The sequence below is a fragment of the Mesoplodon bidens genome (assembly GCF_964165515.1).
Source record: "Mesoplodon bidens genome assembly, chromosome: 4".
NCBI lineage: Eukaryota > Metazoa > Chordata > Mammalia > Artiodactyla > Ziphiidae > Mesoplodon > Mesoplodon bidens.
This window is the reverse complement of record NC_138160.1, coordinates 19,888,310-19,960,398: the sequence shown is the minus strand read 5'-3', so window position 1 is coordinate 19,960,398 and position 72,089 is coordinate 19,888,310. Positions and strand designations below refer to the sequence as shown.

The 72,089-nt window shown below is 35.3% G+C and overlaps 1 protein-coding gene across 1 annotated transcript; it reads left to right on the top strand.

Moving 5' to 3' along the window:
* Window positions 1-41,532: 41,532 nt before the first annotated feature.
* Window positions 41,533-42,063, top strand: LOC308616613 (vacuolar protein sorting-associated protein 29-like; the record flags this gene model as incomplete). Its single annotated transcript, XM_081232929.1, has 2 exons — window positions 41,533-41,727; window positions 41,965-42,063. 2 exons carry the CDS (start codon window positions 41,533-41,535, stop codon window positions 42,037-42,039), a joined length of 270 nt encoding a protein of 89 aa, XP_081089055.1. The 3' UTR covers window positions 42,040-42,063.
* Between the last annotated feature and the right edge of the window lie 30,026 nt (window positions 42,064-72,089).

The following is a 72,089-nucleotide window of genomic DNA, read 5'->3' as shown; positions in this document are numbered from 1 at the left end:
TTCTTTCTTGATTCGGTGAAAAAAATGTCCTTTATATAATTTGGGAATTGTATTCTATCTTTTCGACTAATACATTTTTTCCTCCAGATACTATATGCAAATATTAATGTTTCAAAACCCCAAGGTGTAGGATTCTGTGCAGTGTATGTTTGAAACCTTTTACACACACACACACACACACACACAGAGTCAAATTTTAAGATCAAACTAAACCAATGTGGATACACTAATTAATCTGAAAGGACTTTTTCCTTGGGGCAGAATCCATATAGTATCTCTTTATAAAAATCCATAAAGAGTCTGAATTTAGAGCCAGTTTTCTGACATTCACACAAAAAATGTGACTAATGTATTATATCTCTTGAGTGATTCGTGACTTCCAATTTATTCATTTAATCTAATCTAGAGGACATGGATGAATTAGTGTTAATGGTATAAGAATTTAATCCAGAATTTTAGATGCCTGGTGAACTATGTAGGATCAGACCTTTGAAAGAGTCAGCATCAGGCACTTGGTAAAGAAACTTATGAAATGTCCTTGAGCTTCAAAACTATGAGTAATATATTTATTGCAGCATTATTAAAGATAGGCTATCAATAGATATTTAAACTAATTAACAGATAGTTTTGGAGCTCATCCATGACAATCACTCACATCTGGTGAGTGATGTAGTAAAGTAGGCCAACAGTTGCAGTGGACTTTAATAATAAAATTGTATAAATAGAAAGCTATGGGAAATTGTTAAACACTCTGAGCAAAAACCACACCTTTCCAGAAAATTATTTGTGAAGTTACAAACTTATGTAGCTCTTTTCTACCAAAGTTTTATATAATTATATATAATGTACCTATGAAGGTCTTACATTTTGATTCACGTATTCACTTTTTGTTTGTATTCTGATTTATTAAAATTGTTGTAGACTCATATGAATATGAAAGCTTGCTATAGTTTAACTCTGTATTTCAACCTCTGAAAAATAAAATTCATAAGAGTATTGTCAGGAGGTTAAGTAACATTAAAGAATTCCAAAAAGGGCGACATTATTTTTTCATGACATTTACAAAGTGGTTGGCACAGCTGTAAAAGTAAAATTATTACAACTATCTAAAGAAGTAATATTTTAAAAGCCCCTAGGGCTTCCCTGGTGGCGCAATGGTTGAGAGTCCGCCTGACGATGCAGGGAACACGGGTTCATGCCCTAGTCTGGGAGGATCCCACATGCCGTGGAGCGGCTGGGCTCGTGAGCCATGGCCGCTGAGCCTGCGCATCCGGAGCCTGTGCTCCGCAACGGGAGAGGTCACAACAGTGAGAGGCCCGCGTACCGCAAAAAAAAAAAAAAAAAAAAAAGTCCCTAACTTTCAATAGATTTTATGCTCAACTAATTCACAAGGTTTACCAATGAAATTTCTCTCTGAGAAACTTGCCACAAATATGGGAAAATAAATTAAATCAGATTGTGTTTATTAGACCAAGAAGACAAGGAAATAGTAGTTGTGATCCCAAAATTAGATCTATGTTATAGACAGACCATTAATTACAAATATGCTTAAGAAATAAAAAGCAAGGGCTTCCCTGGTGGCGCAGTGTTTGAGAATCCGCCTGCCAATGCAGGGGACACGGGTTCGAGCCCTGGTCTGGGAAGATCCCACATGCTGAGAAGCAACTGGGCCCATGAGCCACAACTACTGAGCCTGCTCGTCTGGAGCCTGTGCTCTGCAACAAGAGAGGCCCGCACACCGTGGTGAAGAGTGGACCCCACTTACCGCAACTAGAGAAAGCCCTTGCACAGAAATGAAGACCCAACACAGCCAAAAAATAAAAATCAATTAAAAAATAAAGAAATAAAAGGCAAAATGATCACATTTCATCACGGAAACACATATCATCAGGCTGGACAAAGGTTCCTAATTTCTTTCTCCAAGTGTGTTGTATGAAATGTGATATGAAAACTTCAGCCATGAATTATCACCATTTGTTTGCATCTTGGCTGAAAAACAACTTTAATTGCTAGATCATTTTGAGGAACTGTGTGAGCTCTCCATATATTCGTAAAAGAGAGCCAGCTCCCTTGGAAATCCACCAACCCTCTTAATTATCTGGCCCAATTTATAAAACTAGCACGCTGTGATAGACATTGAAGACATCCATCTTTAGCATGAATCTAGTGGGAATGGTAGATATAACATTGGAGAGTCATATAATTTTATTAAATATATATAGAGAGAGCTAACATATGCTGTATGAAATTAAATATCTGTATGATATAAGCATTCAAGGTTCCCTAGGAAAGGTAAAATTATTGTCATTTCCTCAAACTGAACACTTTATGAATGACCACTGTTATTTATAATAGAAACATCTGAAAAGGTGATAGGAAGAGTTAAATTATCCTAACTGCCTAGCCAATATCCATTGTCTTCATCCTCCTTATAAAGAGAAATATAATTTATTTGTGTTGGCCATAGTTCTATTTATTAGTAATTGCGTTTTCAAACTCACTTACAGTAGAGGGGATAATGGCATGAGCCTCAATTGTTCAAACAAGGTGAAAATGCAAGTCTATGACATTTGCCTACCTCCACATTCTATCTGAATTGCTGACACAATGCATAGAAGTGGAACCGTTCTCATGAGCTTAAAAGGACAAAAGCTCAAGCCAAGACTGATGTAATAGGGAGTTAAAAAATATTGTGGGATTCTAATGAGTCATTTGCAGTGTAATGCATATAAATAAATGCCACCCAGTTCTATTCCACCCCAAATAACTGAGGTGCTTCCTCCCCCAGCTGCAGGAAGCAATGGCATGGGTAACTCTCAGCTGAATCCAACCCCTAGATTTTCCTTCAGCTGAAGTGTGCTGCATTGTCCAAGGCAAACTTTTCAGAGCAGCTGGGATCCAACAACCAGATGATGTGGAGACCTGGTACAAAGCCCCATCCTCTTACCACAGGTTGAAAGAATATTGATGTGCCCTCCTAGCTCTACTGCTCCCACAGGATGGACTGAGACCTTGGATGCAACTGAAATACAGTATAATTTTAACTTCTTTCCAGTTCTCTTCCCTTTGTACCACCTCCAAGTGTTGATCAGGAGAGCATTCTGAAATAAGTTTTCTGCCTGCAAATCCCTGCAAGTCTTAAAGTCTGGAACTACTTAGTGTTTACGAATACGATTATGATCGTGAAGCAAAACATGCATTTAATAAGCATATGTTATGCTTTCATCTTTCTAACTAAACAAAATAAGTACTCATAGGGTAATTTTTTTAACCTATAGCAAAGGTCATTGCTGTGCATAAACATTTTGATTAATGTCCTTAAAAAGATTAGATTTAATTGCAATTATTTAAAGATTATAACTCATAGGAGGTATTGTCATGTTTTGAAAATGAATTATATAATGTAAAGAGCAATACATGCAAAATAATTTTGACAATTCAAAAAAATTTTAGTGATATTAATATTTCTACTGTTTTATGAACATTTTAGTATAATGAATTAAGTCTTGTTTAAGCTGTCATATATCATGTAAAAATTCTCACAGACACTCCCAAGTTCCTGAAGTCTATGTTTGGAGTATTCTGGGTTTGTTTGTTTGTTTGTTTGTAATATAAGTAATTAATGAGGTAAATGAAATTAGAAAACAAAATATAATTAAATAAAATAATAATGAATGGAGGTAAATGAAATTAGAAAACAAAAACTATCAGAACATTGGCATAAAATGTGTATTGATGTAGCCATATTAAAGAGGGCTAGGAAGTAAATTAGAAACATGTACAGTGCTTCTAATCTTTTTCCCAAAGTAAGCAAAATTCCCTTCTAATATAAAGTCGTTCTGTATTTTACAGACAAACACCAATTCTGGATATTATTATTATTAACTCTATGTAATTACAGAATTCAAATAGATTCTATGATTTTTTGACATAGAAAAACTGAATCCTCAACAACAAATTGTTCTATTAATGATATCAGAATCACTTGTTATGTGTCTCTTAAAAAAAAAAGACAACTTTGACAAACAGACAATCCTCCCACCAGCACCCACCTCACCCCACCTCCCCAAGCCCCCACCCCCCGGCCAAGCTCTAACAAAAGCATTATAGTCTTCTGCAAGTGATAGCATGGCTTTTCATTTCAGTGCAATAAAAATCTAAGTTGAAATAAAGAGTTAGGAAGGACTGTTTATTTTATCGTATTTCTAAAAAATGATTAACATTAGTGGTCTCTTTTGTTATTCTGTTCTCCTCACAAAAATAACTGAGCATTGGGGCTTCCCTGGTGGTGTAGTGGTTGAGAGTCTGCCTGCTGATGCAGGGGACACGGGTTCGGACCCCGGTCCAGGAGGATCCCACGTGCCGCGGAGTGGCTGGGACTGTGAGCCATGGCCGCTGAGCCTGCGCGTCCGGAGCCTGTGCTCCGCAACGGGAGAGGCCACAACAGTGAGAGGCCCATGTACAGCCAAAACAAACAAACAAACAAACAAACAAACAAATAAATAAATAACTGAGCATTTACTATGAAAAGAAATGGATGACAAAGCAGACAAGCACAGAGCCTCTTAGAAGCTGATGAATAGAAAAGCTCATTTTTAAGAGAAGAAAAAAAAATAACCTCTATTCTTACCAAAGGATTATAAAGAATGTCATTGAAGCATATGCAGTCTTCATTGCAATAAACAAGGAAAGCAATAATGGTCAAGTGAATATTTGTACTGTAATTTATTATACAAATGGCTATTAAATTATGCCAAGGGATAATTTATCTCACAGTTTTAATTAAAACATCTGTTCACACTCCAAGGTAGGCTATGAATGATTAACTTTCTTGCATGGCTTTTGTTTCTGTGTATTTTTCTTTCAAGTAAATCAAAGATATTTATTAGGTATGATGGCATCTTAATTTGTTCAAATGATTTGATCTGTAGCAAATAATCAAAAGAAGAGCTAAATAGGAACAATAATAAATAAAGAACAAATAACTTTGGAATCCAGGAAAACTGCCTTTTTAAGGAAAATCAGAACAGCCTCCTCATCACATCAGCATCTTCTACTGCAAGAAAAAGGCCTATCCATCCCTGTTTATTTCTCATAAGGGACCACGTTGGTTCTAATCCAGCAGGAAATGAGTCAACACAAATAAGATTAAAACGTTCTGAAATGTAATTTGGGAGACATATATATGGCTAAGTGCATGTACAAGGGTATTTTTATTTCAACTATTCTTAATTATTTTTATGTTTTACATAGTTAAATTAAAATTTTCTTTGCAACTGGGTTATGCTAGCCTGAAGGCTCTTAACCTATTCTAAAAACAATGTACTTTAAATTGTACTGACAGGAAATAATAATGATTACATATATACATATACTCTATCTTAGTAAATAAACTGAAAATAATCAAAGAATTTGGTGATTTATGATTTAAATATGTTATTACATGTTATATTTGATATGTTTTCAAAAATATCAATGAATCAGTCTCATTGAAATAAATACATATTTTGGAATAAATCAAATAAAATAATGTTTATTCTGTGCACTAAAATGTGCACAAAATTATACAGAAAATGAGGAATAATGAGATGATTTCTTTTTTAAAAGGGCCTACATGTAAACCATACTATGCAATTTAAAATCTTTGCCTATAATGAAGTCCAATAATCTTTCACAATCTCTTTAACCATCTTCTATTTACTTAAATTTCTTTCCTTACTTCTTTGAACTTTCCTATTTAATATTATTCCTTTGATTAAACATTATACTTTAAAATTACTGTGATTAAATAAGTAGAAAATAAAACCTCAATTACCAGATGTAATTATTTTATTTCTAATCTATTTGAACAACTTAAATAATCACTTGTATCTGACAAAACAAGTTGTATCCTGTCATCAAAATGATAATATAGGGCTTCCCTGGTGGCGTAGTGGTTGACAGTCTGCCTGCCGATGCAGGGGACACGGGTTCGTGTCCTGGTCCGGGAAGAACCACATGCCGCGAAGCGGCTGGGCCCGTGAGCCATGGCCACTGAGCCTCTGCATCCGGAGCCTGTGCGTCCGGAGCCTGTGCTCTGCAATGGGAGAGGCCACAACAGTGAGAGGCCCGTGTACCCCCCCAAAAAAATAAATAAAAAGCTAATAAATAATTTTATTATATTCGGTAATATTGGTTCAAATTTGCACTGCTATAAATTTTAGCAATATTCATGATAATTTTAATACCCATTTTGATTTAATGATATTCTCCCCCCACAACTGTTAAATGTATGTGGTTTTATTTTTCCACACTACAGGACGTTTTCCTATTATCATTTATAATTAGGATTGTCTGCAGCAATGTGAAAAAAAAAATGCAATGATCTTCATTAAGTACCCAACTGAATTTGTGAACCTGACTACATTAAATGAATGCCCACAAAATCAGAATGAGTTCACTAATATTTTGAAATTTGAATTAATATTAGTATTTAAAAACACTTGGTGTACATTTCTCATTTTCTATTCACAGTTTTCAAGTGGAGGTCAGATATGAGATTCTGCCTCTCTGCATAGTAAAAGGGGAACTTTGCCATCAGTTTATGATCTGATTAGTCCATCTACATATTTATTATGTGGGAGACAGTTTGCCCGAGAGTAGAGAAGTCAAAAGGTAAAAACAGTTTGTCACTTCCTGTCCTCTCTCTGCTCCCAGCAACACGGAGCTGGGGAGTGAGGAAGAAAGTGCAAACTCACCCCCAGGAGAAAAGAAAATCATCTTAGGCATCCAATGAAATCCACAGTGTTTACTGTATCGACTTAACTTTCATTTTATTCTGTAGTGGTTCAACACAACCCAACATTATATTTCATTATTCTCCATGCGTCTGAGTGGTTTTATTACCCTTACATTATTTAAATTAACAGAAGATATTCTGCATTAAAAGTCTTCATAGATATAATAGCTTTCACAAAAATAGGGACATTTCAACTGAAACAATACAACATATGGATTAAATATTAATCTATTATAGACAGAGATAAGGGGGCCATTGCTGGATTGAGACCCATCTAAGGGAGATTTAAGAATGTGCTAATGTTGCTGGATTGTCTTTGCTAAACTCAAGCAACTTTTACAGCCCGGAACAGATGGAAATGTTATTTAAGTATACGGCTGTAGCCCAGATATAAAATTAGTCCTAGAACACAGCTTTGTTTTTATTGTGTGATTCTTAAGTTATGTGGGCACAAAGGGCTTCACTGCAGTAAGTTTTAATACATTACCTGAGGTCTTCCACTTGTATTTTTCTTTTTTTTTTTTTTGCGGTACGCGGGCCTCTCACTGCTGTGGCCTCTCGCGTTGCGGAGCACAGGCTCCGGACATGCAGGCTCAGCTGCCATGGCTCACAGGCCCAGTCACTCCGCGGCATGTAGGATCTTCCCAGACCGGGGCACGAACCCGGGTCCCCTGCATCGGCAGGCAGACTCTCAAACACTGTGCCACCAGGGAAGCCCTCCACTTGCATTTTTAATAAATAGGATATTTCAATTCAATTAAATGAATGTTAAAAGTCTTAACTAAGAACTCAAAGTTACATAGGTAGGTTGGGTAAATATTCAGAGTGACGTGCAATTGTTTTTTGTTGTAGTTGTAGTGTTTCCTTTCTTTAGGTATCTCATAGTTATGTATTCTGATGATTTGGATCAGCGTTGGAGAGTTCTTGTTTCCTAAAATACTCATTCCTATGTAATCTAGTGGATCTTCTTCTGTGAATTCAGCCATGACTAATGAACTTTTATTTTTTAAATAATCATTTAAATGTACTTTGAAGAGTTAGCTGGTGACTACTTGCTTCTTAAGCTTCACAAGTTGAACTCTATTTTTTAAAAAAAATAGTATTCATTCAGGCCTTGAAGAAAATTATGGAATCTATGACAGTCTGTGGTTGCTTACAGGAATTAAATAATAAAATTAAGTATTTTTTTTAACTTTCTTCACCTAAGAAAAAGACTTAGAGAGCTTTTAAGGTAGGTTTTTCAATGTTGGATGTTGTTGAGATTTAATTTTTCCTGCTTATATTTCAGAAGCATAATTAATGTGTCTACATTAACATTTCAGGCTTTTCTTCTTGGACCACATATTGTGCAATTATCAAGTCTGGGGCATTCTACCAGTGCCTACACTAGCTCTGACAAAGTTTGAGCTTGTTTATTAATATGTTTCATAATTATAAACATATTTTTATATTCTGAGAATATAGCCTGTGTAGTACTCAGGCATACAGTAAACTATTCTCAAATATGAGGGTTTTCATATTATATTCATTCTGGACAAAATACATGGCAGTTTTTAGTAGTGCATAAACAATGTAATTCCCATTCTAGAAATGCTGTTGCCTTACTATTGCACAAGTGTGTGTGTGTGTGTGTGTGTGTTCTGTTGATCTTGTTTCTGTGAAGGATACCAATAGCTAGATAGTATAGTGAAGAAATGATGTAAAAACAGTGGAATTTATAAATCTGATGTAGATGGAATACAAGTTTAAAGCAAATTCTCACATTATGTTCCATGGTGCCCATTAAGATATATAATTTTAACACAGATTGCTTCAATCCATGGCTTTGGAAAAAAAAATGATAGCTGTGGTCTAGAGCATTTAGATTTTCATACATTAAATATTTTGGAGAAAACGTTATTTTTCATTTTTAAGACATCTCCCACACTTCAAAGAAATAACTTCAAGTTTTGCCTCAATACATGAATCTAACATAAAGAGTTTCTGCAAGTGAGTTTGTTCATCTCAACAAAATTCATACAGGGCAACAATGAGTATATGAGATAGTGCAGTAGATCATTTAACACAACTCAATGTTTTGGACTAGCTTGAAATGCAAGAGGTAAAACTTTCATTGCCAAATCAGAATCCCAGTTAGAGTTTAAGGTCAGTAAAATACAAATACACATCATGATGTATGTTCTTACTATTAAATTTTTATTTAAAGCATTTTGAAGAAATACATTTAAAAAAATAAAATAAGCAAATGCATGCTGCTAAGTATATATATGGCTTTAGCTGGAATGAAGACTGTGAAATAATATCAGAAATGATATCAGAGTTTAAGATACTGGTTTAAAATATGATAATAAATTAATTAAACGAGTAATGATGGAATCTGCACCAAATCTCTTTCTGATCTGTCACCTACAAATTGGCACTTGCCATCTACCTCTACAAGGATCAAATTATGAGCCGCTGCACCTACTGACCTACAACACCCCCTGAAAGGAGTTCAGGGTGGAGATCAGGAGTGAGGCACTCTGTGCTCTGGGAAGAACTGGCAGAACAGGTCTTCAGATAGTTAGATATTTTCAGGAGACAATTTTATGAGTCCAATTCTTGCATCTCCTCGTATCTAGAAAAGCACTAAAATCCTTCATGGTGAAGACTGCTCCTGGTGACTAGCCATAACCTTCACGACACCAGCAGAAATTTTCTGTAAAAAAATATGTGCTTGATTGCATGTACTCCCCCTTCACCAAAATCACATATATACTGGCCTTCCTCCCTACCTCTTCAGAGCAGTTTCTCAGAGCTACCTGAAACGCTATCTCCCAGGCTATAGTGCTCATTTTGCCCCAAATTTAACTCACAACTCTCACATTGTGCATTTTTTTTGAGTCGACATCTTTAGTTTTTAATATATACATACAAGAGGAATCTAAATACTGTTTCCTACTTCTGTTTCCTGAAAATCATCAAAGAGTTTCTACTCATAATATGTGGTCCAGGATTGCAAAAACAGGGCAATAACGACAGATCCAGAGAGAAAAAGCACATGTATTGTCAGCATCAGAAATCAATTCTGTGATTTTCACTGTAATGTCTTCTGCTTTCCCTCTTTTTTATGTACTTACCTTCATGAAAAACTAATTAATTAAACTTCTTTAATAGGTTTGGGCCTCGTTTGCATGCTTTCTTTTTCTAAGAGCAGAAAATCTTACGAATCTTATTTTAAAACCTATCTTAAAAGGCAAATCAGGACTTCCCTGGTGGCACACTGGTTAAGAATCCGCCTGCCAATGCAGGGGTCACGGGTTTGAGCCCTGGTTCGGGAAGAGCTCACGTGCCTCGGAGCAACTAAGCCCATGCACCACAGCTACTGAGCCTGTGCTCTACATCCCGCAAACCACAACTACTGACCCTGCATGCCACAACTACTGAAGCCCACATGCCTAGATCCCGTGCTCCACAACAAGAGACACCACTGCAATGCGAAGCCCACACACTACAATGAAGAGTAGCTCCCGATCACTGCAACTAGAGAAAGCCCACATGCAGCAACAAAGACCCAAGGCAGCCAAAAGTAAATACATTTTTTTAAAAAAAGGCAAATCTTACCAACATCTTGAAAGTTAAATCTTACCAAGTATTTACTAACTCATATTAATTTGATAAAGTAGTCTCTTTTTGAATACTATGTTTAATGGCATCATCAAATATCATCTAAAAACCTAGTAACAATTTTTATAAATTAAAATCACAAGTCTATATCCTCTAAATTGGAAGCACAGAACTAATCTATTAGATTTTTACCTAATATGATAAATTATCTTAAACATTGCATATATTAAAGAACCATATATATAACCATATATATAAATAAAAATTGCCATTTGACTTACTACAGAAATAATGCTATTGTGTATTTGATGAACCTCATAATGTCTATACATATTAACTTGTTAAATGTTAATGACACCTATCAAATAAGTAAAAAATTATATTGTACTAGGCAATTTGGGGTTATCTTTGTAAGATAGTTTAGTCTTATTAAACAATTTGAGATAACCTTCTCAGATATCTAAAAATTTTGGGTGAGATGAGAACACAGAACTGCAGATATTCTAAAGTGATTTTTTTCCCAATGTAAGCACCATGCTGATCTTCTTGTATAGATTTCTGTAAATATATGAGTTGAGACATCCAATTCTGACAATAAGGCAGTGCCCATATCCTAGAAAATGCTCTTTTTTGGAAATGTAAAAAAAAAAAAAATGCTTACTAAAGTGCATAAAACACATTTAAAGGCATTGTTGAGCAAATGAAAGGAATGAAGGCAAATCATTCTCAGAGGCCAACACGAAGCATGTCTCTAGAGATATAAACTATCACCTCAACCAAGAGTGCCCTAGGGAGGAGGAAGATTTCTGTTAACTAAGAGAATCCTTTTGAACAGCTTTGTGGAGCCAACAACCAGGGTCTGGTGCCTGCAAAAGGGGAGGAAGCTGACAGGAAGCCTCACACTAACCTCTGTTCCCACAGGGCTATGAAACTGTGAAGCAGAAGAGGGGGAAATAACCCTTAGGAAACAGAGAGAAAGCAAGAAAGCTGTATCAACCCCATTTAGGATGGAGGGGGAAATGGTCCTTTAAATATTTATACCTCAAGTTTGGGTAAATGTAGATTTAACAACTGGATTCATCTCACTTCTCTAGCGTCTTTGAGACAGAGATTGAGAGAGACAGAAGAGGGAACAGCAAAAGTAACTACAACAGGGCCTCCCTGGTGGCGCAGTGGTTGAGAGTCCGCCTGCCGATGCAGGGGATGCGGGTTCGTGCCCCGGTCTGGGAGGATCCCGTGTGCCGCGGAGCGGCTGGGCCCGTGAGCCGTGGCCGCTGGGCCTGCGCGTCCGGAGCCTGTGCTCCGCAACGGGAGAGGCCACAACAGTGAGAGGCCCGCATACCACAAAAAAAAAAGAAAAAAAAAAAAAAAAAAAAAAAAAAAAAAGTAACTACAACAAAACTCCTAAAGCTAAGTTATTTATTTAAAAATGATTGACAATTATACTCCCTAAAGCCCAACAAAAGCAACATGCACACAGTTGTTGAAAAAGAAAATATGCAACCAAGGATTTTAAGGATCCTGACAAATAGAATCGATAACATTATTATCTTGAAGTTTTATCAATGTTTGATTTATGTAATTTGAATCAATAATATCAGATGAATACAAATTTTGGGTTGTATGTACTTTGCATGTTGTTAAGATGAAATAATATTCTGCTGATTGGATTATTCAACTAAGGTATGAAGGTGTACAGGATTTGTTTGAGCATTAAGATGCTTCTGAAAAAGCCATAAGTTACTGATGCCCTTTCTCCATGGGAGAACTTACAAGACAAAATACAGATTTTTGTTAAAAATATAAGGTTCTGTGCCAGACAACAAAGATAAATTAAAAGAAAATTCAGCCATGAGTTCTTTTCTTAAAATGCTAAAAAATAAAGGGTACTTGATTTTAAGCTAAAATGGTAGAAAAAAAAGATTGAAGTTTCCTGAAAATGACAGAAGAACAGTAAAGAAAAATGACAAAGTAAAGATAAAGCAGATGGGAATATTACTTAAGCCTAATGCTTTCATAAGCAATACAGAGATAAGGTTTGTAGAAGAAGCAAAGAACAGAAGTATTGATTATCAATAGGCTCCTAGGATGTGAAGCTGTACTCTATTCAGAGCATCATCAAATCAGGAAATGTACTGCCTTGTATGAAGTCTCAATTCTTTTAAACACTATTTAGTCCCTCATTTGATTCATTTTCTATATCTCAGGCTTCCCAAGTCACACTCCAAGTGTTGACATTTTAGAGCAACAGTCTGACAGTCTTCTTCACCCAGTTCAAAACCTTTTAAGATTTAGACACTGTTTTAAAAATCAAGACCAAATTATCACTTTTTATTATCATAAAATCTCACTGTGAAACACATTTTATATCTGGAGGATATAGTCATTCTTCACTATTAACTTAAACAGATTCTCCCACTCTGTCACAGGCATAGCTGGAAAACCATAGGCTTTTCCTGAATCAGCAGGTCCATTTTGTGTTGGAAGATTGTACTGTATATATCATTGGTTTTAAAACCGGGTAGGAAAATATCCTGATATTAGTGTAAACACACGTATTTTTAAACAAATCAATATTCAGACCTTGTCATCCATATAGACTCTCATAATGTCAATTTGTGTGTAAAATTGTTTCTCCCAGAAGAAAACAGCTATATTACCATGGTGCTTTGAACCCAGATGTAAAAATATCCAGGGCACCAAAACATGGAACAATTCAAAAAACTGATGTCAGTAAAATTTCTTTTAACAAAGATACAAAGCTCTCACATCTATTTTATTAAGAGTTGCTGCTATCAGGGTGCTTCAAGATGGTAATGGAGTAAGACATGGAGATCACCTTCCTCCCCACAAATACATCAGAAATACATCTACACGTGGAACAACTCCTACAGAACACCTACTGAACGCTGGCAGAAGACCTCAAACACCCCAAAAGGCAAGAAACTCCCCATGTACCTAGGTGGGGCAAAAGAAAAAAAACAGAGACAAAAAATAGGGATGGGACCTGCACCAGTGGGAGGGAGCCGTGAAGGAGGAAAGGTTTCCACACACTAAGAAGCCCTTTCACGGGCGGAGACTGCAGGTGGTGGAGTTGGGGGCCTTCGGAGCCGCAGAGGAGAGCACAACAGGGGTGTGGAGGGCAAAGTGGAGATGTTCCCGCACAGAGGATCGGTGCCTACCAGCACTCACCAGCCCGAGAGGCTTCTCTGCTCACCCGCCAGGGCGGGCGGAGCTGGGAGCTGAGGCTTGGGCTTCGGTCAGAGCGCAGGGAAAGGACTGGGGTTGGCGGCGTGAACACAGCCTGAAGGGGTTAGTGTGCCATAGCTGGCCGGGAGGGAGTCCGGGGAAAAGTCTGGACCTGCCGAAGAGGCAAGAGACTTTTTCTTCCCTCTTTGTTTCCTGGTGGAAGAGGAGAGGGGATTAAGAGCACTGCTTAAAGGAGCTCCAGAGATGGGCACGACCATGGCTAACAGCAAGGACTGCAGAGACGGGCATGAAACACTAAGGCTGCTGCTGCCACCACCAAGAAGCCTGTGTGCGAGCACAGGTCACTATCCACACTTCCCCTCCCCAGAGCCTGTGCAGCCTGCCACTGCCAGGGTCCCGTGATCCAAGGACAACTTCCGCAGGAGAATGCAGCACGGCGTGCCTCAGGCTGGTGCAACATCATGCCGGCCTTTGCCACCGCAGGCTCGCCCCTCACTCCATACCCCTCCCTCACCCCGCCTGAGTGAGCCAGAGTACCTAAGCCAAAAAATAGCAAGTCAGGAACACAACACCACCCATTAGCAGAGAGGCTGCCTAAAATCATAATAAGGTCACAGACACCCCCAAACACACCACCGGATGTGGCCCTGCCCACCACACAGACAAGATCCAGTCTAATACAACAGAAAACAGACACCAGTCCTCTCCACCAGGAAGCCTACACTAGCCCCTGAACTAACCTCACCCACTGGGGGCACACACCAAAAACAACAGGAACTACGAACCTGCAGCCTGTGAAAAACAAACCCCAAACATAGTAAGTTAAGCAAAATGGGAAGACAGAGAAATATGCAGCAGATGAAGCAGCAAAGTAAAAACCCACCAGACAAAACAAATGAAGAGGAAATAGGCAGTCTACCTGAAAAAGAATTCAGAGTAATGGTAGCAAAGATGATCCAAAATCTTGGAAATAGAGTGGAGAAAATATAAGAAATGCTTAACAGGGAGCTAGAAGAACTAAAGAGCAAACAAACAATGATGAACAACACAATAAATGAAATTAAAAATTCTCTATGAGGGATCAATAGCAGAATAACTGAGGCAGAAGAACGGATAAGTTACCTGGAAGACAAATAGTGGAAATAACTACCACAGAGCAGAATACAGAAGAAAGAATGAAAAGAAATGAGGGCAGTCTCAGAGACCCCTGGGACAATGTTAAGCATATGGACATTCAAATTATAGGGGTCCCAGAAGAAGAAGAGAAAAATAAAGGGTCTGAGAAAATATTTGAAGAGATTATAGTTACAAATTTCCCTAACTTCGGAAAAGAAATAGTCAGTCAAGTCCAGGAAGCACAGAGAGCCCCACACAGGATAAATACCAGGAGAAACGTGCCAAGACACAAACTATCATAAGTTAAATACAAAGAAAAAATATTAAAAACAGCAAGGGAAAAGCAGCAAATAACATAAAAAGGGATCCCCATAAAGTTAACAGCTGATCTTTCAGCAGAAACTCTGCAACCCAGAAGGGAGTAGCAGGACATATTTAAAGTGATGAAAGGGAAAAACGTAAACCTAAGATTACTCTACCCAGCAAGGATCTCATTAAGATTCGATGGAAAAATTAAAACCTTTACAGACAAGCAAAAGTTAAGAGAATTCAGCACCACAAAACCAGCCTTACAACAAATGCTAAAAGAATTTCCCTAGGCAGGAAACACAGAGAAGGAAAAGACCTAAAATAACAAACTCAAAACAGTTAAGAAAATGGTAATAAGCACATACATATCAATAATTACCTTAAATGTAAATGGTTTAAATGCTCCAGCCAAAAGATATAGACTGGCTGAATGGATACAAAAACAAGACTCATATACATGCTGTCTACAAGAGACACACTTCAGACATAGGGACACATACAGACTGAAAGTGAGGAGGTGGAAAAAGATATTCCATGCAAATGGAAATCAAAGGAAAGCTGGAGTAGCAATTCTCATATCAGACAAAATAGTCTTTAAAAGAAAGACTATTACAAGAGGCAAAGAAGGACACTACATAATAATGAAGGGATCAATCCAAGAAGAAGATATAAAAATTATAAACCTTTATGCAACGAACATAGGAGCACCGCAATACATAAGGCAAATGTTAACAGCCATAAAAGGGGAAGTCGACAGTAACACAATCATAGCAGGGGATTTTAACACCCCACTTTCACCAATGGATAGATCATCCAAAATGAATATAAATAAGGACACACAAGCTTTAAATGATACACTAAACAAGATGAACTTAATTGATATTTATAGGACATTCCATCCAAAAACAACAGAATACGCATTCTTCTCAAGTGCTAATGGAGCATTCTCGAGGATAGATCATATCTTGGGTCACATATCAAACCTTGGTAAATTTAAGAAAACTGAAATTGTATCAAGTATCTTTTCTAACCACAATGCTATGAGACTAGATATCAATTACAGGAAAAAAAAAACTGTTAAAAATACAAACACATGGAGGCCAAAAAATATGCTACTAAATAACCAATAGATCACTGAAGAAATCAAAGAGGAAACCAAAAAATAGCTAGACAAAATGACAATGAAAACACGATGACCTAAAACCTATGGGATGCAGCAAAAGCAGTTCTAAGAGGGAAGTTTATAGCAGTACAATTCTATCTCAAGAAACAAGAAAAATCTAAAAAAAAAAACAACCTAACCTTACACCTTAAGCAGTTAGAAAAAGAAAAACAAAACAACCACAAAGTTAGCAAAAGGAAAGAAATCATACAGATGAGATCAGAATTAAATGAAAAAGAATTGAAGGAAACAATAGCAAAGATCAATAAAAATAAAAGGTGGTTCTTTGAGAAGATAAACAAAATTGATAAACCACTACCCAGACTCATCAAGAAAAAAAGGTAGAAGGCTCAAATCAACAGAATTAGAAATGAAAAAGGAGAAGTAACAACTGACGCTGCAGAAATACAAAGGATCATGAGAGATTACTACAAGCAACTATATGCCAATAAAATGGGCAACCTGGAAGAAATGTTAAACCCTCCAAGACTGAACCAGGAAGAAATAGAAAATATAAACAGACCAGACACAAGCACTGAAATTGAAACTGTGATTAAAAATCTTCCAACAAATAAAAGCCCAGGATTAGAGGGCTTCACAGGCAAATTCTATCAAATATTTAGAGAAGAGATAACACCTATCTTTCTCAAACTCTTCCAAATATAGCAGAGGGGGGAACACTCACAAACTCATTCTACAAGACCACCATTACCCTGATACTAAAAACAGACAAAGAGGTCACAAATAAAAAGAAAACTACAGAGCAATATTACTGATGAACATAGATGCAAAAATCTTAATGGAACCTTAGCAAACAGAATCCAACAGCACATTAAAAGTATCATACACCATGATCAAGTGGGGTTTATCCCAGGAAAGCAAGGATTATTCAATGTATGCAAATCAATCAATGTAATACACCATATTAACAAATTGAAGAATAAGAACCATATGATCATCTCAATAGATGCAAAAAAAGTTTTGACAAACTTCAACACCCATTTACAATAAAAACTCTCCAGAAAGTAGGCATAGAGGGAACTTACCTCAACATAATAAAGACCATATATGACAAACCCACTACCCAGCATCGTTCTCAATGGTGAAAAACTGAAATAATTTCCTCTAAGATCAGGAACAAGACAAGGTTGCCCACTCTCAACACTATTATTCAAAATAGTTTTGGAAGTTTTAGCCACAGAATCAGAAAAGAAAAATAAATAAAAGGAATCCAAATCGGAAAAGAAGAAGTAAACCTGTCACTGTTTGCAAATGACATGATACTATACATAGAGAATCCTAAAGATGTTACCAGAAAACTACTAGATCTAATCAACGAATTTGGTAAAGTAGCAGGATACAAAGTTAATGCACAGAAATCTCTTGCCTTCCTATACACTAATGATGAAAAATCTGAAAGAGAAATTAAGGAAACACTCCCATCTACCACTGCCACAGAAAGAATAAAACACCCAGGAATAAACCTACCTAAGGAGACAAAAGACCTGTATGCAGAAAACTGTAAGACACTGATGAAAGAAATTAAAGATGATACAAACAGATGGAGAGATATGCCATGTTCTTGGATTGGAAGAATCAACTTTGTGAAAATGACTATACTACCCAAAACAATCTACTGCTTCAATGCAATCCCTATCAAACTACCAATGGCATTGTTCACAGAACTAGAACAAAATATTTCACAATTTGTATGGAAACACAAAAGACCCCGAATAGCCACAACAATCTTGAGAAAGAAAAATGGAGATGGAAGAATCAGTCTCCCAGTCTTCAAACTATACTACAAAGCTACAATAATCAAGACAGTATGGTATTGGCAGAAAAACAGAAATATAGATTAGTAGTACAGAACAGAAAGCCCAGAGATAAACCCATGCACATATGGTAACCTAATTTATGACAAGGGTGGCAAGAACATACAATGGAGAAAAGACAGCCTCTTCTATAAGTGGCACTGGGAAAACTGGACAGCTACATGTAAAAGAATAAAATTAGAACACTTCTAACACCATACACAAAAATAAACTAAAAATGGATTAAAGACCTAAATGTAAGGCCAGACACTATAAAACTCTTAGAGGAAAAATAGGCAGGACACTTTATGACATAAATCACAGCAAGATCCTTTTTTGACCCACCTCCTAGATAAATGGAATTAAAACAAAAATATACAAATGGGACCTAATGTAACTTAAAAGCTTTTGCCTAACAAAGGAAACCATAAACAAGACAAAAAGACAAGCCTCAGAATGGGAGAAAATATTTGCAAATGAAACAACTGACACAGGATTAATCTCCAAAATTTACAAGCAGCACATGCAGCTCAATATCAATAAAAGAAGCAATCCAACCCAAGAATGGGCAGAAGATATAAATAGACATTTCTCCAAAGAAGAAATACAGGTTACCAACAAACACATGAAAGAATTCTCAACATCTCTAATCATTAGAGAAATGCAAATCAAAACTACAATGAGATATCACCTCACACAGATTAGAATGGCCATCATCAAAAAACCTACAAACAGTAAATGTTGGAGAGGGTGTGGAGAAAAGGGAACCCTTTTGCACTGTTGGTGGGAATGTAAATTGGTACAGCCACTATGGAGAACAGTATGGAGATTCCTTAAAAACTGAAAATAGAACTATCATATGACCAAACAATCCCCCTCCTGGACATATACCCTGAAACAACTATAATTCTAAAAGAGACATGTACCACAATGTTTACTGTGACACTATTTACAATAGCCAAGACACGGAAGCAACCTAAGCGTCCATCGACAGATGAATGGAAAAGAAGATATGGCACATATATACAATGGAATATTACTCAGTCATAAAGATAAATGTAATTAAGTTATTTGTAGTGAGGTGAAGAGACCTAGAGTCTGTCATACAGAGTGAAAGATACAGACATAGAGAATGAGATTGCACTTGAAGACATGGGGATGTGGAAGGGTAAGATTGGATGAAGTGAGAGAGTTGCATTGACATATATACATTACCAAATATAAAATAGCTAGTGAGAAGCAGCCACATAGCACAGGGAAATCAGCTTGGTGCTTTGTGACCACCTAGAGGAGTGGGAAAAGGAGGGTGTGAGGGAGATGCAAGAGGGAGGGGATATGGGAATATATGTATATTTATAGCTGATTCACTTTGTTATACAGCAGAAATTAACACAACATTGTAAAGCAGTTATACTCCAATAAAGAAGTAAAAAGGAAAAAAAATGTGTAAAAAAAGAGTTGCTGTTATAATTATTTTTTCATGTTTAGTAACTACTAATACTTATAATATGTTCAAATGGTTTTGACTAATTATGTAACATCCATAATTGTAATGAAAATCCATTGAAAAATAAATTTTAAACACAAAAATTTCTAGAACTAAATATATAAAACCTGAAATTAAGATCTGAGTGGAATAAGTAGATATAAGAAAGTTGGCAAATTGGAGATGGGTCAGAAGGAAATAATGGATGGTAGGAAAGGACAAAAAACATAGGGTATGTGAGATGAAGAAATTTAAGATATGTTATTGAAACTTAAGGATAAAAGAGAGATAATGAGGAAGAATCAATATCTGAGAAATTTCTAAAATCAATAAAAGACATCATGCTACAGATAACAGACACATTATGAAACTCAAGGAGGATTAATGAAAGAAAACACAGCAATCAAAAATCAGAAGACAGAAGATTAGAGGCAAAAAACATACTTAATACTATTTTTAAAACTTTAGTCTTATTTCACCATCTCTAGCCTTGGATCTCTGTGTACTTATGTGTATAAGAGCTAATATGACTCAGAGAAAGCACAATCTGGAGAATGTCTGAAGTGCACAGCCCTAGCTGTACAGTCCAAAGATTAGGAAATGATCTACCAACATGGCTGTGTTCTGGTGAGGGCCCTCTTCCTAGTTCATAGTGGTCACCGTCTTGTTGTGTCCTAACATGGTGGAAGGGGGAAGGGACCTCTCTTGAGCTTCTTTTACAAAGGCACTAATTCCATTCATGAAGTCTTTTCTCTTACGAACTAAACATATCCCAAAGGCCCCCATCTCCTAATACATCTACTTTGAGAGTTAGGGTTTCAACATAATAATTTAAGGAGGACAAAAAAATTCAGATCATACCAAAAAGTAACTTTTAAACATAGTTTTGGACTCATAATTTTTGTACTACTTATTGCTTTTCTGGATTTGTTAAAACTGAGTAATTACTGGCATTAAGGTTACCATTAATGACATATTTTTAGACTTTTTTTAAAATTTGAGAGCTATCAAATTGAATGAGCTTAATTAAGAAAAAGGTTAAATTGCAAATAAATGTAGCTTCACTTTATATATAATATTCACATATTAAGTTCATTGACATTTTCCCCCAGATTTCAGTGGGCATCAAATATCCCAGCACTCTTAATCAAGGTTCAATTGTACTTGGGAAACATACACTGCTGAGATTGATTGTTTTACCCAAAGATGACTTAATAGTTTAAACTAAAGAGTATCATGAGAGTTAAGGTCATGAGCAGGAAACCCAGAGGCTAAGCAGAAAGCAGAAACTTAAGCAGTATTTTTCACAGTTCTGTGGTGCTGAGGAAGTAAACATATGGTCGAATTCTACCAAAGAGAAGGGGCCCAGGTGGAAAAACTAAATAGACTTTGAAATAAATGATGCAAGTTTGATTATACATTCTGATGGGAAAACAACCAAATAACTAATAAATTAATTAATAAATTTTGATCTATACTTAAACCAAACAAAAAATCCAGGCAGATTTCAGGCCTAAATGCAAAAGCTAAAGCAATAAATCTTCTAGAACAAGACATACACTATCCTTGTAAACTGGGGTGAGGTAAGATTCATTTTAAAAGAGCACAAAAACATAAATAAAAAATGAAGGAACATATTGATAAATTAGAAAAAGACAGATGATACAATAAGAAATAAGCCAAAAAATTGAACATGACCTTCACCAAATAAAAAATCCAAATGGCCAATGAAAATACAGAAGGTGCTCAGAATCATTAGGTATTAGGAAAATACAAACTCAACCTCAAATGAAATATGCCTGCACAGCTACTGGAATGACGAAAGTTGAAAAAAAAAAAAACAACTAACAAATAAGGAGAAATCTGAACTCTCATAAACTCCTGCTGGAAGTAAATATTGGTACCGCCATGTTATAAATATGTTGGCAGCGTTTTGTGCATTTCTTAATATAAATGTCATGTCTTGATAATGAATATACTTTGAGAAAAGGAAAAGACATCATTTCAAATTTTAAAGCCATCTTGCCACAACCAACTACTTCTTAAATCACTGGGAACTTGTTTTTCCTCTAAATTACACTTGTTTCCAGAATTTTGAAGTTGGAATTAATTATGTGATATTCCTCCTCCAATTTTGTTTCACCTGAGTTTTTTTTTCTGATTCTTATCTCAGATATCAAGTAACTGTGCCCCGCTGAAAAAAATTAGCCTCTGAACATACTTAATCTTTGAATTCTATCTCATTACTTTACATTATGTATCAAGTCTTATTATGCTCTGGACTTTTCTACATTGTCTACATCTAGTCAAGGACAGTTTTCTCTCTTTTGTCATGGTGAGGGGACTCTGGAGTCTTCTATGTAGACTTCCCCAAAGTGATAACATGGTATATTAGAAGGAATATCAACAGATCGGGATTTAGGGGTATGGAGTTGCTCTGATACAAATAACACAATACAGCCCAAAAGTGAAATGTAACTGGTCTAATTAAGATGATCAGGCAAAACTGTTTCCTGTCTGTAAACGAATCGTAAAGCATGTTAACCCAAAGATTTCTGGAAGTTTCTATACAATTGTATACAATATGAGAGAAGCTGACTGCAATTATAATTTAAGAAATTAATCCATATTAGCTGTCCTTAACATCAAATACTCTATTACTATTGAAAATGCTAAAAATGATGGGTGATCATCAGGCTGAAATGTGTGTGTTAACATTTGAAGCTTCAGAGACAGCCAGCTTAAGCTCTTCTTAGTCCAAGTGGAAAGAGTATTCCAAGTATTCCAAGTATTCCGTTTTCTGTCTGCTTTGAGTATGTTCATGTTCAAGGAAGGCAGACTCTCTTTCAATGTCATTATTATCATAATAATTAGTTTATATATGTGTAGGTAGGTTTTTCTATTAGAGAGAAAGAGAGAATCTATTGTGTCATGGTAGAAATGGAGGGCCATTATCATAAAGGACATAAATTTTATGGAGAATAACTTGCTTAGGTTTAGAGAAGTTCTTCTAAAGAAAATCCAAACTCTTATGATGCTTTGGTTCCACCCTTCCACATTATTCTGGTCTCAGTATGCTGGTCTCTAATCTAAAGAATGACTTAGAATCTTCACTTTAAAATTTCAAAAGTTTGGGAAACTCTAATATTGTAAAACAATTTTTGATGTAGCCTCAGATCCATATATAGCCCTGGTTATCTATTTATAATTGTAACAGATTTCACTGAGTCTGAAAGCTCCCTGTGTAAAAAAACAAAAAAAAAACAAAAAAAAAATAAAAAACGTTTTCCAAATTACTACTTAGTACCTTAGGAATAAACTGAGAAGTAGTAAAATGAGCTGACAGAATACTCAAGAATTGTTAAGAGATGATGCCATGAAAAAGTAGCCTAGTCCTCACACTCCTCTTAAGCAGACCTGGGTATTTGACTAGAATGACCTAGTAATATTTCTGAATTTGTCTGTTAACAAACAGATTTTCCAAAAGCAAATCAACAGGCAATAAGCTAAGATTTTCAAGGACATGAATCACCATTCAACAAAATTAAAGAAAACCCAAAACCTTGTCAAAATGAATCAAGGTACAAAGGAATCTATGCTTGCTCAATCTAGTAAATAAACCTGGGCCAGACAGATTGACCAAACTAAACCAAACAAAACAAGAACAAAAGGATTTATCTGCAATGAAACAAAATGAATAAATAGAGGTAGGTAAAGTTCCTTGGTCTTACAATGAACTCTTCTACATCTAACCAGAAGGACATGGTATATTTCTGGAGCAGAGACTAGTACATGATGCTTACCCTTCCCTTCCAAAGGAGAAATGTGATAGCCATTTCTGCATCATGGTAAAGTCCATTTGCCTTCCCCAGTGTCTTTTCTCTTTCTGTTGCAACAGTGGAGGATATGTTTATTTAGCCATATTTTCAATTCCTAAGAATAATTTTTCAGCCTCTCATTGCTGCTTTTAATTGTGGGTTTTTTTTTTTTCTTCGATGGATACAATATGGTCCCAAATCCCTCTGCAGCTACTAATTAGAATTCTTTAAGTCTCTTCTATTTCTTGAATTATCTTTGCATCCTATATTTGTCCTCTCATATGAATTATTAAAATTATTTTCTTGCAAGTCTCTTTACTTTCACTCCATCCTTATAGTCTGTTGTTCATAAAGCAACTAAAGTGAACTTTTAAAGAATACAACATAGATGATGATGCTTTCTAGTCCAAGTGCTGTAATGATTCCTCCATTATACCTTGACCTACAAGTTCCTTCTTTGTTACTGCTGGCCGGAGAACCACCAACATCACTACCACTCTCCGTCTCCACCATTTTAAACCTTCTTGCTCCCTTTTTCTTTTTCCAACAATTAAGCTCATTCTCCCCTGGCTTTTGCACTTATTGCTTCTTCTGTGTAGAATACTCTTGTCCCACCTCCTCCAAACTTCCACTCAAATCTCCCCTCACTGTAGAGGGTTTTAATTTTGACTTTACATAAAGTGTTTGCCAACACATTTTCCCCCATCCCATTCCATGTTTTATTTTGCTTCATCAAAACTGATATTACTGTTATGGACTGAATTGTGTTCCCCCAAACTCTTAAGTTGAAGGTCTAACCCCCAATGGGACTAAGTTTGGAAAAAGAGTCTTTAAGAAGGTAATTAAGTTTAATATGGTTGTAAGGGTGGGTCCCTAATCCAATGGGACTGATATAAGAAGAGAAAGACACTAGGATTTAGCACACAGAGAAAAGGCCATGTGAGGACACAATGAGAAAGCAGCCATCTAGGAGTCAGGAAGAGAGCCCTCACAAGAAAGCAATGCTGCCAATACCTTTATCTTGATACTCCAACCTCCGTAACTGTGAGATAATTAATTTCTGTTGTTTGAACTCTTTGGGATTCTCTTATGGCAGTCCTAGCCTTCTAAGGCAAGTATACTATATTTTTTGTTTACATGCATTTCTTGCTTTTAAAATAAAGCATAATATTCAATATAGAGAGGTTTTTCCTCTTTTATTAACCATTTTATAACCAAGGTATGTCGTTCATTAATGATAGATGAACAAATGAATAAGTGAAATACATAAGAGTTTTGAACATTTTCTATAACTCTGAAATTTTCCAGGCTTCTTCAAGTTACAGTATTTTATTTTCCTTTGTGTATCTTGTGTCTCATCTATTCTGGTAGGCATTAGGTGAGCTCTTACAATTTCAAGTCAAGGCTTGTGTCTTACCTCTGGGAAATTTGCTTTTATCATTTTGTTGATAAGTTTCTCTTTTCCATTTCCTCTGTTCTCCCTTTCTTCAATTCCTTTTATATAAATGTTAAACCTCCTAAATTAATGATTCAGGTTTCTCAATGTTTCCTTCTTATTACTAAACTCTCTTTCTTTTTTTTTTTTATGTTGGGGGTAGGAGTTTATTAATTAATTTATTTATTTTTGCTGTGTTGTGTCTTTGTTTCTGTGCGAGGGCTTTCTCCAGTTGTGGCAAGTGGGGGCCACTCTTCATCACGGTGCGCGGGCCTCTCACTGTGGCGGCCTCTCTTGTTGCAGAGCACAGGCTCTAGACGTGCAGGCTCAGTAGCTGTGGCTCACGGGCCTAGTTGCTCCATGGAATGTGGGATACTCCCAGACCAGGGCTCAAACCCGTGTCCCCTGCATTAGCAGGCAGATTCTCAACCACTGCGCCACCAAGGAAGCCATCTATTTCTCTTTTTGTTCTCCAGTTGGGAGATTTCCTCGATTTTTTTTCTTCTAGCCCTTCTATTAAATATTTTATTTAAGCAATCATATTTTCAATATCTAAGAACTTGTTCATAGTCTCTCCTTTCTCCTTTTCATAACAGCTTATTCCATTTTTATATATCCAATATCTTCATGAATCTTTCTGAAGCTACTAATTTGAATTATTTAAAATTATTTTATATTTCCTGATTTTCCTCTGCATTATGAAAGCTACTCTGCATGTGTCATTTGAGTTGTTTTATTTTTAAATTTGTACTTCTATGTCCCTTAAATATCTGGTAATTCTCCCTTGTCCATTCATATTTATTAGTCAAAACTTAAAAAGTTTAACATGGGGAACTATGTAAATTTCTTCAGCAGTTGTGTTGACACACTTATGCAGCAGGTCTCTGCTCAGCCTGGGTGTGTGACAAAGGTTTCTATGTTTGCAAGCATAGTGTGGTGATTAACAGGTTTTATTTGTGATATAGGGACAGGTCAAAAAGGCTGGCACCTTCTTCTATTTCTGTATGTCTTAAAAACACCTCCTGCAAATGTTCTGCACTGTGGCTTCTTTGACTGGCTCTACTTCAAATATCAATCACTTCAACTCTTCCTGTTCCCAACATGCATCAATATACCTGGTATGATAATACACCTTCATCTCACTATCATGTACTGAAATGATTGGAAATATTCATATGTAATGAAATTTGAGTGAATGAGGGAGTTATGTTCCATCTGCCCTATTAATTCCTATTTTTATATATTTAACTTAACTTCACAAAAAATTGAAGCCCATTTTGGTGGTAATATGGTGTTCTCTTTTGAAAAATTGCTAATTCCTGAGCTGAAACTCATGTAAAAACCTATCTTCAATAAAATAATGCATGATAACTTTATCTCTGGCTCTGCCTGTCCTAACTGAGCAACTTTACTAAAATAAAAATTAAAAAAACAAAAAAAACATGAGCGCTATTTGTTTTTGGGAGCCTTGAAACTAGTCATTTTTTTTTTTTTTTTTTTTTTTGCGGTACATGGACCTCTCACTATTGTGGCCTCTCCTGTTGTGGAGCACAGGCTCCGGACGCGCAGGCTCAGCAGCCATGGCTCACGGGCCCAGCCGCCCCACAGCATGTGGGATCTTCCCGGACTGGGGCATGAACCCGTGTCCCCAGCATCGGCAGGTGGACTCTCAACCACTGCACCACCAGGGAAGCCCAGACACTAGTCTTTATTCCTCTAGGAAATAAAAAGCCATCAATAGAGGGGCAGAAATTCAGGAAGGGAGAAGAAATATCACTCATGGGGCTTCCCTGGTGGCGCAGTGGTTGGGAGTCCGCCTGCAGATGCAGGGGACACAGGTTCGTGCCCCAGTCTGGGAGGATCCCACATGCCGTGGAGCAGCTGGGCCTGTGAGCCATGGCCGCTGAACCTGCGCATCCGGAGCCTGTGCTCCGCAATGGGAAAAGCCATGACAGTGAGAGGCCCGCGTACCGGAAAAAAAAAAAAAAAAAAAAAAAAAAAAAATCACTCATGTTAAATGATTAGTTGCTCATTTTTCTGTTTCTTTCTTTAACCTAGATACTATTTAAGAGCATAGTTCAAACATTTTGAAACTAACAACACATTCTTGGTGACAGACAAACCAGAGTTCTTACTCTTCTTTGCTACTTGCAGGTGAATCAAACTGGGTAAATATTAGAGTCCTCTTGTGAAAAAGAGAAACAATAATATTATATAATTCAAAAGAATTGCTTGAATATAAAATGAAGCGCTGGTTGCAAAGTGCTTTACCTAGTGCCTAGGACACATATATGATGAATTAATATTATCTATTGCCTTTGCATGTCATTGGCTAGAACACTGTGCTAGAAACAGTGTAGTTATTTAATAAACACCTATTGAACAGGGAAAACAAAACCCAGCACCCTAGTGTTACATTCTTTGTATCTAATTAGGCAGTGGCTCAAAATCACTGATGAGTGAAGCAAATAAATGTAATGCCATGTTAAATGGATGGCAATGCCAATATGGCAGTTGTACTAAACAATTAAACCCTTAAGAAGTAACAAGCTCTGTAAATCATTGAAAACTGTGGGATCACATTGACTTCCAATTCTACACAGCCAACATCCATAATGTTTTTTATTTTCTCTTCCTTCTGAGATTTTATTTAAATTTTAAAAAAACTAAAAGGATTAATAGGACAAGGATGAAAGATTATGAGGGTATACAATAGATAATAACACATGTCTGAAAGATAAGTTGAGGGTGAAAAATGTTGACCACGAAGGCAGAGTAAATGAGTTCAGAGTCCAGAATAAATTAGACCAAGAGGAGGAAACTGATTTGCTAAATAGAACTATAGGGAAAAGGTGAGCATAATGTGATTAAGTAGTGAGGACTGGAAGTAAAAGGGAGGCTAGAAATAAGGCATTGCTAAATGCTATCTATGCAAAAATTACGCCAACTCTATCCCTAAACATGTATGTATAGCTTGATTTTATAACTGGAAAAAAATACCTAAGCATTATTCTTACCAGAATGAGATATGGATTATGGTAGCCTTAGGTAAACTCTATTCATAAGTTTCTCCTACCATGAACCCTATAGTGCAATGTGCTAAATGGTAGTATCAATATCCAACAATGAGTTTCTAATTATTTTATTTCCCTACTTGAGGGTGACAACTATTGGGAAAATAAATATACATATAAAATAGCAAAAAAAAAAAAAAAGAATCACCTACTTAGGAAAATTTAAGCAAGTCTCCCATTCTAAAAGTGCATGGGCAATTTAAGATCACAGTACATTGGGGAAAGAAAATAGATAATTTAGTGTAAAATATCAAGAAATATTTAAGAGGATAATTCAAAAAGTAAATAATAATAATATTCTTAAAATACATTATAATGTCCTCAAATTCAATAATATTTTACCTACAAAGCAGAAAAGGATGCTAGAAAAAAGAAACAATTGGAAAAATTAAATAACACAAAGAGCTCTTAATAATTAGAAAAAAATACAACAATAGAGCAGTTAGAAGAAAAAATATCAATGATACTGCAATGGGATAGGATAAAAAGACAAGTAAATAAAAATATTGAGAGAAAAATAATATAGAGGCCAAAACTGAGGAGGTGAAATATTGGGTGAAGGGAGGAACTGTAGAATAACACAATTGTTTTTGAAAAGAAAAGTATCAAGTCTTTTAATGTAGGTGCTAAAACAAATGAATGGACAGATTTTTTTAAAAAAAAAGACAAGAAAGTGAAACCTGCATTTAATGCATCTTAGTGATATTTGAAAATTCCAAGTTTCAGAAAATGGCCTAAGAAATTTAAGAAAAAAAAAAAAAAACAGTTAATCTCCACAGAGAAAAGAATAATGTCATTATACTTCTCATCAGGAACTCAGAAATGGAAAGATGGAAAAATCACTTGGAATTCTAAGAGAAAATTATTTACAAAGTAAAATCATATATGCATCTAAATCATCAAATCAGGATGAAAATAAAATAAAGCTGTTTTCAGAGATTTAAAGGCTACTCTGAGTTTCATCTAAAAAATGACAGTGAAAATCAAGAGATGGATAGGTGAGATACAGGACATACTGAGATCAGGCCATGAGTTCATTCATGACAGCACCCCTACAAAGTGATGAGTCCAAATTACTGAAATGTTAGTGGATTCCAAAGCTAGTGTTATCAAGAAGAATGGGGTAGATCAGTAATAGACTGCAATCCTGACATCCATTCTTTACCTCTTCCTGTGTTCAAATTCTTTTCATTTCAACATTTCTATACCACTCCTCCATGGGAGAGCTATCCCACTCAGGATGTGTCTCTAGGGGCAGCCATGAAATTATTTTGACCGCTGTTTATAAGTAGATGGGACACAAGTAGAGACTGGAAAACAAAATAAAAAGAGAAACGCAAAACTAAGAAACACCCCACAACTTCACACAGGGCCTTGTTCTCTCCAAGAACTGTAGGTAAATTTCAAGACCTGTTACATGTATGTAACTGGTATTCCAGAAGGAGAAAAAAAGAGTATAAAAGAAATCAGAAGAAATATTTGAAATAATAATGGCCAAAAGCTTCCCCACATTAATGATATTCACCAGACTACGGACTAAGAAAGATCAGAGGAAACCCAGAGGATTAATAAAACAACAAACAAAAACACTTAGACATATCACATTCAAACTGCAGAAAATCAACAGCAGAGAAAACCTTGAATAACAAAATAAAATGTCTTACCATAAAGGCCCAAGAACAAGAATTGCAGTGGACTTCTCATCAGAAGCTACACAAATAAGAAGAGAGTGGAGTGAAATACTTAAAGTGTTGGGAAACAAACAAACAAACAAACAAAACTGGAATTCTATATGTAGCAAAATTATTCTTCAAAAAAGAAGGAGATAAAATGACTCTCTAGAGAAACAAAAACAGAGAATTTATTACTTACAGACTTGAACTGCTAGAAATGTTAAAAGGAATTCTTCAGGTGAAGAAAAATAATAAAGATGAAAAACTCAGATTTATATAAAGAAAGGTAGACCATTGGAAAAGGAATTAATGAAGGTAAATAAAATATTTGTTTCATTTTTAAGTGATCTAAAATATAACTTTTGTTTAAAATAGTAAGAATATACTGAGTGATATGTCATATGAATAAGTGAAAAGTATAACAATGTCATAAGAGCTGAGAGAGAGGAATTCAGAATATTCTATGATAAGGTAGCTACACTACACTTGAAGCACTTTAGTGTTATTTAAAGGGAGGCTTAGATTAGTTAAAAATAAATATTGGGAGCTGTATGGAAACCACTAAAAAATATTAAAAAGAAATATAATTGATATCCTAAGAGAGGAGATAAAATCAAATCATGCATGAAAAAGTAAAAACTTTTTTTCTCATTGTATCCCTGTAATCTATAAATCTTATAGAACAGAGCAACATATATGTGTGAAATGAATAAGTTTATGAGTGAAAAAGTTACATGAAATTTGGTCAGCATTGAATGCTATGAATACACTTGTCAGATTTTTAGAAAGATTAAAGTGACTGAAAATTATTAAAATAAATATTAGTGTTGAATGTGTAGAAAATTAATAAAGAGAAACTTCAATTAAATAAAGTTGGGGGACCAGAAGGGGAGCTCTCATGCTCTGAGGCAATAGCAGAGCCCAAGAGGAAGAAGGAAGACTCTTACTTCTTGGCAAGGACTCAGTCAATGAAAAACCATGGACTCTGTTTACTATGGCCCTCCCAACTTCCCTTTCCTTTCTATAATAGTGTTCCTCCTTTTGCCATGCAGGGAATTTGCATGTGACTTGCCATGGTTGGCAGACTCTGAATTGAAATTCTCTGTTGATCCCCAGTAAACTCATCTTTGCTGGAGAAATATGTGGCAATCTATTTGTTTCAGGTCAACAAAGATTTCAAAAAACTTGTTTTTCTTTTATAAAGATATTAATGCAAGTATCCTACACACACATACACAAAATCATACAGAGTGATTTGCTTAAAGCAGGAAAAACAAGAATTTTTTCCACCTTTTTTTTCTGTAGAGGTCAATATTTGTAGAGAAAACTGCACCTCGATTTCACAAACATTCATCAAATTGAATTTCTTAAATCAATATTTTAGTTTTATTAATAATAAAACTGCAGTTATCATCATTGAAGATCAATATTTCACAGTTTTATATATCTTGAATTTTGTCAAAGCACTCAATTAACAGCAGGAAATTGTTTTCCTTTGATAGCATCATTTAAGTGTTTTCTTCATTTACATGCCTAACATTGTTATTCTTACAAGATGAAATTAGTTTGCAAAGCTGGAATGAGATAATTATGTTGTTTGTGCTGAACTTCTTTTACAAAATATACATCTCTAAAATAGTCCTGTAAATAATTTCAAAATAATAAGAGATTAGTCCATTACTAAAATATGTTAAATAACTTACCATTGATTTACTATTTACTAAAATATATGTATCAGTCATCAGAACACTACAGTTATTATTCTGTATGCATAATAAATGGTTATGATTAGACTTTCTTTTGTCTTCTCATCCTTTAAATCTGGGTTTTCGTCTCTGTTTCATTTTCTATGAAAGTCACATAACACATTCAGTTTTCTAAGACAGAACAAGGCTTATCCCTCTCCTCAAACTTTATCTGCATTGCCTCATTTGACAAAATCCATAACAAGTTACATGGTTCTGCAGCTGAATTCCATAAAACATATCTGCCACCACAGGTAGAGACTCCTGTGACTTGGCATCTGCATTCTCCCTAGGCTTATCTTTTGCCTACTACCAACTCATGCCCTGTTTTCCAAACATATGTATGGTGTTTGTCCTCTGATGTTTGGTCTGTCCAACCATTGTTTGGAAGAGCAACTTATTCTTCTAGAAGTTGTCTTCCTATTCCAAGACTGATTATAATTCAGCTCCAAAACAATTTGATTTGCTCTCCCCCCTAACTTTTGGGATAGGCAAGCTATTCAAACTAGTCCTATTAAAATTCTTCCCTTGGAGGAATATGTATATTTAAATATTAAAAGACAGCAAGAGCAGATACACACAGACACACACATACATATATAAACAACTATATACACACACTGGAAAAAAGGGAAATAAAGGAGTCTCTCTTTAGTAGTTGGACATGTATATGAGTACCTGAAGCCTGAAGCTTATGCAATATTGAGGGCCCAATTTAAGAAAGGAACACACTTTTTTTTTTTTTTTTTTTTTTTGCGGTACACGGGCCTCTCACTGCTGTGGCTTCTCCCGTTGTGGAGCACAGGCTCTGGATGTGCAGGCCCAGTGGCCATGACTCATGGGCCCAGCCCCTCCATGGCATGTGGGATCTTCCCGGACTGGGGCACGAACCCGTGTCCCCTGCATCGGTAGGCGGACTCTCAACCACTGTGCCACCAGGGAAGCCCAGGAACACACTTTTAATAACAAGACCCTAGAAGGGTCTTATGTCCCTGAAGGCCAATGAAGGTTAAGTTTCATTAGCGGGATTTTAGAGATGATAAGTCATTCCTATTTTAAAATTCTAAAAGTCAAAAATACTGAAAATCTATAAGGGGAAAGTTAATGAAATAGTTACACTCAATTGGCAAAATTAATACCAAATTGTGAATGTCTTTCTATCATATATGTACAGGTTAAATTTATGTGTACAGCCTAAATTTAATCAGTTGGCAATGTTGTGTTTATAATTATTTGATAGAATCAAATCAGTTTAAAAACATATCTGATAGTATTTGGTTGCAAATTTTAACTTACATTGCAGTATTTTGTGAATTAATGCACAAATAATTAAAAGACATGCTTTACAAATGAGTGCTAAGCATTTAATATTCATTAATAATATTGACCAGTTTAAGAACCAACTTAATTATCATCATATTTAATTTTTAAGTTAACCCCATCTTTTTTTTTTTTTTTTTTTTTTTTTTTTTTTTTTTTTTTTTTTTTTTTTTTGCTGTACGCGGGCCTCTCACCGCTGCGGCCTCTCCCGTTGCGGAGCACAGGCTCCGGACACACAGGCTCCGCGGCCATGGCTCGCGGGCCCAGCCGCTGCGCGGCATGTGGGATCCTCCGGGATAGGGGCACGAACCCGTGTCCCCTGCATCGGCAGGCGGACTCTCAACCACTGCGCCACCAGGGAAGCCCTAACCCCATCTTATATTTAACTTATCCAAGATCAAGTTGCTAATAATTTGGTGAGAATGTGCAGATGGTAGGTTTCTGATTCTTTGCCCAGTACTATTTTTACTGTACTTCACAGTATATCTTAAATATATTTGTCATCTCTGCAATATAATTGTTTTCTTAATACCTTTCTTAAAAAATCTAAACTTATTAACATTTTAAAAGATATAACATTATAAACAATGCATATATTTGTCAAAATATACTTATGATAGATCAGTGCTGAAATAAAATTATTGCCACTAATACATACATTATGGGTGGCTGTCTAAATCTTAACTTATCGTGTTCTTAAAATGTCATCTTGCCTGCATATTTATTTATTTAAGCTTTTAAAACTCCAATAAATCACTGCATTTTAGTAATATATTGATGAGATATTTCCATATTTGAACAATGTCACTTGATTGAATTGCCAGGCTTTTTTTCCAGTCTTCCATTTTTTCACAATATCTACTAAGCTTCCCAATTTCAAAATTTAGGAGAGCTGGTTTTTTGTTTTGTTTTGTTTTGTTTTTTTTCTTTTAATCAGAAAATGTTGGTACTGGAAAGGTCATAAATGAATACTTCTATAAGTACATTTAAAAATCAATTTTTAAAAACTTAATTAACATACAGTACAAAAAATGCAATTTTGAAGCCATTTATTATATTGCAATTTTAATAATTAAGTCTTATTTTTGTTAAGAATTAACTCATTTCATGTCACTTTGCAAAACACATTGAGATGTGGATAGATGAGCGAGTAAGAAATAACATCATATACTTTAATTACTTTATATGTTTTAAAGGCAAATTAGTGTTTGGTATTATAATATTGAAATAAATTTATTACCCTTTTATTAAACATTAATTTCTATAAACTACTATAAACCATTTCTACTTTTGTACTAGTGTACAGCTTTCTCATGCTCTCTCATGTTTCTAGAAAACTGTAATTGCTTTATGTTAGTGAGCATAATATAAATACATTTACCATTAAAAGTTGATCAGAATATTTTTTATAAAACATATTATTGATTTTGGTGTAACAATGCATGCTAAAGAATTTTTTGATTACTCATTTTTCAGTGAATGACTCATGGGGTTTTTTGACAAGTAGATTTAAAGATAATATATCATTATACTAGTGAAATGCTAACAGAATATCCTCCTTTCAACAAGGACCAAGACATAAATATTAAAATTCTTTTTATAAACCTGAGATCTAATTAACAGAAATGGAATCAGAGTTTCTTTTTAAAATTATGGGAAAACACTAACAATCTGACACTATGTTCACAGTTAAGTTAAAAAAATTGTTTTCTGAATTTTAACATTTCAAAAAGTAAGTGAATCGAGAGTATAATTTTTAACCCATAATACATAAAACAAAATTCTGAAATTGCAGTTCTACATGGTCATTAGATGATCCTTTTCAATTGTTGGCATATATCCCTTAGTCTAATTCGTTCATTTCTTCAATTCAACTGTCTTCTGACTTTAAGCAACAGTATATGAACTCATTGTTTTTACCTAATTATAAGTATAGAAGATTTTGATTTTCTAGTTTTCACAGTGAAGAACCTACTTTATGTAAAAACAGATATTTAAAAAAAAATTGTAAAAGGAAAGTCATATTTCTCCAGAAATAGTTGTCAAATGTTTGTGTGAATAAACATCATTTGAGGAGTCTGTAAAAAGCATGTTCTGAGACCCACTCTGAAAAATCCTAAGCCATTGTACCTGAGTTAAGGGCCATAAGTCTGCACTTTTTAATGAGTACCTCAAGTGATTCTAATGTCAAACTCTGTATATCATGATGACTCATAATCAGAGAACTAAAATGATTTTTTTAAACTTCTCCTGAAGCAAATTTATGCTAGTAATTAGAACTGTTAGCAATTTACCATCCTTACAGAGAATAAGGACAATTATAGCTCTCATGGTTCATTCTCGCTTTCCAAACAAAATCTGATATGGAATCGTAATTTGTTCATTACTTCATTGATTTGATCAGGCAGTCACTGTCACTCTGCAGCTTTTCATTTGGTACCTCGTATATTGAGACTGAGATACAAAGAAGAAACTGCTTCGTGAAGTTTGCAGTTTAGTGAGGAGAAACAGTAATGACATAAGTCAGTAAGACAGAGAAAGACAAATACTGGATGAGGTCACCTATCTGTGGAATTTTTCAAGAAAACTCACTGAAGCAGAGATCAGATCTGTGGTTGCCAGAGGTGGGGGATAGTAGATGGTGGAATTAGGCGACGCTAGTCAAAAGGTACAAACTTAAAAGGTAAATTAGCTCTGAGGTCATAATTTTCAACATTATGATTATAGTTAGTGATATTGTATTATTGTATAATTGAAAGTCACAAAGAGAGTAGATCTTTAAAGTTCTCATCACACATACACACAAATTGTAACTGTGAGGTAATGGATGTTAACTAATCTTATTGTGGTAATCATTTTGCAATATAGTCACATATGAAATCATTATGTTATACACCTTATACATATATAATGTTGTATGTCCATTGTATCTCAAAATAACTGGGGAAAAACTCTAAAAAATTCAACTGTAGTATGTACCATGTAGTGGGAATCAATCAGGTTTGTCAGGAAAGCAGAATCGTTATGAGTGTTCTGGGATATATTAATTTTCTATTGCTGTGTAACAAATTACCATCGAATTATCAGCATATAACAACACAGATTCCTTATCTCACAGTTTCTGTGAGTTAAGAATCTAGATATAACTTAGCTAGTTTTTCTGTTCAGGGTCTCACAAAGCTCTAGTCCAGGTGTCAGCCAGGCTGTCTTCCTTTCTGGAGCTTGTGTTTTCTTCCAAACCCCTCTGGTTTTTGGCAGAATTCAATCCCTTGCAGCTGTAAAAGTGAGGCCCTCAGCTCCTAGGGGCTGTCCATGGTTTGCTTCCAAGTTACTCCCACCTTAGACAGTCTTGTCATAACATCTTGTCTCCTCAAGACAAGTGGGAGAGGATCTCTCTGCAATCAGCTAAGACAGAGTCTTATATAATGTAACATAACCAAAGGAGTGATAACCACATTGACTTCACCATATTCTATCAATTAGAAGCAACTCAAAGTTTCTCCTGAATTCCAGGCATTTTCTGCATTTCTTCCATTGTAAACCTATGTTCCTCTATAAAGTCAGAATAAGCCACTTCAACCAGTATGCTAACCTGCTTCTTTGCTTGTTGGTCAACTGGTCTGAGGATCCCAATATGTCCAAGTGGCACCTTCAACTAACCAGTTTAAGGAAAACGTTATTCTTCCATTAATCCTACCTCCATTGGGAAATAACATCTATAAAACAGCAACCAACATTGCAAAATAGGAAACAAACTTTTTGTTGATAGATTGATAGGGGTAATAGTAAGAGGGTTCACTTACTTAACACAATATGATCCATAAGGAGGCGATATACCCGCTAAGCAAATTGCCACACTTGCCAATTTACAGTGAAACAAAATAACTAGATAAGATTATTGAGACCTCCATTGTTCATAATTATCTGAATTTAGTCAGAGATAAAGAGCCATGATGAGGGCTTCCCTGGTGGCGCAGTGGTTGAGAGTCCGCCTGCCGATGCAGGAGACACGGGTTCGTGCCCCGGTCCGGGAAGATCCCACATGCCGCGGATTGGCTGGGCCCATGAGCCATGGCTGCTGAGCCTGCGCGTCTGGAGCCTGTGCTCCGCAACGGGAGAGGCCACAACAGTGAGCGGCCCGCATACTGCAAAAAAAAAAAAAAAAAAAAAAAAAAAAAAAGAGCCATGATGAGAATTATGAAAGTCATGGATATTACAGGAGTGAAGAGCTGAGAAGTAAAGATCGGTTGAATAGACACAAAGATAGACTAACAACACTTCATGAACCATAACACAGATGAGCAAACTGGAGCTTTTCTGGGGGAAGCTGAGAATCCAAGCATGTCCCTGCCAGCTCCTGGAGAAGTCTATGGAGGCTCTTGCTACAACAAAATTTCTGGGGCCACTATCACTCATGAAAGATCAGCACTCAAGATTCAGAGTCCTGGGCTAAGCAGTGGTGAGTGAGATTCAGCTGAAGCCCAATTGACAATTCTCTGTTCATTACCATATCTGACCTCAAAGACTTACAGAGTAATAGTGGCCGCTTCATTTCCATCATTTAAATTGTATGCAAGGTCCTCTTTGGGCTAACTCTATATACAGTGACAGAGACTCTGGGAAACATACTTCCCAACTTAACCAAATTCACAATGGTTAGGAGTTCTGGATTTAGTAAATTAAAGTACAGGAAACCTAGTTAAATTTGAATTCTTGATAAACAATTTTTTTTTTTTAGTATAACTATTGCATGGGACTGATAACCATACTCTATTCTACTCCACACTGCTCAACTCTGACTAGTATTTTTAGTATTAAGTATTTATTTTGTATTATTGAACCATGCAATATTTGACACAAACTATACTAAAAGAAGTATCTGTTGTTTATTTGAAATGCAAATTTAGCTGGATTCCCTGTATTTTGTCTGACAATGCTAACAACAGCACAATTTAAAACAAATTACCTGGAAGAGAATGGGAGCTGTAGCTGCAGGGGTAAACAGGTTGAGGTCAGACTATAAAAAAATCTCAAAGTCCATATCGCTGCTAGTAGTCAAGATTTTTTCATTTATGTGTTCTCATTTGAGAACACCTTCATAATAGTTTCACAATTTTGTGATTAAATAATTAGAAGATATTTAGAGATAATGAAATAGATGATAATGAATTGAGTTGTTTACATTAAGTCCTTATGATAAATTATTTCCTTTATATTAGATTGGCTATAAATATTTATTACCACTTACAATAAGCATTCACAGGGATCCTTTAATATGTTGATATCATAAGTCCTATATCTACCACAGAAACACAATTTCAAAAATTAGTACCAGTGTTTGCATTGAGGAGTTATACACAATAAAGATTTGTACAAAATAAGTAGGTAACATTTTTATTTAATTAGCTCTTAACAGGATATATATTTACTATATATGTATTGTAAAAAATATAATAATTAAAATTTTAAAAATCCATATGTCCAAAAGAAACCACAACAAATTGTTGGTAATGTTTCCCTTCATAATTGAGAATGCACTGAATAATCTATACTAATTCTATATTTTAATTCTTAGATTACAAGAATATTATATGGTGGTGGTGGGATGAATTGGGAGATTGGGATTGACATATATACACTAATATGTATAAAATAGATAACTAATAAGAACCTGCTGTATAAAAAATAAATAAAATAAAATTCAAAGAAAAGCATATTATAATAGGTCTAAGACATTTTAAATAATTGTCCAATTCCTGAAAGTGTAATGATTACTCCTTATTGTCTTCCATTTTTTATATCTAATATTTGCCTCCAAAGAACATGATTTATCACATTATTTTAAGAGTTTAATAGCAATATAATATCTGCTTTTCCTATAGTAGAAATATAATTATATTAGTTCAAAATATATAGATTTTATGTAATTATAAATCATAGTTAAGTTTTGTTTTATATGAAAAATTATGAAATAGCATAGAATAAAGCATTCTTATGCTTTTTTATTTTTATGGCATCTTACTAAACAATATAAGCTATATGCAATGAAATTTCTTTAAAATAATAGATTTTGTAACCTGTCTGTCTATATTTCTACCACACTCAAGAATATAATTGCAGAAAATAAATTTGCATACTAAAACCACTTGTGGCAGTCTATTAATCTGTGTGGCTGGTGCCTTACAATTTAGTCATAGTCAGAAATAACTTTCTTCAACCTTTTTCCCCTGAAAGCATTCCACTGACATCCTTTTGTTCTGTTGAAACAGGATTGGCAATGTATGCATCATTTGAAACTAACAGCTCAAACCTGCCCTCATAGAAGAAGTTGTAGATGCCCTTTGAATATTTGGCCCTAGATGTCCATCACAGTAGGCAATTAATTTGGTACGTTGTTACTATATTCAATTCTTGGTCTTTCTGCCAATACTGCCAGACAAATATTCTAATTAATGCCAGTCAAAATGGTGATTCTGTGGTATGAATCTTTTGAGGACTAAAATACATTTAAACACAAATTTATACCATATCAGTTTCAAAAATATCTAACAGATGGCAATTTGAATTGAATATCCATTTGACCTGGACTTGGGCCTCATGCCCAAGATTCAAAATTTTTCAAAAATATATGAGCACTATAGACAAATTTAGTCCTTTTTAAGATTTTTTTTATCACGCCATATAATTCCAGGTTATATTAATGTTACATTGAAGGAATTTGCTTTGAAAATTTATCTTTCCTTTTTAAATGATATTAGATTGTTTATTGAAACTTTGTTTCTATGTAAGGATCATTGAAACTAACTAACAGGCACTTGAAATATTGATGCTACATCCAGTGAAATTTAACAGAAGAATATATCTGAACTTATATGAGTTTATATACCTGGAAGCATAGAAATACTGACCCTGCTTATTTTTTTTTTAGTACCAGTTGCTTATTTCAGTTATCTTCTCATCTCTATAATGTTCATAATAATAGTCTGTAGGTCTCCAATATTATATGACTGCTTCTAATTTCACAGAGGGATGTGGCTTCATGGGCTAAATCAATTTGTAATGTATACCCTTCTGGTAAGGGCTATGAATTTTGATGCTAATTGCTAGATATAATTTCAGGGCACTTTTTCTCAAGGATCATCTTAGGCAGAGACACTAAAGTCCAAACTGAAACTACATTTGTAGAGTTTTAATAGAAACAGTGTCATAGGCAAAAAGAAAATGGTATCCAAATGAGAAAATAATTGTAAAGCTGGTGTTTTGAGAAGAAGAGAGAAAGAGAGAGAGAGAGAGAGAGAGATAGGATTTTAAACAAATGTAAAAGGTACTTAAAGAGATGACCCAGGGTGAAGGGAAGCTATGTTCTAGTCCTACTTCTTTGACCTGTGAACTTAGGGCCTGTAGTAGACAGAATAATGGCCTCCCTCAAGAGGTTCAGATGTTAATCACAGAGAAAGACTTGATAGACCAATGCTGGCTTTGAAGTGGAAAGGGGTCTGTACTTCCAGCTTCTGGTCTGACATGTAAAGAGCATGGAAGTTCTCACTCCCTCCTCAAAATAAACAAAAACCTGAAGAAACTGAATATCAACTTTTCTTAGATCTATAAGAAAAGTGAGGTCAAGGATAAATCACTGCCCTGAAAGCTGGAGAGATGGATACCAAAAATCACAGCTTTCCAACACCACAGCCAAGAGCAAAAACCCAAGCTGGAGCCAGAACCTATGGGAACACTTCAAATGTTATTGACAAATTGCCGAAGGTGTAATGTAAACTAGCTTGAAATCAAAACACCAGGGACCAAGTTTGGGGGAACAGAGCTCACATTTATGAGTTTTACCTCCAGGATACTTACCAGCTTCTCACGTTGAAGATCAGAGAAAGATCCCCTTATGCTTCTTGTAGTTGGGAGAGGAAAAATAACCATTTTGAAATATTCCTGAACATTCTGTTCGTTTTATAAAGAATTACACTCAAAAGAAACTATTTTACCAGAGCTTACCAACTTTGGGAAAGGGAAGTTACACCCTTACTAGCCTTCTTACCTACAGGGGGAAAAAAAGTGCTGAGAAGCACTGTTGAAGTCACAGCCTCAGAGCTCATGCTCACTAAAAAACTGAGACCTAATCATAGGATTATAGGATGCTCCCCCTAACCCCACACCTTACCCCACATTGACCAGGCTCCTGTATAATAAGGGACTACAGCTAAAAGGACTGCAAAGCTCAGACCCTTTTTAAGAAGACAAGCAGGAGACAAAATGAAAGACACTAGAGTAAACATTAGCCTCTAATGCATACAGCTATAGCAAACATTAACACAGTTTAACCTCTTGCCACATAAACTTAAAACCTCCCACTAAAGGCCTGTTTACTTCAGCACTTTTTTACCCAATACATCATGTGTGCTTTCAACAAGATATTATAAGCCATGCTAAAGCAAACAGCTAAACAAACAAATGAAAAACCAAAAACAAACAAATAGAAAAAAAACAGTTCAATAGACAAAGTGAGCATCAGAACCCAGACTCAGGTATAGCAGAGATTTTAGAATTATCAGACTGGGGATATAAAATAGTTATGATTAGTATGCTGAACTAACAGAAAAGTGGAAAACATGCAAGAACTGATGGGTAACGTAAGAAGAGAAATGAAAACCCTAAGAAAAATATTTTAAATGCTGGAAGTCAGAAACATTAAAACAGAAATGAAGAGTGCCCTTTGGACTCATCAACAGATTGGAAATTACTGAGGAAAGAGTCAGTGAGCTAAAAGACATGTCAAAAGAAACTGCAAAATGAAAAGCAAGAGCAAAATGAAAAAAATCAAAAAGTACATCCAAGAACTATGATACAATTATAAACAATGTGATACATGTAATCCAGAAGAAGAGAGAGAGGGATGGAAAAATATTTGAGATGCCGAGGCGTCTGAGGAAGGGAGGGCGGCGGCAGCGGTGCTGGTGACTGAGAGGAGCCCAGTGGCAGGATGTTGATGTTGGTATTAGGAGACGTGCAGATCCCACACTGGAGCAACAGTTTGCCAGCTAAATTCAAAAAAATGCTGGTGCCAGGAATGATTCAGCACGCTCTCTGCACTGGAAACATTTGTACGAAAGAGAGTTATGATTATCTCCAGACTCTTACTGGTGATGCTCATATTGTAAGAGGAGATTTCAATGAGAATCTGAATTATCAAGAACAGAAAGTCGTTAACTGTTGTGCAGTTCAAAATTGGTTTGATCCATGGACATCAAGTTATTCCATGGGGAGATATGGCCAGCATAGCCCTGTTGCAGAGGCAGTTTGACATGGACATTCTTGTTTCAGGACACACACAAATATTTGAAGCATTTGAGCATGAAAATAAAGTCTACATTAATCCAGGTTCTGCCACTGGAGCATATAATGCCTTGGAAACAAACATTATTCCTTCATTTGTGTTGATGGATATCCAGCCTTTCACAGTTGTCACTTGTGTGTATCAGCTAATTAGAGACGTTGTGAAAGTAGAACGAATCGAATACAAAAAAATCGTAAATGAGGCGTGTCCTGATGATTTTTCTTTTTTTTTTTTCATTTCCCTGTTCAACTCAAGTAATTAATCGTTTAAGAGCCACAAAATAGTATCACTTTTATAATATTTTGCAATAAAACATAATCTCATCTTCTGTTAATGCAATGTTCTAAGCTTCTTGTAAACTATAAGATTATATTTAGTTTTAGTATATGATTTCTATGAAAAAATGTCCACCACATAGTAAATGGTCACATGTTAAGAAAAATTTATCCTTTTAAATATCTTCATAGTTGATATTTGGAACTTTACTACCAGAGTAGTGCATGAGGGGAAAGAATCTAGATTTTCTTGTAGACATCCTTCTCTTCTCCAGTAATAAACAGTTTCATTTTAAAAAAAAAATTGAGCTGAGGAATTTCCAAAATTAATGAGAGACCAGAAACCACAGATTAGAGAAGCTCAGAGAAAACTGAACAGAATAAATAACAACAAATCTATACCAAGGCATGTCATATTCAAACTGCAAATAAAACAAAGACAGGAGAAAATCTTGAAATAAGCCAGAGGGGGAAAATACATATCCTACCTACAAATGAGCAAGGATAAGAATTACATTAGACGTGTTCAGACACCATGCAAGTAAGATATTTAAAACATTGCAAGGAAAAAACCTACAAATCTAAATTTCTGGATTCAGTGAAATTATCCTAAATGAGAAGAAATAAAGACTTTTTCTGACAAAAATTGAGAGAAAATGTTGCCAGTAGACCCACTTTGCAAAAAAATGTTTAAAAAAATTCTTAGGAGTGAAAGAAAAATACTACAGTTCAGAAACTTGGATCTATATAAAAAAGGAAAAGTGGTAAAGAACAATTCATAAAGATAAAGTATTTTAGTTTTCTTATTGTTAATTGATCTAACATAAAACTTGTTCAAATAGTTATAGCAGGGCTTCCCTGGTGGCGCAGTGGTTGAGAGTCCATCTGCCGATGCAGGGGACACGGGTTCGTGCCCCGGTCTGGGAAGATCCCACATGCTGCAGAGTGGCTGGGCCTGTGAGCCATGGCTGCTGAGCCTGCGTGTCCGGAGCCTGTGCTCCACAATGGGAGAGGCCACAATGGTGAGAGGCCCACGTACTGTGCAAAAAAAAAAAAAAAAACAGTGTTATAGCAACAATGTATTTGGAAATTATAGTTTATAGATGAGTAAAATGAATGACTGCAATGTTATCAGAAACTGGAAGACGAAATTGGGTATGCTCTGTTACAAGGTACATGCACCACCTGTGAGGTGGTACTGTGTTATTTAAAAGTGGACTTAAAGTTGTTATAAATGTATGTTGCAGACTCCAAGGGAAACACCAAATGAAAAATAAAAAAAATGACAAATAAAGTGTTAGTCTACAACCTCTAGAGGCTTGAAAACTCAAAGAAACATATTCTTCTATAAGACCGAAAAAAGAACGGGCAAGACCTTGATTTTAGCCCATTAGGACCCATGTTGAACTTCTGACCTAAAGAATAATAAACAAACAAACAAACAAATAAATAAATAAATAATAAATAAATTTGTGTTGTTTAAATACACTAAATTTGAGGTAATTTGTTGTAGCAGTAATAGGAATCTCATACATGATATTTGGCAAAATACTTAGCATCTTTCATACAATTTTCCTTTGTTGCAAAATGAGTGGTTAAATTCTTATGCAAATTCCTATATTTGCAGTATTGTTAGAAAGAGTTCTAAGTTTAAAAATTATTTCTTTCTTGTTTCCTTCTTTCTCTCTTCCTTTTACTTTCCTATTCTCCTTCATGCATTTCCTTCCAAGATTTATTTAGCATCCTAAGTGAGATACTGTTCTTGAGAGCTAAAAACAAATACATCAGAGAAAATTACAATATAATAAAAGTCAGAAAAAGTAATTATAGATAAAATTATAATTACATTATAAAACTACAGTCAAAAAATAAGGTGGGAGCAAATAAGACACAAATCTAAATCAACACTCCAAAATCCCATCATACTCCAAAAACAGCATTTTTATTAAAAAAAAAAAAAAAAAAAAAAAAAACCTTAGCCTAATATTGGGGTTATAATATTATGAAAGACTGGACGGACTAGACTATCTTTCCAGTCTGCTCTTAGCTTTTACTGAACAAAATTGAGAACACAGATTTCTTTATTTTGCAACCATAATGGCAGAGGGGAAAAATTAGCAGAGGAAAAGATTTCATAATTATTAGACAAGTCAGAAGATGCATGTAAAGAAACAACAGCAATGTACAAATGCTATCCAATAGTACTCTCGGCAAAGATGGAAGTATTTTATGTTCGTGCTGTTGAATATGGTATCTGCCAGTCACATGTGGCTATAGAGCCTTTGAAAAGTGGTTTCTATGACTGAGGAACTAAATTCCTAATTTTAACTACTTTATTTAAAATTTAAATCCCTATACATGATGATTGGCAACTGCAGTAAACAGTTGAACTCAAAAATAGTAATGATGATTAACTAGATCATGAAACTAAAATCTCAAACTATGACTCTTCATATGCTTATATCCCAGATGAATTTTCTCAAAATGAAATATTAAGTTGTATATTTACAAGGAAAAAATTAAGTATGGTGTTCTTATCCAGTTAGTCATTCACCAGGAAAACTTTATCAGACATTATATTGTGAAAGGATCTGGAACATTCAGTGTTGCTAAAGGTACACCAGATAGTACTCTTTCATCTCTTGTGATATTTGAATGCCAGGATTTACTTGTTACAAAGAAGTCTGCCCTATCTCCTTATGAAAAATTTTAATGATTTTCATTACCCTTTATGCTTACTTATAAAAATGTATTTATAATATGACTTAGATGTAAAAAAAATACGAGTCCATTGGATCAGGATAGAAAATGGTAACAGCTATTTTTCTTGGTATACTATGAATTAACACTCTCTTCATGATACGGTAGCCATTTACACTTTTATTCTAGTTTATAATTTCATATAAGTTTTAACCACTAAAATATAACATGACATATCCCCTCTATAATAAATTTTTAAAATTCATGATAGTGCTTTCATTAAATACACTTTCTCATATATGATAAGTTTCTCTCATTACAACATGGAAAGAATATTACTTAGGACACTGGCTATAAATACCTAATTAGAAATAATAATATAAATATATGCTAAAATAAAAAGAGATTTCCCACAATTCCTTTAATTTATGGTTGTCGATCAAACAAGTAAGAACAATTTCAAATCACCAATAAAAAGCCCAACTAGGTGATGGAAAAATGGAATCCATTATTGGGACTCTATGCTACATTTTTAGAGGCCTGATGCAATAGTGACAAAGGACAAGACGTTTAACCCAGCCGTTCTCAAACGTTTAGACCTTAAAGTTTATTCCACAGAAAAAATGAAATTAGTATTTAATGAACTAAATTTTAGGAAGTGTGGTTCTGGTTTCTTGATGTTTGCAGCAACCAGTATTTAAAGCAGCACTCAGAATATGTCTGCACCATGTCAAAACAACTAATCCAGTCAAACTGAGGTGACAGATTAATATGATTTTCACAATTACCTATTTAGTAATTTATATATTTATTCCTTGTACCTAGTATGTGTAAGTAGTAAGTAGTGGAACACAAAGTTGGAAGAGTAAGTGATTTTGACACACTTTGAGCACTGAATATTATTTTCTTTTTTTAAAATTAACTTGGCATAACATAATTATGCAATTTAATATAATTATGAGATAAATTAAATTATTTTTATATATCCCTGGGTCTTAAAATGCTTCAGTGTTATATGTCTAGAATTCATCACAAATGCTGATGTCATATGCATATTTATAACATATGGAAAGATAATCATTTTCCTCCTTTTAAAACATGATGTAGGAAAGTGAAGCAACTTCTGTCAATCTGTTTTCCTGTGCACTTTATAGGTAAGGAGCACTAAGCTCCATGGATGGAATATTTTGGCTAACACTAACGGCACGAAAGTTGGTGTATAGGTAATCAAAGGACAAATCCCTTGTGACAGTCAGTCATCACTGTATATGTTACTCAATTTATGAATTCTGCAGATATTTTTTGAAGAGGATATTAAAGTGGAGAAAAAATATAAATAAATAAATAAAATGGAGGTGAACTTTCTTCAATTAAATTAGCAGAAGTTACACCTCCATGATGTTTGTAATCTTCAAAATGCATTAATATATCAGATTGAAAAGGGTCAGGGATGTAAAAGCACAGCTCCCAGTATCCAAGTTCCAGAGCACAGAGCAGCAGAAGGAGTTGAGGTGTAGGAGAGAAAAGGAGAAAGCACAGAGATGCTATCTTTATTGTCTACAATCCCAAATATATTGTACTATATACATATATATTCCCTTGGCATTGATCTCCAGGACAGGACAAAAAAGGGAAGAGAAGAAAGAAATAGCATCCCAAGAGTTGTACACAGAGGCAGCTCAGGAGAGAAAAATATATACTAAATCACCACAAAAAATGAGAAATAATAGGGTATTACTGTAAGCTAGTCTGACCTCCTGCTCACCCTACAGGGACAGAAGAGGAAAGCTGAGAAGGGATGTGCACCCAAAGGAGGGACCTCACACATTCACAGAGAAATTCATTCACAGTTACTGTATTATCATTTAATCAATTCACAGTTATTAAGAGAACAAATATATATTATTATATTCTTTCATTGCACTCTGAGAATTTTTAATTATATTTTCATTATTTCTTGATTGAGAGTCAAAGTTTTCATATTTCCCAATGTGTACACATATAGATATATATTTTCATTTTATAAATTGGAAGTCTTAAAACAGTTTTTAAATACTATCATAACTACATATTCCATTTATATGTATATACATACACATATATATTCTCAATCTATCAATTTTGTATGAAATATAATCTATATACATAATCATTTCTTTCCCTTTCTTTCTATATATAAAATCTTGATCTGTCAAATGTGGATGGTTATAGAAGATAAATAAGTTTAGAGCAATGAATAAATAAATGTTGGAAGTTAAGTGATGAACAATGGCAAAGTAGGCAAATTCAAAGAAAGTATGCTACTTTTGAAATGAATGCCTGATAATGTTATCAGAGGTTGAAAGCATTAAATAATGTAAAGAAATTATATTATAATGCTGAAAAGAAAACGATCTGCAATTCACCATTATACTATCAGTAATATTTTGTCAAACCACGTAAAACAAAATCTCACAAAATATAATAATGTACTGAAATAAACACAGCATAGCAGCAAAAAATGTTCATATCTTAACCCTTGAAAGATGTAGTATATAAAAGAAAATATGTATAGGATAATGACACAGCTCAATGCACACACACACGTACACACAAGCACTTACATACATATGGACACATTCGTGCTCTCTCTCACACATACACACACACACAAGAATCACGCATTATTTTCACATAGAAAATCTCACTATTATCCCAAGTAGGAGTAGTACAAAACGAATTCCTTGATCATTAAACAATAAAATAAGAAATATTAAAAAAAACTCATATTCTAAGAGAAAAAGAAGAAATAATGAAAGAATCAACAAAGAAAGAAAAGTGAACCAAAGAATTAACAAATCAATGGAAAAGGAAGGAAAGAAAGGGAAAGAGAAGAAGGAAGGAAGGAAGGGAAATTGAACATTATTGCTGACAGAATTACAAAAAACACAGAATAACAAAAAATAAATAAAAAACATTAATTAATAAAGAAAATTTTGCAATTAAATGACTAGAAAATAATACAAAAAAGATCATGATTTTCTGATAAATAGTAACTGATGAATAGATAAGAGCTGATTTTTTGAAAAAAATATCAGAAGCTAATACATTCAGAAAAATAGAGCAAAATTAAAAACACAAATATACAAAATTATGAATGAAAAAACACCTAAAAGCATAGAGAAAATTTTAATAGTTATAAATCATTTTACTGAATCACATGCAAATAAATTTGAAATGATGATCTTACAACTGTGTCAAATTTTTAAAAATAAACTTAAAAACAGATAAATAAATAACAAAACCTAAGCCAAATTATTATGTGGTAGAAAAAATAAAGATAAGTTGTCAAAGAACTTTCACTGCAGAAACACCAAAACAATAATTTTGAGGATATTTAAACAATGGGTAAATGCTTCCTGCACAAGTGAAAATGATTCCACACCTTTGGTGATGACTCTCTTAATAATTTACACATGAGCCAGTCTATGAACTACAGCTACCAAGTCAACACTGAGATATTCAGAATTTCTCCCCGACTTCTTGTGATCACGTCATAGATTATAAAATATAGAAAACCAAATGATTATTTTTTCAGGATGACAAAAACTAAAAGGTATCTATTGTTATTCTGATATCACAGAAAGTAAAGTAACTTAAGGCTCTTATTCTGCCCAAGTCTCATAGTTGAAAATAGGCAGAGTCAGAATCAAACCCCGGTCTATTCAACTCCAAAGACTTTGTTCCTTTCATTGTTTGTGCACTTTAAAGAAAATAAGTTTATTATTTGAAACAAATTATAGAAAAACTTTCTTCACATGACTCCAAAATAATAAGCTACTTTGCTAGAAAAACTCCATAGGGTTGTTTTGATTTGTTTTTGCATATTTCATAAAAATGTATATAACATTTGTAGATAAAAGTGATTTGAACATTTAATTGATTTGTCAAAAAAAAATGTCAGGTATTCTTTCCTGCAGTGACTAAAGTGGATATATACACATCAAAACTAGCAGGATAGAATGATATGGGGAATAAAAAGACCCTTGACTTTTAAACATAAATTTTTTATTGCCAAGGTTTTAGTTACTTTTGTGATGTTGGGAGTCAATGATTGTGGATATCAAATGACATACGGTCTAATACCTTTTTTAAAAAAAGGTTTGGAGGAGGAGATTTCTCACTTATTCTTCAATATTAGTGATTATAATTTCATAACAATTACAATTATTTTCCTTTACTTTGTGCTGAAACCTCTAAAAATGGAACCCCCCAAATATTTTTAATGAGAAAATCTAAAAAGTGTTAGAACTTTCGTCATCTATGTTTTCCTCCTATTTACTCCTTATTCTCTTTACTTTCTACTTTTTGACTGTGGAATATGAAAGCTTTTTCCACCAAAATTATTACTGTTAACCTTGGGGATAAGTTGTTTCTTTCCTCGACTTAGAGGAAAGTTCAATCTAGATACTCTAATTATTGTCATGTTTTAACTTCATATTTACTGAATTGTTCAAGGTTGTTTTTTTTCATGCTCTGTTTGTGTTTATAGTTTGTTCCAAAAGTGAAGACATTTCTCATATTTTATATTTGTTACATTCAATGAAGCAGCATCATTCAAATGCCATTTCCTTTCTTTGTTGATGATATTTCCTTTTAAATGACTTTCTATGATGAAGTTCACATATCAAAGTGATTTCATTTTGTTGTGTTGATAATTTGCATGACAGAAACCTATGAAACATTGATGGTAATTGGGTAAATCTAGTGACTATAGCTAGCTCACTCTCATTCCTGTAGTTTTATTATACAACAAGCACTGTATCTTTTTATGAAGGAGTATGGCAATATTTGTCTTAAAATGAAAAATGTAAACCTATAAACAGGTTTATATAGTCGTGTGGTAATATTTAAATCAATGTTGTGTAGCTGTGATGCTTCTAACTTCATAGAATGATTCAAACCATTTCACACAGACAATGAGCCAGCCAGAGCTGATAACACTCATTTGGCAACTAAAAATGAGTTACTCTTTCGGTACTTCTAAAACTGCTGAATTTATGATTTTTTAACTTCATGACCTAGTTTACATACATCATTGAAATGTAACCTCAGGCCATGCAATTAAGTTTTCTTTCTTTTGATAACTGTTTGTTAATATCTCAGTCTGCCCAGTTGATTTGGGCACATTGGAGTTAATATGTGTTTAGCTGCTACATTTGTTAACTGTGTGCATTAGTCAGTTTGGATTAAAATCCATTTAAGGAAATGGCTTGTTCTACTACACAGTAGACCTTGTAAGGACAAAGACATTGATAGATATGTATGAATCATTTCAGGTATTTCTATTGATTCTATTCAATTTGCTGTATAGAAGTTTGTGGTTTCAACTTATTTTAAATAAAAAATTTTCTGCCAAATGTCCAATATTCTGAATTTTGAACATCAGCGTATTAATTCCACTCATTAATGGCCCAGAAATATAAGAACTGAAAAAAAATCTCAAAAAATTCAAAAGAGTGTTCCTTGAAGGCTCACAAGGAATTGCTAACAGCAACCCTCTAAAGACTTCTGGGGAAAAAAATGATAGTTATCTGTCAGAGATTTATACTCAAAATGTTTCCTAATTAAGTTTAATCAATAATCTTTTAACCCTCCTGGAACAAAATGTATTGTTAAATAACCACTGATTCCAGAAAGTCTCCTATTATTTTTATATCACATTCTTGCATGGCTGAATAATATTATTTTACTTCAAATTTATTACTTGTTTCCTGATCATGTGTGATTGTTGTTGTCATAGTTAGTGTTATATATTAGAAGCAGAATGGCAATTGGAGTCAGACAAATCTAGGATAAAATTCTAGCTGCACTAATGTCTAGTTGAGTAAATTTCAATCAAGTTCTGCAATTTTTGATTAACAATATGCATGGATTATTTCAAGGATTAAATAATAAAGTGTCTAGGGTTCATAGAACCAGTGTAGTACTTAATTGGAGCTCAATAATTTTTTCTTTATCCCATCTTCTTATTCTCCTCTCACTGGTATTACTCTACTTCTCCTAAAAATCATTTTATATTGTCCAGTTCTTGAATTATATTCTTTTCAATGTCCAGTCTTTCTCTGAGAACTTGTTGCCCTTGCTCTCACTGCATGGATCAATCCTTTTTCATAAGCAAGTTGGTCTACAATGGTTCAGTACAAAAGGTAAAGATTTTATGAAGGCTTCCAGAAAACAAAATCTTAAATACATTTATTCCATAGAGGAAATGAGATGGAATGATGTTTTAAGAAATTTCAAGTATTGTCATCTCTCCAGAGACTAGTTTATGTCCCACAAAATAGCAGCCACACATTTCCAATCTCACTTTAACAATCACTGTCGCACTTGACAATCATCTCTATGCTTGCAATTCTTATACCTGAGAGGAGGGGATAGAGGTTATTTTCTCTTAAGAGACTCCTTTTCCAATAATATCAAAAAGCTTGATACTAACTTTAAGGCTCAAGGTAGACTCACTGATTTGTCTACTCATCCGAAAGTTAGCTTTTCTTTCCCTCCTTGAACAGCCTCTCTATTGGTATTTTCAACATAAGTTCATATTCAACAAAAGAGGTTTTGGACATCTTTCATATTAACTATTAGGATAGTTTAAGTCTTGCTGTTCCTTAGCAAAACAGAAAGCATACACTAACTCCTTGGAGACATCTAATTGAGATATCAAGAAAAAGATATATATAATAAGAAACAAAAATGAGAATCCATGGATGCTCAATTTTTTAATTATACCGCAACATCACTTTTTGGTATGAGATGTGAAAAACTGAACTTGTGTGGTATAAGACTGTAAATAAAAGTTTCAAAATATAAGTGAAGGGAGTTCCCCTGGTGGTGCAGTGGTTAAGAATCCACCTGCCAATGCAGGGGACATGGGTTCAAACCCTGGTCCAAGAATATCCCACATGCCACGGAGCAACTAAGCCCATGTGCCACAACTACTGAGCCTTTGCTCTAGGGCCCACGAGTCACAACTACTGAGCCCACACTCCACAACTACTGAGCCTGTGCTCTAGAGCCTGCCAGCCACAACTACTGAGCCCACAAACCACAACTACTGAAGCCCATGCACCTAGAGCCTCTGCTCCACAACAAAAGAAGACACCACAATGAGAAGCCCACACACCACAACAACGAGTAGCCCCTGCTCACCGTAACTCGAGAAAGCCCGTGTGCAACAATGAAGACCAGACGCAGCCAAAAATACATAAATAAAATAAATTTATTAAAAAAAATATATGGGCTTCCCTGGTGGCACAGTGGCTGAGAGTCCACCTGCTGATGCAGGGGACACAGGTTCGTGTCCTGGTCCGGGAAGATCCTGCATGCCACAGAGTGGCTGGGCCCATGAGCCATGGCCTCTGAGCCTGTGCATCCGGAGCCTGTGCTCCACAACAGGAGAGGCCACAACAGTGAGAGGTCCATGAACTGCAAAAAAAAAAAAAAAATATATATATATATATATATATATATATATATATATATGTGAAATATATGAAATATAAAATAACTGAAACATTCTCAAATTAGAAAGGCAATCAGTAATTGCCCAATTTTAAAGCCAGGGGCTACAAAATTATAAAATATGTTTAGGGCAAGTAAACCAAAACCTTGCCCTTCATTCCTTAGACTAGTCTAGAGTTATGAGAACGTTCAATTTTATAAGTTTTTTGGAAATTCATTTCATTACAGTCTTACAAACTACACGGTGGAAATCAGGCTCTAAAAACTGCCATTTTTTTCTGTGAATCCAAATTAGTTTCAGAGCAGGTGATGAACAGAAATTAAGAGGAAAGTCCTTTTCCATCAGCAAATGTCTCTAGACAGTCAAACATAATTAGAAATCATGTAAGTACAGCAATTAAGCCAAGTGAATGGTTTTAATGCTTAATGACCGGTTTTATTTCTAACTGAAGCCAAAGAAGAGTTAATGTCGTGGTATATGCTCTTGGGTGACTTTTGACAGAAAGATTGTACTGTACTCTTTTTCTCACAAAATCTGTAGAACATATTATATATTTGTTAGATGTAAAGACAAGGGATACATTTGCTTGCATTCTATATAAGATAAAGCATTTACTTTCCATGATGATTTTCATGAAATTGTCATCATCCTCATCATCATTAGTCCACTATTCCACTAAGACATTTTAATCCAGAAAGTCACATAGCTATTTGGGGTTAGATATTTTAATATATTCTTTTCATTATGACAAATGCTCATCTCTGTCTTTCTAAAACACATGTTTAAGGGAAACCTTATGTTTCTTCATTGAGAGTGGCAAAGGATGCTAAAATTAGAGCTTTGGTCTTTGTGCTGTCCTCAGAGTTCTCCCTGGCTTCCTCATCAATGTCCATTGTTTTGCCTGAAGCCATAGTTCATGTTGTTTATTTTATGACATGTTATAGGATGACTTTGACCCTTATATTGGAAGCCATTCGGTTATACCCACTGACTCTCAACGTTCAGCTGCCATCTACATTTGCTCTCTGAGAACACTCAAGAATATCTTGAATTTTAATGCACCACATAGTTGCTGTGGGAGATCAATTATCTCTGGAATTTTTTTTCTCTAACATAGGCTATTCAACTCTTCCATAAATAAGGAATGCCTTTTTTTGTGCTAGGTAATCGTTATAGACATTTGGCCAATAGAAATTAACACTATGTTATAATCAATCTGTCTCTCTGAAGTTCATGACTCATGTTTGCCTGAGATGGTACTGATGTTGGGGCTACTCCAATAAAATACATTTTTCATTCTATATTTTTGTGGTTCTTTGGTACTGGAGATATTGCATTGAAATAATAAAGATGTGTGATTTTTGCAGTCATAGGGTTAATGTTCCAGGTTTTTTAATGGAAGTTCATGGCAGACAATTAACAAATAAACATATAGTAAAAAAGATAATTTAAGCTAAGTTTAAATAATATGTTGAAGATAAAACAATGGGTAAATAATTAATAAAATAGATAATAACTTTGTGAGAAAAAAAATCATTGGCAGGGCATTTTATTGAGTAAGGCCTTACTCAGGAAGTGATCCTCAAGCACAAAATTTATTCACCAGAAAGAGGTATTCAGGAAAACACCACAGGTGGAGTACTAGAGCCTAAAGAACAGCCAGAAAGATGGTGTGATCTGAGCATTCTGAGTAAGAGAAAAAGTGGTATAAGAAAATCTACAACACATTTTTAAAAGATCCTTTTGGCTATGGTGTGAAGAATGGATTAATAGAGCCAAGAGTGAAAGCAGGGAGGCCATTTAAGAGGACCTTCTTCTGGCTCAGAAGACAGGGCAATCACTGGGACAAGTGTGGTGAGAGTGGAAACAGAGTAGAGAGGAGATCATGATGATTTTGGAGGTGAAATGAGGAGCTGTTGGTAGACTGAAAGGTGTATCAGGGGTTGTAGAAAGATTGTAATTTAAGATAGTTCCTTTGTGTTTCAGCTTGAGAAACTGTGTGTGTGTGTGTGTGCATGTGTGCATGTGTGTGTGTGTGTTTACTGGTGGTGGTGATTTCTTGAAATGGAGAATATCAGTGATAAAACATTTTAGGGATAAAAATCAATGGTTCAGATTTGAACTTATTTATTTTTTCAGATTCCTCTTAGACTTCTGTGGGAAGATATTATGTAGCTGTGTATGGTGTCTTCTTTTCAAGAAAGACTACAGCAGAGGGAATTTAAATTTCACAGTCATCCACACATAGTCATTGTGGGCCCAGAAGAGATTACCTCAGAGGAGAGTTCAGATGAGAAAAGGAACAAAAGAAATGTCTTCTGAGAACTCCTTGAGAAATCTCAAAGTGAGATGTTCGCTAAAGGAGGAGATGCCTACCTATAATCTTCAAATGGCTTCTTTATTAACTACAGAGTGAATTTCAAAGATGTAAGTGTAAAATGACAGTAAGATCCAATTGACCTTCCTAGGTTTTTCATACCATATTCTACCAAACTCAATAATGTCTTATTCATGGAATTCTCTTTTATTCTGGCTATCCCTGATGCCATTATTACTTGGAATTTCCTCCTCAAAAACCTCCAATTGGAACTGCCTTCTTATTTTTCATGATCCAGTTCAAATGCAATCTTTTCATGAAATTTTCATGATCATCACCAGTTATACATTTTTATATTTTACTTTTAATCAATATAATAGAGAAGTTACAAAATTTCCTTGTACTTACTTATATCCCTAACAGATTATGACCTCCTAAAATGAAATGATTCTATCTTATTCAACTTTGATCCACAGACTCTGGTTAGTAGTGGCACAGTCAGGAACCTAGTGTGAGAAATTATTGAATAGTTAGCAGTAACATTTTAAGTGATTCATGATCTTTATGTTTAGGCTTTAGTAGTGAATATATATTCTTATTATACACCAAACTTTTTATTATATGTCAAAACTGATTTCAAAGCTTTTATTATTATATGGCTTTGTTTTTTCATTCTAATATATTGTATCTCATATATAATGATTCAATTGAAAATATTAACCCTTGATGATCTAAAAAGTTATAGTACAGCTTCTTGCAAATAATTCCCCTCATTAAACATGATTAAATTTAAATATAACTTGGATTGATAATGTGTTTAAAGCAATGAGGATAAAAATGAAAGTCATTATATGCTGACTAGACATATAATATTCCTGGGGAAGAATGATCTGAGTTAATAAATATTTCAAGTTATATAATATTTAATAGCATATAATTTTATTATCTTCTGGTATATAAATATTTTCATTGATCTCAACTACTTATGAATATTTGATGAGGAGATTAAAAATTATCAGACTGACTGGTTTTATAAAAATGTGATTCTCAATGTGCTTTAGTGTTTTGAAAAGTACTTTGCCCATTTTCGTACTTTTAAAAATTATTTTCATAGAAACCATTTGATGTGATTTATCATTATAGTAAGGTTACATTAAGGAAATAAAAAATAATATCATAACAGTTCACCAAGTCATTATAAAATCTTCATTATGCAAATTCTGATTAATGTTATTCAACTAAATATTACTATAAGTAACTACAAAGGGACAAAACATCTTTTACAGCTGTCTTATTTTCTTATTTTGCATTCCAGAGTGTCTAATAAATATATCAATCACTGAAAACTCTACCTATTCTGAGGGATTAATATTTTTCTATAAAAATATGGGAAGCATAGCAATAAACACTAAATGATTATGATAACAGTGATGATGATGGTCAGGGCAATGAAGGTGATGACGACCATGATAATAATAACTCTCTAGTACAAGTCTGTCAGAACCTAGGACAAGTTGTTGGATACAGGTAGATTAATTGAGAAAAAGCAAGACTAAGGCAGTGGAGATAGGGTGAAAGGAGAGGTGATGAGACAAGGAAGTGGAAAGACAATTGAAGATATTTTACTGAACTGTGGGCAACTGGGACCTAATCCCACTTTGGGCCCTGTAAGGACTCATGTAGAATAGGTCACAGAATTGTACCCCCAAGTAGGGGAAGTGGAGTTGCACCAGGGGCTAATCTCTACTCCTGGGCCACCCCACCCTCACTCCTTGGGTCTTCCCTTGGTGTAGCATATCTGAGCCAGCTTCATTTTGTAAGGAAAAGCATAGAGACAGAAAAGATGAGAGTTTCAGCAGGTCCAAGAGGTGAGACACTAGTAGAAACCGTGGGAATTCTCTACCACAAATGGACCTGAACTGTGTGATGGATCAAAGGCATGTGGTAAAGGACCATAGGATTGTGTGCTACACAGCCTATTAGGGATGATGACAAGGATGATATAGAAGAGTTGTGGAAATAGAACTTATGGAAAGTTTGATAACTTGCTTAAGGGTTAGAAAATAGTGGAACAGGGGTTCAACCTATGGTCTAAATTTCCAAAGCCAGTGTTCCTAGACACACTATACTCTTCTGGTGTTTTGTTTTAATGTTTAACAAGGAGAAAGAAAGATAAATGTGCAATAGCTGAATCAAGATGACACTAACTTCTACAGTCTTAAGACTTTAATTAATCACTTTAAACTAAATGGGATATATGTCAATAATTATTAACTGTGTTCTTGGCTGTGAATTTTCTGGATTCTAGTATTTACTATAACTATGGAAAATTAGCTCTGATCATCATCATTTGCCCCAGAAGTCCTGCCTGCTCTGAGTTTATTTCCTGTCCTAAACTAAAGCACAAGCCATACTGAGATAATTGATAAGATAGACTTTACATAGCAGTATATGATAATTTCTCCATTGCAGTTCAGAGATCCAGTATGTAGGCAAATGAGCTATTCAGAGGTTAAGTATGTAGTGTTTAACTTGACCAAACTTTTTCACATTAATATGCCTTGAAATTACATCATTAAACACTAAACTTCTAGTTCCCCCCTGTGTTAGATTTTGTGTTTATATAAAGCTAGTTTCAATAAAATACAGTTTTAATAAAAGTACAAATCACTATAAAAATTGAAATCAGATACAGAATTGTATTGCAATAATGAAAAGGAGATATGTTTTAAGAAGCGTTATTACAACTATGAAATTTAAACCCTGAAATTTGGATAGTTAACCTAGAAGGAAGCATAAATTCCTACTTTGTACCTTTGAGTTAAAGGCTGTGAGAATCTCTTAACAATCTTCTAATATTTGACCCATCTCTTTCTCTGGAGGCAAAAAGTGACTCTAAGATTAATGTATTTTTTTCATTTCTGAACACATACTCAGGACTAGAAGAGAAGTTAGGAGTCTGGCATAAATAAGTAAAAAATATAAAAACACAAATAGATATACCCTTCACTACCATGAAAATGCCCACTGGTTAAAACCAAAACAAACAGTTCACTCAGTTACAAACCTCCAAATTTGTAATGTGCACTCTCTTTCTCCTTGTGTCACAGGCTCATGAATGCTAAACAGAGAGGATAAAGGAAAAGGAAAGGGGATGACTGTTTCTATTTTTATTTCTGGATAAATTCTAATATTGTGTCCTCCTAATTATTTCCCACTTCCTATGAGTTTATAATATTCATCATTAAATTTAATAGATTTATTGAATAAGTTGGTTACTTCTTTATTCATTTTCTCCACTATTAGTACCTTATCCAGACTAAAGTTGTTCATATGAATGAGTAAAGGCCCAACTTTATGCAAAGATAGTATTGTAGACAAATTGAATAAGTAATCTCAAGATTTGTGATTAAGGTGGCAACTGAAGTATATTAAACAGGATAATATTTATCATTTTTAAAAATTTAAAGAATGAATTTTATTTAAACACTCTGACACATGGAAAGAAGAATCATGTGTCTAAGACACACACACACACACACACACACACACTCACACTCACAAACATACACATCTACCTTACCAGTTAGTATTTCCTTGTTTTATGAGTTAGATCAGCATGAAAGATGAATGATAGAGCAGAGGAAAGTATTTGATCTTACTCATTAAAGATGGTCTGTGGAGCTTCGTCAAATGCAGTGAAGAGAAACCTTTAGAGTGGGTAGAGTTAATGAGGGGAAATCAAGTGGATCTTTTCTTGACCTTGTGATGTACATTTAACAAGGTCAGACAGAGTGTTTAACTCATAGTGAGGGCTCAGTACCTATTGGTTCTTAATATATTTGAATTGTAATTTGATTATATGATACTCATTCACTGATTATTTGTTCCATCATTTTCTATTTCACTGTGTAAATATTTCAACAAATATTCAAGAGTTTAGTAATATTCCATTGCCATCAAATGGCGAGAATAGGCTAAGAATATTCTTCTGATAACTAATGAAAAAAATGCTTCCATATACATGGATCATATTAAAAGACAAATGGAATAAAGAACTGTCTGATAAATAACATCATGAGATGTTCATCAGAAAGTTTTCTGTATATAACTATATAAGGAGAACTTTCTATATGTATCTTATTTCCAAAAGTTTTTTCCTGTTTTTGGACTGTTTTGGTCTGCTGTCTTCTTATTCACTCTCTATATGTCAACCACAACTACACACACAAGTGATAAAACAGTTCCTAATCCAATGAGCAGCAAGTCTATAGGAGAGAAAGACACACTATTATGCCACAAAATTTATGCAACAAACATACAGTAATATGAGGACAAAGGAGAAATTATGTTGTTTTGCCTTCTTGCTGTTGTCATAAGAATTTATTCAATCTCTTAGTAAATATTTACTGAAAATCCAAAGAACATTTTAGGCAATTTACTAGATGTTCTGGGCAAAGAAACTTGGTATGAACCCCTTTCCTTACAGAAATGTACATTCTAGGCAGGAAAACATGTGAGTTATAATGATCAGTTCTATAGCACAATAAGCTATATATAAGGTTTTCCTGGGGAAAGATAAATTAATTTTATATTCTGGGCAAAGTCTCAGAGAATAATGTTGAAGTCAAATATTGGTAAATAAATAGTATTAAATAGAGGAAGAAAAAAGTGCCAGATAGAAGGATCATGAACTAAAACAAAGATCTTGGTCAGCTTAATTGGAAATAGAGTCCAAAATGTGTGTGTGTGTGTGTGTGTGTGTGTGTGTGTGTGTGTGTAGGTGGGGGGTTATGAACTTTAACCAGGTAGTTATGAATCTAAAAAAAATTTTTTTACTATAGAAATAATCCAAACCAGTTCATTTTTATAGAAGACTTTACCTAAGGAATGTGGAAAGTTTGCTGAATCTTGTAGAGATGGAAGACTAATAGCCTAATTCAGAGTGATTTAGGGTAACTGCATTAGTTTTGGTGAAAAACAGGACTTGTCTCTAAAGTCTGTCTCAGGAAATGTTGATGATTTTTCATCCCAGACTGCTGGAATCACAGCTGTATCCCACATAGGAGTCCAGGGAGTCAGAGGAGAATGAAATAATTGGGATGATAGACAGAGTGACACAGGAAGAAGAAAATCCCCAAAAAGGAATTAACAGGTAATGGGGCATCAGAGTTAAGGCCTTAGAAAAAATGACTTAATCTTAAACATCAGCACCAGAAGGAAGACGGCTCCAAGATAATTATTAAAAATTAAGAAATGAGTACTCTTTAAGAAAGGAAGATTTTGGATTTTGTTTTACCCTAATAAAAAAAGCAAGGATAGAGTTAAGCATCTATTTAAAAAGCTCAGTGGAACCAACTGCCATGGATGTGGATCTAGACATAAAAAGATTTATATGAGAGCATATGTCCTAATTCAATACACTGAATTTGTGAATATTATCCCCATGCAAGTCTTTGTACTTTAATTTATAAATTTAAATAAAGATATAGTGCTCTGAACTGAAAGTCTGTGTCCCTCTAAAATCAAATATTGAATCCCTAACCCCCAATGTGATGGTAGTTGGAAGTGGTCCCCTTGGGAGGTAATTAGGCTGAGATGAGGTAATGAGATTGGGGACCCCTAAGATGAGATTAGTGTCCTTATAAGAAGAGGAAGAGACCAGAGCTCTCTCTCTCTCTCCACATGCACTGCCCAAGGAAATGCCATATGAGGACATAACAAGAGACAGCCATCTACAGACCAGGAATCTACTTTGACCATGAACATTCCAGCCTCCAGAACTGTAAGAAATGAATGGTTGTTGTTTAGGCCACCCAGTCTATGGTACTCTGAAATAGCAGCCAGAACTGACAAATATAGAAGTTGATACTGAGAAGTGGGGTAATGTTATAACAAATACCTAAAAATGTGAAAGCAGCTTTAGGACTAGGTAGTGAGTAGAAGTTGAAAGAGTTTTGAGGTGCATGCTAGAAAAAAATGATATTGCCATGAAGGGGCTGTTCAAGGTGATTTTGGTGAGAGCTCAGGCAGAAGAGAGATACAGAGATAGCTTCCATCTTCTCAGAGAATACACAAATAATCATACACAGAATGTTGATAGAAATAGGGACTACAATGTGATTCTGATGAGATTTCAGGTGGAAATAAGAACCTATTATTTGACAATGGATGAAAGATATTCCTCTTCATAAACTGGCAAAGACCTTGGCTTAATTGTGTTCTAGTACTTTGTGGAAGACAGGACTTGCAAACGATGAAACTGAATATTTTGCTGAGGAGATTTCTAAGCAGAGTTTTGAAGAAATGGCTTGCTTCCTTTTGATTGCTTATAATAAAATACCCAAACACAGAAATGAATTGAAGAAGAAACTTCTAAGTAAAAAGAATTCAGAACTTAAAGATTTAGAAAATTCTCAGCCTATCCTATTGCAAAATATTAGAGCAAGTGTTCTGAAAAGAACACTTAGGGTGTGGCCTAATGATCATTTGATAAGGAGATTAGTATGGGTGTGAACCATGAATATACTCAGCCACATCAGGAATACAGCCAGTTTAAACTGAAGGAGGCAGATATGTGATGGAATGAAAGAAGGCTGTTGGACTTCTTAGATTCTACAGGAAAGAACAATGAGATATTGTGATGTAACTTGCACTGTTCTTCAAGAAAAGGGAAAAATGGAGAAGTGGCCAATATGGCAGAGTAGGAACACCCTGAGCTCACCTCCACCCAGAAACACACCAAAATTATAATTCTATGAGAACAGCCTGAAGCAGAAAATATTTTCCACAGCTAAAGACATGAAGAAGGAACTACAGGATAGGTAAAAGAGGTAGAGACAAGGTATAGTCAGAAGCCACACCCTGGGGTCCACACAAATAAGGAATATAATAATCACAGGAGTTCTCCCCGAGGAGCTAGGGATCTGAACCTCACGTTTGAGATGCTCCCTTTAGCCTATTAGCAAGAGGGATGCAGTCCTGCCCTCCAGTGGCCCACAGCCACCACATTAAGAACAGCCTAGCAACCAGCCAGGCCCCGGACCAGGCCCACTTACTCACACTACAGTAGTTGACCATGCCACAGTACAAGGGTTGATGAAGCCCACATAGGAGAAAATCTCAGAAAAATAATAAAGCAAAGTAGAGCTAAGCAATCTATGTGATTCCCACATACAGAGTACCCCTAGAACATATTGCTCTGGTGACCAGAGGAGAGCACACTGCTAAGTCCCATAGTATGTCTCCTAAACAAGGTCACTGCTCTAAGATTGGGAAAAGTAACCAATCTAACACAATGAAATACAAAAGAGAATGGGGGAAAATGAGGAGACAGAGTAATACACTCCAAATGAAGAAGTAAGACAAAATCTCAGAAAAAGAACCAAGCAAATTAGAACTAAGCAATCTACCTGGCTAAGAGTTTGATTAATGATTATAAAGATATTTACCAGACTGAGAAAAAGAATGAATTAGCACAATGGGAATTTCAACAAAGAGTTAGAAAATATAAAAAAGTACCAAACAGAGCTGAAGAATATAATAAGAGAAATTAAAAAAATAAACTAGAAGAAACAAACAGTAGATTAGATGATACAAAGGAATGGATAAGTGAACTGGAAGACAGAGTAGTAGAAATCACCCAACCTAAGCAACCTAAATGTCCATCGACAGATGAATGGATAAAGAAGATGTGACATATATATATACAAAGGAATATCACTCAGCCATAACAAGGAATGAAATTGAGTTATTTGTAGTGAGGTGGATGGACCTAGAGTCTGTCATACATAGTAAGAAGTAAGTCAGAAAGAGAAAAACAAATACCATATGCTAATGCATATATATGGAATCTAAAAAAATGGTACTGATGAACCTAGTGGCAGAGCAGGAATAAAGACACAGATGGAGAGAACAGACTTGAGGCCATAATGGGGTAAGGGGAAGCTGGGATGAAGTGAGAGAGTAGCATTGACATATATACACTACCAAATGTAAAATAGATAGCTAGAGGGAAGCTGCTGCATAGCACAGGGGGATCAGCTCAGTGCTTTTTAAAATATGTACTCTTCTGCAGATTGCTTCAAAGCCATTTCTACTTTGTTCACCTTAGATTTTCTTTATTTTAGATTTCAGAATTTCTCAAATTCATGTGATACTTATGATTCCATCTGTTTTTAAGAATGAAGCATAGAGGAGCTTCAAGATGGCAGAAGAGTAAGACACAGAGATCACTTTCCTCCCCACAAATACATTAGAAATACATCTACATGTGGAACAGCTCCTACAGAACACCTCCTGAACGCTGGCAGAAGACCTCAGACCTCCCAAAAAGCAAGAAACTCCCCACGTACCTGGGTAGGGCAAAAGAAAAAAGAAAAAAACAGAGAAAAAAGAATAGGTATGGGACCTGCACCTCTGGGAGTGAGCTGTGAAGGAGGAAAGGTTTCCACACATTAGAAGCCGCTTCATGGGTGGAGATAGCAGGTGGAGGAAGGGGGAAGCTTCAGAGCTGTGGAGGAGAGCACAGAAACAGGGGTGCCGAGGGCAAAGCTGAGAGATTCCTGCACAGAGGATCGGTGCCAACCAGCACTCACCAGCCTGAGAGGCTTGTCTGCTCACCCACCGGGGTAGGTGGGGACAGGGAGCTGAGGCTCGGGCTACAGTCAGAGTGCAGGGAGAGGACAGGGATTGGCTGCATGATCACAACCTGAAGGGGGCTAGTACGCAACGGCTGGCCAGGAGGGAGTACGGGGAAAAGCCTGGAGCTGCAGAAGAGACAAGAGACTTTTTCTTGCCTCTTTGTTTCCTGGTGCACATGAGAGAGGATTAACAGCGTCACTTAAAGGAGCTCCAGAAACCAGCGCGACCCATGGAGATAAGCGTGGACCCCAGAGATGGGCATGATACTCTAAGGCTGCTGCTGCCGCCACCAAGAAACCTGTGTGCAAGCACAGGTCACTCTCCACACCTCCCCTCCTGGGAGCCTGGGCAGCCCCCACTGTCAGGGTCCTGGGATACAGGGACAACTTCCCCAGGAGAACACACGGCGCCTAAGGCTGCTGCAACATCAGGCCGGCCTCTGCCACCACAGGCTCGCCCTGCACTCTGTACCCCTCCCTCCCCCTGGCCTGAGTGTGCCAGAGCCCCCGAATCAGCTGCTCCTTTAACCCTGTCCTGTCTGAGTGAAGAACAGATACCCTCATGTGACCTACACACAGAGGGTGGTCCAAATCCAAAGCTGAACTCTGGGAGCTGTGCAAACAAAGAAGAGAAAGGGAAATCTCTCCCAGCAGCCTCAGAAGCAGTGGATAAAATCTCCACAATCAACATGATGTACCCTGCATCTGTGGAATACCTGAATAGACAACGAATCATCCGAAATTGAGGAGGTGGACTTTAGGAGTAATGATATATACATTCCCCCCCCCTTTTCTCTTTTTGTGAGTGTGTATCTGTATGTTTCTGTGTGTGGTTTTGTCTGTATAGCTTTGCCTTTACCATTTCTCCTAGAGTTCTGTCTGTCCGATTTTTGTTTTTGTTTTCTTACTTAAAATATTTTTCTTAATAATTATTTTTTTATTTTAATAACTTTATTTTACATTTTATTTATTTTATTTTATCTTCTTCTATTTTTCTTTTTTTTTCTTTTATTCTGTGACATGTGGACAATAGGTTCTTGGTGCTCCAGCCAGGTGTCAGGTCTGTGCAACTGAGGAGCCAAGTTCAGGACACTGAATCACGAGAGACCTCCCAGCTCTACATAATATCAAAAGACAAGAATCTCCCAGAGATCTCCATCTCAACACCAAGACCCAGTTCTACTCAATGACCAGCAAGCTACACTGCTTGACACCCTATGACAAACAACTAGCAAGACAAGGACACAGCAACACCCATTAGCAGAGAGGCTGCCTAAAACCATAATAAGGTCACAGGCACACCAAAACAAACCATCAGATGCAGTGCTGCCCACCAGAAAAACAACTCATACATCAAAACATAGGCACCGGTCCCCTCCACCAGTAGGCCTACACAAACCACTGAACCAACCTAGCCACTGGGGGCAGACACCAAAACAAATGGGAACAATGAACTTGAAGCCTGCAAAAAGGAGACCTCAAACACAGTACGTAAAGCAAAATGAGAATACAGAGAAAAACACAGCAGATGAAGGAGCAAGGCAAAAACCCACTAGACCTAACAAATGAAGAGGAAATAGGCTGTCTACCTGAAAAAAGAATTCAGAATAATGATAGAAAAGTTGATTCAAAATCTTGGAAACAGAATGGAGAAGGTAGAAGAAATGTTTAAAAAGGACCTAGAGGAATTAAAGAGCAAAGAAACAGTGATGAAAAACACAATAAATGACATTAAAATTTATCTAGAAGGGATCAATAGCAGAATAATTGAGGCAGAACAGTTAAGTGACCTGTAAGAAAAAATAGTGGAAATAACTACTGCAGAGCAGAATAAAGAAACAAGAATGAAGAAAATTGAGGACAGTCTCAGAGACCTCTGAGACATTACATGCACAAACATTCGAATTACAGGGGTCCCAGAAGAAGAAGAGAAAAAGAAAGGGACTGAGAATATATTTGAAGAGATTATACTTGAAAACTTCCCTAATATGGGAAAGGAAATAGTTAATCAAGTCCAGGAAGCACAGAGAGTCCCATACAGGATAAATCCAAGAAGAAATATACCAAGACACATATTAATCAAACCTTCAAAAATTAAAAGCAAAGAAAAAAATATTAAAAGCAGCAAGGGTAAAACAACAAGTAACACATAAGGGAATCCCCATTAGGTTAACAGCTGGTCTTTCAGCAGAAACTCTGCAAGCCAGAAGGGAGTGGCGGGACATAATTAAAGTGATGAAGGAGAAAAACCTACAACCAAGATGACTCTACCGAGGAATGATCTCATTCAGGTGTGATGGAGAAATGAAAACCTTTACAGACAAGAAAAAGCTAAAGAACTCAGCACCACCAAACCAGCTTAACAACAAATGCTAAGGGAACTTCTCTAGGCAGGAAAAACAAGAGAAGGAAAAGACCTACAATAATACACTCAAAACAATTAAGAAAATGGTAATAGGCACATACATATCAGTAATTACTTTAAATGTAAATGGATTAAATGCTCCAACCAAAAGACATAGACTGGCAGAATGGATACAAAAACAAGACCCATATATATGCTGTCTACAGGAGACCCACTTCAGACCCAGGGACAAATACAGACTGAAAGTGAGCAGATGGGGAAAGATATTCCATGCAAATGGAAATCAAAAAAAAAAAAATCTGGAGTAGCAATTCTCATATCAGACAAAATAGACTTTAAAATAAAGACTATTACAAGAGACAAAGAAAGACACTCCATAATGATCAAGGGATCAACCGAAGAAGAAGTTATAACAATTGTAAATATTTATGCACCCAACACAGGAGCACCTCAATACATAAGGAAAATGCCAACAGCCATAAAAGGGGAAATGGACAGTAACACAATCATAGTAGGGGACTTTAACACCCCACTTTCACCAATGGACAGATCATCCAAAATGAAAATAAATAAGGAAACACAAGCTTTAAATGATACATTAAACAACACAGACTTAATTGATATTTATAGGACATTCCATCCAAAAACAACAGAATACACATTCTTTTCAAGTGCCCATGGAACATTCTCCAGGATAGATCATACCTTGGGTCACAAATCCAACCTTGGTAAATTTAAGAAAATTGAAATCAGATCAAGTATCTTTATCAACAACAATGCTATGAGACTAGACATTAATTACAGGAAAAATTCTCTAAGAAATACAAACACATGGAGGCTAAACAACACTCTACTTAATAACTAAGAGATCACTGAAGAAATCAAAGAGGAAATCAAAAAATACTTAGAAATAAATGACAATGAAAACATGACAACCTAAAACCTATGGGTTGCAGCAAAAGCTGTTCTAAGAGGGAAGTTTATAGCAATACAATCCTACCTTAAGAAACAAGAAACATCTCAAATAAACAATCTAAACTTACACATAAAGCAATAAGAGAAAGAAGAACAAAAACCCCACAAAGTTAGCAGAAGGAATGAAATCATAAAGATCAGATCAGAAATAAATGAAAAAGAAATGAAGGAAATGATAGCAAAGATCAATAATGCTAAAAGCTGGTTCTTAGAGAAGATAAACAAAATTGATAAACCATTAGCCAGACTCATCAAGAAAAAAAGGGAGAAGACTCAAATCAATAGAATTAGAAAGGAATAAGGAGAAGTAACAACTGACACTGAAGAAATACAAAGGATCATGAGAGATTACTACAAGCAACTATGTGCCAGTAAAATGTACAACCTGGAAGAAATGGACAAATTCTTAGAAATGCACAATCTTCCGTATATAGAAAATATGAACAGACCAATCACAAGCACTGAAAATGTAACTGTGATTAAAAATCTTCCAACAAACAAAAGCCCAGGACGAGATGGCTTCACAGGCAAGTTCTAGCAAACATTTAGAGAAGAGCTCACACCTATCCTTCTCAAACTCTACCAAAATAGAGCAGAGGTAGGAACACTCCCAAATTCAGTTTACGAGGCCACCATCATGCTGATACCAAAACCAGACAAAGATGTCACCAAGAAAGAAAACTAGAGGCCAATATCACTGATGAACATAGATGCAAAAATCCCCAATAAAGGACTAGCAAAAAGAATCCAACAGCATATTAAAGGGATCATACACTATGATCAAGTGGGGCTTATCCTAGCAATTCAAGGAATCTTCATTATATGCAAATCAATCAACGTGATACACCATGTTAACAAATTGAAGGAGAAAAGCCATATGATCATCTCAATAGATGCAGAGAAAGCTTTCGACAAAATTCAACACCCATTTATGATAAAAACTCTCCAGAAAGTAAGCATAGAGGGAACTTTCCTCAACATAATAAAGGCCATATATGACAAACCCACAGCCAACATCATCCTCGATGGTGAAAAACTGAAACCATTTCCACTAAGATCAGGAACAAGACAAGGTCGCCCACTCTCACCACTATTATTCATCATAGTTTTGGAAATTTTAGCCACTGCAATCAGAGAAGAAATAGAAATAAAAGGAATCTAAATTGGAAAAGAAGAGTAAAGCTGTCACTGTTTGTGGATGACATGATACTATACATAGAGAATCCTAAAGATGCTACCAGAACACTACTAGAGCTAATCAATGAATTTGGTAAAGTAGCAGGATACAAAATTAATGCACAGAAATCTCTTTCATTCCTATGCACTAATGATGAAAAATCTGAAAATGAAATTAAGAAAACACTCCCATTTACCATTACAACATAAAGAATAAAATATCTAGGAATAAACCTACCTAAGGACACAAAAGACCTGTATGCAGAAAATTAAAGACAGTGAAGAACGAGATTAAAGATGATACAAATAGATGGAGAGATATATCACGTTTTTGGATTGGAAGAATCAACATTGTGAAAATGAATCTTCTATCCAAAGCAATCTACAGATTCAATGCAATCCGCTTCAAACTACCACTGGCATTTTTTCACAGAACTAGAATAAAAAATTTCACAATTTGTATGGAAACACCAAAGATGCCGAATAGCCAAAGCAATCTTGAGGTAGAAAAATGGAGCTGGAGGAATCAGGATCCCTGACTTCAGACTATACTACAAAGCGACAGTAATCAAGATAGTATGGTACTGGCACAGAAAGAGAAATATAGATCAATGGAACAGGATAGAAAGACCAGAGATAAACCCACACACATATGGTCTTCTTGTCTTTGATAAAGGAGGCAAGAATATACACTGGAGAAAAGACAGCTTCTTCAGGAATTGGTGCTGGGAAAACTGGACAGCCACATGTAAAAGAATGAAATTAGAGCATTCCCTAACACTATCCACAAAAATAAACTCAAAATGGATTAGAGACCTAAATATAAGGCCAGATACTATGAAACTCTTAGAGGAAAACATAGGCAGAACACTCTATGACATAAATCACAGCAAGATCTTTTTTGACCCACCTCCTAGAGAAATGGAAATAAAAACAAAAATAAACAACTGGGATCTAATGAAACTTAAAAGCCTTTGCATATCAAAGGAAACCATAAACAAGATGGAAATATATCCCTCAGATTGGGAGAAAGTATTTGCAAATGTAGCAACTGACAAAGGATTAATCTCCAAAATTTACAAGCAGCTCATGCAGCTCAATATCAAAAAAACAAACAACCCTATCCAAAAATGGTCAGAAGACCTAAACAGACATATGTCCAAAGAAGATATTCATATTTCCTACTGATACATGAATAAATGCTCAACATCATTAATTATTAGAGAAATGCAAATCAAAACTACAATGAGATATCACCTCACACCAGTCAGAATGGCCACCATCAAAATATCTACAAACAATAAATGCTGAAGAGGGTGTGGAGAAAAGGAAACCCTCTTGCACGGTTGATGGGAATGTAAATTGATACAGCCACTATGGAGAACAGTATGGAGCTTCCTTAAATATCTAAAAATAGAACTACCATATGACCCAGCAATTCCAGTACTAGGCATATATGCTGAGCAAACCATAATTCAAAAAGATTCATGCACCCAAATGTTCATTGCAGCTCTATTTACAACAGCCAAGACATGGAAGCAACCTAACTGTCCATCAGCAGATGAATGGATCAAGAAGATGTGACACATATATGCAATGGAATATTACTCAGCCATAAAAAGAAACGAAATTGAGTTATTTGTAGTGAGGTGGGTGGATCAAGAGTCTGTCATACAGAGTGAAGCAAGTCAGAAAAACAAATACCTTATGCTAACCCATATATATGGAATCTAAGAGAAAAAAATATGGTCATGAGGAACCTAGGGGCAAGACGGCAATAAAGACGCAGACCTACTAGTGAATGGACTTGAACATACGGTGAGGGGGAAGGGTAAGCTGGCACAAAGTGAGAGAGTGGCCATGGACATATATACACTACCAAACATATAATAGATAGCTAGTGGGAGGCAGCCGCATAGCACAGGGAGATCAGCTCGGTACTTTTTGACCACCTAGAGGGGTGGGATAGGGAGGGTGGTAGGGAGGGAGACGCAAGAGGGAAGAGATATGGGAACATATGTATAACTGATTCACTTTGTTATAAAGCAGAAACTAACACACCATTGTAAAGCAGTTATACTCCAATAAAGATGTTAAAAAAAAGAGAATGAAGTGAGAAGAAATATGTTATATGTATGTTATCAGATTTTGTCAACTTTTGGGCTGTCCTTTAGGATTAGAGTATAAGATTCTGACCACTGTACCTGGCCATAGAATGACAAACAGTTCTCTATAGGTAAGCCCACATCAGCTCTTCTAGTATCCCATAGAAAATTGTTTCAATTTTCTTTGAGGTGAAACATCTGAAGTTTCCTTCAGAGTCAAGAGTGAAATTGTTGAACTGTTCTCAGTGTGTGATGGAAGTGGGGTCATAGGTAGTCACAACTCATTATGTAGTCTTTGCACTAAATCTCCCTGTGTTTTACCATGTGTTGGTCTACCACCTTAGAGAAGTAGCAGAAGAAAGAGAACTGGCATGAGTTTGCAGGTTTCACCAGAGGAATACAAATGCATGACTCCCTATACTCAGAGATCCTTCTTTAATTGAAGAGGGTACTGACGTCAAGTTCAAACTCTGGAACAATGCAATTTATAGTAAATGAGAGAGTAAGAAAAAAATTAATCAGGTTATCCTATTTGAAGATGTTCAGAGTGGTGCAGATTGTGAGAGCAAATCTCTGGAAAGGGAAGAATCATTTTTTATTTACAGGTCTGATGAGATATAAAATATAATGAGACCTTTAGATTCAATACAAACTGTAAAGTGAGGCATTGTAGAGTGCTGTGTATGGAGCCTGGATTCCTGGAGTACAAGGGATATTACTCTAAGGAAAAATGGCAAGATGAGAACATGTATTAGCTTTTCTCCCTTTCCCAAAAGCAAAGTTTACAGAAGGCACTTACTGCAGGAAGGAGGCTGGCTATCAGCAGACAAAGATTCAGATAGATTATTGAACGATGGATGGCAGATGTGATCATAATGACGCATACAGCAGCTGAGAGCTTACAGAATAGCATGTTCACGTGAATATGTGAGCTGTTCATTTTTCATATTGAAACATTTTTTCAAGTTATATAGTCAATCCCTCTCTTCTTCATTAGTGACCTAGTCAGCACAAACCAAGAGCAAGTGTGAGGAAAGTGTTACTACTCAGGGTCACAGATTCAATGAGTAATCTTGCAGCAGTTGAATGGGTTGGTCAGCTCCCCACAATTTTCCCATATTCCTATGTACAGGAGAAGATTTACTAAAAAAATGTATATTTGACTTGAATTCTGGGGCACCCAAAGTGTAAGTTATATCCCCTGAGTAGAACTGTTATTATTTTGTCAGGGAAAGGAGTGGTTTGCCATCTTAATTATGTTCTCCTTGACACATTCTGTCCAGAAATTAGACACTGGTAAGGTCATAGAATATTTGCAATAACAGCCTAGTCATAGAATATTTGCTACAACAGCCTATCTTAATCAACATATCTTGTACGTAGGTATGGCCTTAAAACAGCACAAAGCAAAATATCAAAGTACACAAATAGAACAAATAAAAAAGAGAGGAAAATATTATGGAAGGGTGAAAAAAGTAGAAAACCAGTGATTATTTTCAATATTATTGTATTATTGCTTTCATAATACAATAAAGGCTAAGAAAAAAGTCATAGGAAAACACCATAGAAATTGAATGATAACTGATGAAAGAAAGTATGTCATACAAAGCTAACAAAAGTTAAAGATAATTCTCCAGAATACAAAGGAAAAAAAGAAACAAAGATTTGAGGAAACATTAAATAATTATGGCAGATTGATCCAGCAGAGCCAAAACAAAATGAGACAAAGCAAATAAAAACTTCATAGGATTTTTTGTAACAGAAAATATTTTAAAATGCAGAGAAAACACACTATGTTTTTTTTTTTTTTTTAAACTGGGGATAAAGAGAAAAATTTTGGAGCAAAAAAGCATACCCAGGACCAAGCTCAATGAATGAAAAAAAGAACATACAAATCCAAACAAATTCTCATGGCATGACATGACTTCTAGGATAAAGAGAAGATTACAAACCCCCCAGAAATTGTGAATCTATACAATAGTTCCATGAAATCAAATGACTGTCAGAATAACCTTAAACCACTTACCCCCCAAAATGCTAAAACATGACATAAAGAAGCTTTGTTTTAACATTTATCAGAACATTATTTGAAACATAAAATTATATAATCATCCAACATAGCAATATAGTATAAGAATGAAAAG